This window comes from Phragmites australis, chromosome 4, assembly GCF_958298935.1.
Source record: "Phragmites australis chromosome 4, lpPhrAust1.1, whole genome shotgun sequence".
NCBI classification, from domain to species: Eukaryota; Viridiplantae; Streptophyta; class Magnoliopsida; order Poales; family Poaceae; genus Phragmites; species Phragmites australis.
The window spans coordinates 33,239,013-33,311,101 of record NC_084924.1 but is presented as its reverse complement, the minus strand read 5'-3'; the positions used below and the strand labels follow the sequence as shown (position 1 = coordinate 33,311,101).

The 72,089-nt window shown below is 41.7% G+C and overlaps 2 protein-coding genes across 3 annotated transcripts; one reads left to right on the top strand and one right to left on the bottom strand.

Annotated features, from left to right (window-relative positions):
- The first annotated feature begins 19,584 nt into the window (after positions 1-19,584).
- LOC133916176 (protein PHOSPHATE STARVATION RESPONSE 1-like) lies at positions 19,585-25,669 on the top strand. Of its 2 annotated transcripts, none has more exons than XM_062359732.1 (8): positions 19,585-19,674; positions 21,556-22,211; positions 22,865-23,063; positions 23,158-23,234; positions 23,317-23,356; positions 23,586-23,637; positions 24,549-24,618; positions 24,906-25,669. In XM_062359732.1, exons 2-8 carry the CDS (start codon positions 21,648-21,650, stop codon positions 25,245-25,247), a joined length of 1,344 nt encoding a protein of 447 aa, XP_062215716.1. In that variant the 5' UTR covers positions 19,585-19,674; positions 21,556-21,647; the 3' UTR covers positions 25,248-25,669. The 2 variants fall into 2 exon arrangements, with proteins under 2 accessions (XP_062215716.1, XP_062215715.1); XM_062359731.1 differs by lacking the exon at positions 19,585-19,674 and adding an exon at positions 19,681-19,853.
- Positions 25,670-45,596: 19,927 nt separating this feature from the next.
- LOC133916175 (probable galacturonosyltransferase 7) lies at positions 45,597-52,008 on the bottom strand. Its single transcript, XM_062359730.1, has 9 exons — positions 51,517-52,008; positions 51,243-51,271; positions 51,004-51,114; positions 49,501-49,588; positions 48,761-48,834; positions 48,034-48,335; positions 47,347-47,704; positions 46,719-47,261; positions 45,597-46,454 (listed from the first exon to the last, which is right to left on the bottom strand). Exons 1-9 carry the CDS (start codon positions 51,632-51,634, stop codon positions 46,167-46,169), a joined length of 1,911 nt encoding a protein of 636 aa, XP_062215714.1. The 5' UTR covers positions 51,635-52,008; the 3' UTR covers positions 45,597-46,166.
- Positions 52,009-72,089: the final 20,081 nt, after the last annotated feature.

Below are 72,089 nucleotides of genomic sequence, written 5' to 3'. Positions count from 1 at the left end.
CCTTCTTGGCGAGGTCAACCGTATCTTGGCGTGGTTGATAACTACGGAGTAGTAGTGTAGTGGTTGCGAGGGTTCTCGATCTGTCTTGGTCAGAGCCTTTGGATCATCAACGTCGAAACTCCACCAATCGACTTATCATATTACCTTCAGAAGATCGAGAAAACGCGCATCAAGTGATATCAGAGCATCGATTGCCCGTTAGGTAATCTCAGTTATCCCCTTTGTTTCGTCGTTCCCATTACCTAGAGTCCAGATAATTGCCCCATAAAAATATTTAGATCTTAGTTTTTTCGCTGTCCAGACCACTTTGTGCCTTCACAATTTTGTTTTCAGTATTTGCGTTGTTGAGTTTGAGTCCATCGTTGGTGTCTTTGTTTTTCTGGTTGAGTCATCGTGATCTAGTTTCTAGTGTCGAGTCTTGGTGTTTAGTTATTGTGTATCTCAGCCTGCCCTTGTTTGCTACAGTTGAGATTGTGTCTCTAGTCAAGTCGACCATCAACTCGTGCTCGACAACTAGTCACTCAACCATCTACTCGAGCTCGATCACTAGTTGAGTCGACCATTAAGTTGTGTTCGACTACTAGTCGCTTTAACCATCTATTCGAGTTCGACCACTAGTCGAGTCGACCATGAAGTCGTGTTCGACCACTAGTCGCTTCAACCATCTACTCGAGTTCGACCACTAGTCGCTTAACTATCTACTCGAGCTCGACCACTAGTCTAGTCGACCAACAAGTCATGTTCGACCACTAGTCGCTTTAACCATCTACTCAAGTTCGACCACTAGTCGAGTCGACTATCAAGTCGTGTTTGACCACTAGTCGCTTCAACCATCTACTCGAGTTTGACCACTAGTCGCTTAACCATCTACTCGAGCTTAACCACTAGTCGAGTCGACCATCAAGTCGTGTTCGACCACTAGTCACTTTAACCATCTACTCGAGTTCAACCACTAGTCGAGTCGATCATAAAGTCGTGTTCGACCACTAGTCACTTCAACCATCTCCTCGTGTTCGACCACTAGTCGAGTCTACCATCTACTCGGGTTCGACCACTAGTCGCTACAACCACATCTTCGGATTTGACCACTAGTTGGATTCAACCATACTTTCAGATTCGACTATCCATTTGATTTTACCTCCACAGTACAGTTGAGTATATCTTTTTCTGGCTGCTCTCGGACACCTTCATACACCCTTCATATCGAGCATTGTTCGACAAAGTTCGAGTAGCAATCCATAGCCGAAACAGAGGTACCAAAGTTTAGAGAGAGAGAGAGAGAGAGTTTTAGAAAAGGTTTGTGACCCACATACCTCACTGGTCTTAGAAAAGGCAGTAGAAGAGTTTTTGAGTTTGTGTCACATTCGCAAAAAAAAGCAAGCAAGAAGCAAAGTGCAAAAAAAAAAGCAAAGAGTGGAAAAAAAAGAGAGAGAGAGAATTAAAAAAAAGAGAGAATCGGTTTGCATTGTGAATTTTGTTCCATTGTGCTTCTGTCTGTTATAGTTTTCGGCTTGATTGAGCTAGTTATAGGAACATGTTTGGGCCAGCAATTGTGACGAGTACTGTGGACTTTTATTCAACTTTGCTAATATGATTTCAATTATTGTTATTCTTTTCTACTAAATACTACCTGTCCAAGCTACATCTTCTCTTGATCAGAACAATTTCTCCCCTTGAAACTACCTCACTCGCACCTGATAAGGTATCACGAATCAGCCACCGGTAGTGCCAACTGCGGTGATTGGTAAGAACACTTGCAAGAGTGTGGTGAGACACTTGAGAGTGTGTGACTCCACCTCCACCACCTAGTAGTCGATAGGGATAATTTATCTTTCGTTGTTTTCTATGTTTGATTAACCATGACAGGAGAAGCATGGGATGCACAGGAGTGTGTTTTGAGGGAAGAATTCACAATGGTGTTGAATGATCATTGACAAGCTATCAATGACGACATCGATAAGAAGCTTGTGGAGACAAACACTACATTGCAACGACTTAATGATAGTATTTTCATGCTCAATACACGGTTGAACAAAAGTTTAATGCTCATTTAGTTCCTAAAGTGCATAGAGTTAGGCAAGCCACTAGTGAATTTAAAGATTTTACAATTATCTGCTGGAATAGAGTATGCATCGATGGATTAGCGCCTACCACATGAAATGCTTTAAAGGTTGATATGCGTAACAGATTTGTTCCACCCTTTTTTAAATGTGATTTGCGTAAGAAATTGCCGCGTTTAAACCAAGGTGATAGATCCGTAGAAGAATATTATCAGGAGCTACAAATTTGTATTTTGCGTTGTGATATTATTGAGGATGCAGAGGCTACAATGGCATGCTTTTATGGAGGGTTAAGATGTGAAATTCAGGATATAGTTGATTACAAAGAATACAATAGTGTTCCTAGATTGTTCCAACTTGCATGTCTGGTAAAAAAAAGAATTGTAGGGACGACAACAGAGGCCAAGGAGCAATTTTGGAAGTACGACCACTTCAAAATCAACATCGGGACAAATCAAAATAGCCCCAAGTTCAGCTACATGGTCTGCTGCCCCCTTCTCTAGTAGGGCACATTCATCAGTACCTTCAACACCATCACACGCTCCTAAGGTAAGCAAATTCGTAAGTGTGCAGGGTCCAGCCAAGAGCTATTCTTTGGTTGCTTCTATAGGCCGATCGACCGGGATTGTATGCCACCAATGCAAGGGAATGGGCCACGTCATGAAGAATTGCTCAAGTCAGCGAGCGTACATTGTAACAGAAGATGGTGGATATATGCTCTTACAGCTAACCATGCAATCAAGAAGCTTGCATTGCCAACAAGAAACCATCCTCACCCTTATTATATTCAATGGTTCAACAATAGTGGTAAGGTGAAGGTAATGCAAAGAACTAGGCTGTATTTTTTTAGTGGTTCATACCATGTTTATGTTGATTTCGATGTAGTACCCATGCAAGCATGTTCACTTTTGTTAGGACGACCATGGGAGTTTGATACTGATGCAACACATTATGGTACAAGTAATAAGTACACCCTTATGCATAAAGGAAAGAAAATAACTTTTCTACCTTTATGAAAACAAGAGATAGCTGAAATTATGAAATGAGAACAAGAGATAGCTGAAAATAAGAGAAAATAGTTTGAGAATGAATCTAAAAATCAGCAAGTAGCGGAAAAGTTTTTTTCATCCAAAAAGGAGAAAGCAACAACAACTTCTAAGTCCAATGGAATTAGACTAAAAGAGTGTGTTATGCTTGCTACTAAATCTGACTTTGCTGAAATTTATGATAATGAGCTGCCATGCTATGCTTTGATATGTAAAGATGCTCTAGTTTCACTCGAGAATATATCTAGCTCTTTGTCTCCTGCTGTTGCCAACCTTTTGCAGGAGTTTGTGGATGTATTTCCAGCTGAGGTACCCCCGGGATTATCACCTATTCGAGGGATTGAACATCAAATTGATTTGATTCCGGGAGTAACTTGGCCAAACTGTGCTGCATATAGGACCAACCTAGAAGAGACTAAGGAAATTCAGCGACAAGTCTAAGACCTTTTGGACTGCGGGTATGTACGAGAAACTCTTAGCCCTTTGCTCCCGTTCTTTTGGTTCCTAAGAAAAATGGTAGTTGACGTATATGTGTTGATTGTAGAGCCATGAATAATATTACTATAAGATATCGTCATCCTATCCCTAGGCTAGATGATATGCTTGATGAGTTGAGTGGATCTATAATTTTCACTAAAATTGACTTGCGAAGTAGATGTCACCAGATTAGAATGAAACTTGGAGATTAATGGTAGACTGTATTTAAAACTAAGTTTGGTTTGTATGAGGGGTTAGTAGTGCCTTTTGGGTTAACTAATGCACATAGTACTTTCATGCGATTGATGAATGAAGTTTTATGCGCTTTCACTGGGAGATTTGTGATGGTTTACTTTGATGACATCTTGATTTACAGCAAGTCATAACTATACTTTGATCACTTGCGTGCTGTTTTTAACGCTTTGAGAGATGCACGGTTGTTTGGTAACCTCGAAAAGTGCACCTTTTGCATGGATCGAGTCTCTTTTCTTGACTATGTTGTTACTCCACAGGGAATAGAGGTGGATGGAACAAAAATTGAAGTCATAAAGAGCTAGCCAACTCCTGAGATTGTTAGACAAGTGAGAAGATTTAATGGTCTTGCGGATTTCTATCGGTGATTTGTGTGGAATTTTAGCACCATTGTTGCTCCATTAAACGAGTTGACAAAGAAAGGAGTAGTTTTGAAATGGGGACCTGCATAATAACAAGCATTCAAGTTGTTGAAAGAGAAGCTCACCCATGCTGCATTGCTCCGACTCTCTGATTTTTGTAAGACCTTTGAACTGGAATGTGTTGTTAGTGGGATTGAAATTGAAGCTGTGGTAATTCAAGAAGGTAAACCTGATGCTTATTTCAACGAGAAATTAAGTGGTCCAAGTTTGAATTATTCCACTTATGATAAAGAATTGTATACTTTAGTTCGTGTGCTTGAAACTTGGCAACATTATCTATGGTCCAAAGAATTTGTTATACATTCTGATCATGAATCGTTGAAACATATTAGAAATGAAGCTAAACTGAATAAATGACATACTAAATGGGTAGAATTTATTGAGTCTTTTTCATATGTTATAAAACATAAAAAGGAAAAGGACAATGTGATTGCTTATGCGCTTTCTAGGTGTTATACCATATTATCTCAACTTGATCATAAGATTTTTAGTTTAGAGACTATTAAGGACTTATATGCTGCTGATTTAGACTTTAAAGAAGTGCTTAAACATTGTAAAGAAGGAAAAATATGGAATAAATATGTGCTAAATGACGGATTGCTCTATCATACTAACAAGCTATGCATTCCAGCTAGCTCCGTTCATCTTTTGTTGTTGTAAGAGGCACATGGAGGAGGATTGATGGTACATTTTGGAGCAAAGAAGACTAAAGATGTGCTTGCCGCTCATTTCTTTTGGCCAAAGATGAGACGTGACGTCGAACGCTATGTGTCATGTTGCACCTCTTGCAATAAAGCTAAGTCTCACTTTCCACACGGAAATCGTTCAACTACATGGAGTGCCTAATACTATCATCTCGGATCATGACACAAAGTTTTTGAGTCACTTTTGGAGATCACTTTGGAATAAACTGGGGACGAAGCTACTATTTTCTACTACGTGTCATCCCCAAACCGATGGTCAAACAGAGGTTGTCAACCGTACCTTATTGACCATGTTACAGGCTATTCTAAAGAAAAAATTGAGAATGTGGGAAGAGTGTTTACTGCATATTGAGTTTGCTTACAACAGGTTGGTACACTGCACCACCAAGGTAAGTCCGTTTCAGGTAGTGTATGGTTTTAATCCCCATGCTCTTATTGATTTACTATCTTTGCCTACTTTTGAAAGACTTAATTTAGATGCTAAGAAATGTGCTGAATTTATTCTTAAAGTGCATGAAACTACTAAAAAGAATATAGAGAGCATGACTAAAAAGTATAGGATTACTGGAAGTAAAGGTAGGAAGAAAATAAAATTTGAACTGGGTGATTTAGTTTGGTTGCATTTGAGGAAGGATAGGTTTCCAGAACTAAGAAAGTCAAAATTGATGTCTAAAGCTGATGGACTATTTAAGATAATTGAGAAAATCAATGATAATGCATACAAATTAGACCTACATGTAGATTTTGGGGTTAGTCCCACATCTAACATTTTAGATCTGAAGCTCTACTTGGGAAAAAGCTTGAGTCGAAGACGACTCCAATTCAAGAGGGGGAGGATGATGAGCCTATGGCTTCTTTGGATACTATCAATGCCGCCAATAATCCTCAAATCATACAAGGTCCAATTATAAGAGCATGTGCACGACAATTAGATCACCAGGTGAACTCGTTTCTCGCTGTTCATGCTTACTTGGATGGATTCCTACTAAATTCTTGTGAAGTTTTATTGCTTAGGAACATGGGAGAAGCACCACAACCTTACCAGGATATCACCCCTCGAAAGCCAAGTCTACTCGAACTTGAGGCTGAGCTCTAGTCGTGGTCGTGATCAAAGTCGTGGTCGTGATTGAGTTGCAGGACAACACGTCAGTAAAACGGGCATAACTCTCTCATACGAAGACCGTTTTAGGTAATCTTGGACATTCTGGAAAGCTTACGATGAGCCCTTTGCAATGGATATGAGCTCGACCAAATATTCCTTATAGTTTAGTTAGAGTCAAAGGAACATGTGATGTGCCACCGTTTTGGACCTAGTTGGGTCCTGTAATCGTGCGGGGTCGGAGTCCAGGTTGTGTACGCCTCTTTCCATGGCTGCACAATCCTAGGTCGACCTCCTTACGTCCCCCCTATGTATACACAATAGTCATCGTAGTTTGGGCTCGAATTTTCTTAGATTATTCTATTTTATATAGTTTGACTGCTTGTTCGGTTTGTAGAACCCCAACTCGAGCACTTCATTGGTAATTAGCAATATTCATATTACATCTACCTATTCTTGCTTGTGTTCTCGATTTACTTGCAGGAAAAACCTTTTGACGAGGTCAACCGTGTCTTGGCACGATTGATAACCATAGAGTAGTGGTGCAGAGGTTGCGAGGGTTCTGGATCTGTCTTGGTCAGAGCATTTGGATCATCAACGTTGAAACTCCACCAATCAACTTATCATATTACCTTCAGAAGATCGGGCAAATGCGGCATGGCCAGGAGGCACGACGTGGCCCGGCAAGGCGTGACACGGGAGGCACGGACACAGAGGAGGGTCAAAAATAGAAAAAATAAAAAATAATAGCTAAAAATTACAAAAAAAAATTAAAAATAGAAAATAGATAAATAAAATGAGCTTTATTAATTGGAAAATAGAGTACAACCCAATAACCTATACTCCGAAAATTACATGGTTTCATTAGAAGCCTCAGAATTTTGCTTGCAATATTTAATATGCTTCCTCAAGTGCCCCATTCCATTTGTAGACCTGGCACCTATTTCACAGCTGCATATATTACACTTTTCATCGTTAATTTCTCTAAAGACTTTTTCAACATGTTGCCACACAAATGACCAAGCACGCTAGTTCTCGGCGTCTTGATCCATGGATGAGAATATGGAATTGATTTGTTGAAAAAGAGAGATGGGTGGGCAGGTGGTTGATGGGATCAGTGGATGTTTAGGAATTGGGATGGTGGCTACTAGCTATTTATAGGCCAAGAGAGAGGTGAGTGGTGGTAGGTCGCTTTAAAAAATAAAGAAATCAGAAATAATATGGACATATAATTAATTCTAAAAATGAGCTTTATTGATAGGTTACCTCATTAAAATTCTTTCTAGCAAAGGACAAAAGAGTACAACCTAGCTCAGAAAATTGAAAATTACATGTTCTCATCAACATCTAGATACAAGTTTTTGAATGAAGCTTCAAGCTCAGTGTTCTTTGCAGTGTGTTGCGTTCGTGCTTCAGCTTGTTCCCAATCTTTTACTATAGTGAGCATTTCCACCATCTCACTTGATAGACTTGTTCTTCTCTCTTTGATTATCTTTCCAGTAAGACTAAAGGCAGGCTCAAAAGAAACTGTAGATACGGGATCTATTAATAAATCTCATGCTAATAGTGAAAGCACTGGATAATTTATCTTGTGGTCATGCCACTATTGCAGTATGTTGAAGTTTTCTTGTTCATAGCTGATAACGTCGCTGTCGATGAAGGTAGTTAGCTCCCCTCTGGATGTTGGAATTCCAGCACTCATAGATGATTGTGATGAAGAGTCTGAATTTCTTGATGAAGAACCTCCACCAAATATTTTTCCCCGCGTTGTCATCTTCTTACTTGTTGTCGGTGCTAATGAAGGTCGTTGCAGGCGAACTCCACCATACTTTGTTTCATATTTATCATAAACTCCGAATAACTTAGAACGAATATTAGTATAGTAATTAGAATAATTGTGGCCAAGAGCATCACCTAGAATTTAGAGAACTATACAAAAAGCTACAATTTTAGCTCTAGGATCTAAAATAAAGACAAAGGCGTACAACAAAGGAATTTCTTTCAATACTTTAAGAATTTAGATTTCATAGGAACTACATAATCTCTTAGTAGATTGTCATTTTCATAGCTGTTTAAATTAAAAGCAATTTTAACAATATTATGCACTACTAAACAAGATGTTAGATAATAAACTTCTGATAAACTCACAGTTGAAACATAAAAAAGTTCAAGAAACTCTAGTATCCTTTCGGCAACATACCAATGCACTTCCGCGAGTAAAATGTGACCCCCATGCTAATGATAGTGTGTATGAATAATAAACACACCAAATGTGCTCTTATATGGTACAATATTTTTTAGCATCAAGAAAGTAGAGTTCCATCTTATCGGTATGTCCATAGCAAACTTACGTGGACACACACCCATTGCATCACAATATTGCTTATATGCTGCAATTTATTGGTTAGAGGAGTTCACAAAAGATATTGCAGTGCGAAAATCGTCTAGGTATTATGACAACCTCTTCAAACCGGATTTTAATATAAGATTGATAATACGACAAGCACAACGTTGATGTAACAAGAAAGATTCAGCATATGTACTAAACAACGGAGTAAGAATATCCATTGCTCTAGAGTTTGCAGCAGCATTATCTAAAGTGATAGAAAATATTTTATTAGTGAGACCATTCTTCAACTACTTGAGATATTCTTTCAGCAATATTTTCACCGGTATGCGCGTTGTCAATCAACCGGAAACCTATTATTCTCTTTTCTAGTACCCAATCATTATTAACATAATGAGCAACCACACTAAAATAATCCTCTCTAGCTCTACCTGCCCATATATCCGAGGTCAAAGCAACTGAAAATGTACATGTTTGCAACATTTGTTTAAACTTGCTACGATACATATTGTAGTATTTTACCATATCCCTACCAGTTGTCTATCTAGAAACATGTGTGAACCTAGTATTATGAGCTTGCTTAATGTAATCTTCAAATGCAATAGACTCACCAATGTTGAGTGGTAGATCCACTCTTACAATGAAGCGGCATAGATCTTTTCGAGTATTGGCGGAGTCATACTCCCAATGACAAATAGAGCCGTCGGGGTTGTACTGCAGCACTGTCTGCTTCATAGCTACTCCACTCTTTTGCTTGCAAGTTGTGGCATGCCTCTTCAAGTGTCCAGTTTCACCTGAGGATTTTGCAGATAATTTATGTTTGCAAATATAACACTTAGCATAAATAACATTTACCCCATCTTCCTCTCTATAGATCTGATCTTTTCAAAGTCCTGCCAAACTTTGGAAGTAGTGGCTCTTAATCTTTTAAAGCCAGTGCTTGCTGACGTGTGTGCACTTGTAGAGCCTGACGATGCAGGTATTGCTAGAGGGTCATCGTCAGGTCCGTCACCTGCATCACTACTACCAAAAGAGCCGTAGTCCCCTTCAAGTCCTTGAAGAAAAAATCATGCTCGATGGACGTATAACGACCATTGGCATCCATGGTTAATGTCGAATGGCACTAAAAAAATTCAAATATTCGGAGTTAGAAATAATCAAATAACAAACAAACAATGGAAAAAAGAAGAAAGAACAATGATTCAAAAAATCACCATGATTTCTTCAAGACATCAAGATGAGGGTGTTGGAATTTTTCGGATTTTTGGCAACAATTCAAACTAATTTTGCTAAATTATTGCAAATTCTCAGGACTTTGAGACAAGAATGAGAAGAGGAAAAAAGAGAGCAAATGTTGTTGCTGGTGTGGAATGGAAGGGCATGGTGGTTCTCTATTTATAGCTGAAAAATAATGGTTTTTACAATTGTTTTCGAATTTTCTGGAACCCAAAGGGACACAAAACGGTTACAAAATTCAAAATAAATAGGTCAATGGGTCAAACGGGCCGGGCGATGCCTATTCAACCCGTCAATCTAGCTGTGCCTCCACTAGTCTGGACGGGCCAACCATGCCGACCATGCCTTACTGGGTCGGCCTCACACGCAACGGCTCTTGCAGGGCTGGGTCGGCCATGCCGTGCCGTGCCCATGCCCGTGCCCTTGCCTGTGCCCATGCCGTGCCTTGTGGGCCCGCTGTTCCTAGACGGGCCCTGGCGTGCCGAGCCCTGGCGTGCAGGGCCGTGCTCGTGCCGGCCAGGCTGGGCTGTGCTCATGCCAGCCCACCTCAGCCGTGCCGGCACGCCGTGCCGATCCGGCCCGGCTCGACTCAGGTTATCCCGTGTCGTGCCTGGGCCGTGCCTACAGTGCCGAGCCTCAGGCTGGCTCAGTAGGCAAGGCCCATTTGGACAGCTTTAGAGTGGGATATAAATACCCCTTGTCCTCCTAGCATGGGGGAGGTGACTTGGCTGGCTTTGTGCTGGAGGTATGAGGTGTTTTGAACTTGGTGTTACACCTTGGAGTGCTCCCTCTCCCTCTCTAACAAGGTTTGGTGAGAATCAAGCCTTGGTGATTTTGTGAGTAGAGTAGGGATGGCAACGGGTCGGGTCAGGTGCGAGCGAAGCATTACCGTGCCAGACCCGAGACCCGATTCGGGTAACCTAACCCATGCCAGCGAAGGAAGACAGGCACAATATTGTGCTCGTGACCATGCTCGTCGGGTACCCGATACCCACGAGTCACCCGTAGATTATTTGTCAGCACTCAGCAGCAGTGCTGCAGCAGCATTTACAGATCACAATTCATAACAGAAAGCCATGCACCCTCAAATGAACATCCTTCAAAGTTCAAACAGCACATAACATCACCATATGATGGTCTGATAACATGCAGTAACAACCAACCCATACCATCACCACATAACATAACATAACAGCAAAATAGTCTCAAACTATAGCATTACAGGCAGCAGCAACCAGCACATAATATCACCACATAACATCAGTACAGTCACAAACTATAGCAGCACATAACATCAAACAATCAAGTGTCAAAGCATAATAATAAGTTCCAAATAGCATTACAGGCATAAAGAAACCAATGATTATCCAAGCTTCCACTTCCGGCTGAGCATCTCCCTTGAAGCATGATTACTCAGTCAATTATTGTTGAATCAAGCTCCTCCTGAAACAATAAAACAACAAATAAACAATCAGTGAGAAATAAAAATTAGAAAGTTACAATAATTAATGATTGAGATTAGAATAATACTGTTGCTTCATCTTCATCCTCTAGACAAGTCATCAATGCATTCAGAGTAGTAGACTCATGACCTAATAGCATATAGTATGCAAAAGTTGGTGTTGTCATATTTAAAGAAAACAATAAATAATACTAAAATATAAAACTACATGTAAACTATTTACCTAACATGTCGGCACGAGACCAAGCTTGCATACACATTAGCCCTTCTATCATTTTTTGTGCAAGTCTGCTACGATGTGGACTAATTATCCTCCCACTTGAACTAAAGGCTGATTCAGATGCTACTGTGGTCACAAGAATAGTCATGATATCTCGAGCAATCTTTCGTAGAGTAGGATACTTGACACCTGCATACTGCCACCAATGAATGATGTCCAGATCTATTGTTCTAGGTAGTAATGGCTCTTCCAAATATAAATCCAACTCTGTGTGTACATAAGAAGAGGACACAACTAGCTCCAAAGATAGGTATTTATCCAATATGTCATTGACTATATCATCTCCTATGGTCTCAGAAACACTACTACTAGGAGAACCATCTGTTGTGGTAACACCCTCCATAGAGTCTTGATACTATGCCACCAAACTGTACAACAACTTTTTAACTTCTGCAAGTTCCTTAACTGCAACTTCTTTGTCATAAATACTTTCAAAAAGAGCATTCAAGAGACAAAGTTTGTACCTAGGATCTAAAATAGTAGCAACAACCAAGATCCATGAACATCAGTCCAATATTTCTCAAACTTTAGTTTCATCTTTCCTGACATTTCTTCTATCATGGGATCATCACTAGTTCTCCATTTCCTTATAGACAAATAAATTCCGCAAACTTTAGAAAACAAAAGATTAGCTGTCACATAACTAGTGTCTAACAGTAGCTCAGTTAAATCAAAGAACTTCTTCAATCTATCACAAAGCTCTCTACCAAACTTCCAATCATTACTAGTTGGACACATAGAAGTGAAATGCTTTTCACGTTGTGCAAGACGAAAAAAAACTTCTCGGTACTCCAATGCAACACTAAGCATGAGATAAGTGGAGTTCCATCTAGTTTTACAATCAAGAGCAATTCTTTTGTTGTACTTAATGTTCATTTGGGATGCCATTTTATCAAATCTCCTTGTTGCAGCCGGATCTAATATAGTTCATCCTCGACCCCTGGTCAGGCGTAGGTCTCTTGGAAGTTAACCACGAACTGGTTTCATAGATCCTCCCAGGAGTGAACCAAATTGGGGGGGGGGAGGTTCATCAGCCAAGACCGAGCGAAACTGGTCAGAGCAGTAGGGAAATAGTTGGCCACAACCTTCCCATGGACTCTCGCAGCTTGCACCATGGTGGTGTAGATCTGCAAGAATTCTTCTGGGTTGGTCGAGCCGTCCTACTTCTCGGCTAGGACTGGCCGGAACTTGTCTGGCCAGCGCACTTCACGTAAAATGACGGATAGGGCGTTACACCCTGTCCCGTAATGGGGAGCCACTCGTTGTTGGGCGGCGGCGCACACCCGGGGAGAGAGACGGCAGTCTCAGGGTCCCGTGAAGGGGTGGAGCCATCTGATGCCTCCCTGTAGGGGGAAGGCATGCAACAGGGCTGCTTGCCCTTTTCCTACTCATGTCGAACCCTGTCCTCCTACTCTCTAGTGGCCACCTGACTCTGGATCACGCCACGGAGGTTACGTTGGTGCAGAGAGTATGCAGGTCGGAGGGTTGGCTGTCCTTACATGGAGGTGGTCCACGAGTACTCCCCGTGGTTGAGGGAGCACGAGACCCATTCCACCGTGGGCCCTGTTGTAACCCCTAGTGACCGTGACCCTCACCAACCCTTGCGATAGGTGCGGTGCATGTTGATGTGATCTGGCGCTGGGCGGTCTCGACCAGGAGGGCAAGAGCATGTAGCCATGGTGCCACAGGCGAGCACTCCAAAATAGGTTCTGGTGTGTGGCTGAGGAGGATCCGCATGGTCTGTAGGTTCTGCACTGGTGCCATGGTCTCGTACTTGAGACGCTGGGAGTGGAGCGGCAATAAGTCGCGAGGTGGGGAGCCCCCACCATTTAGGTGGTACGATGGCCTAGGAGACGACACTGTCGTGGATTGTGCTCTGTGTAGGGGCTCCTCAGGATGGTGCTGGGGATGTGTGGGTTGTCTTGAAGCACTTGCCTATCTGGGGCTAGGCTGGTTTCCCTCTGGGCGTAAAGCCGGGGTTTTGCCACCGGCGTTTGAGGCATTTGAGCCTTTAGTGCCTCCCGTTATATGGTCTGCCATGTAGACCTCATGTTGGGTCTCGGAGCTCTCGGACTCCGACTCGATGTCCCATTCCTGGAGCACTTCAGGTTCATCCAGGTGGTACCCCATGATGAACACCTCGCAGCGGCCTGGTTCCTCAGAATTGGACTCAATAGTTGCCGCGGATTCGGCCATGGGTGGCCTGGTCAAGTTTTTTCAAACTTGCTGAAACGAAGAAATGCGCCCCCTCCCTAGCAGCCAAATATCGAGGGTAAATCCCTGATAGTGATTTCGGGGTATGCTGGACAGTAGGAGCGTGGACGGTGTTTCAAGAAACGGGTGTGTGTGTGTGTGTGTTTGGTGAACTAGGGGACACAAATAGTTATACAAGTTCATGCTTCCCAGAGGATAATAGCACTACGTCCTGTGTGTGTTATGAAGGATCTCAGTTGATTACAGATGATCCTTTTTTAGTTCCCAGACCCTTCCTCCCTTTATATAGTAGGGAGGAAGATCTCTGCTCATCCTAATATCTAATCCAAACCATCATTACGGAGGACCAGACGTGCCCACTTGCTCTGAGGGCACCATGCATCTTGTTGCCGTGCGCCGCTATGCTGGCCTGCAAAGTTCCACCCCACGGTAATGCTACGGGGACGGGACAAGATCCTTTTGCGCTGACCCATCCACTTGCCTGGTTGGGCTGCTAATGGTGTCCCATCCGTCGTGCGCCACCATGCCAGCCTGCAAAGTTCTACCCTGCAACATTTAATGCTACGGGATGGGACAGTGCCCTTCTGCGCTGACCACGTCCACTTGCCTGGTCGGGCTGCTGACAATATCACATCCATCATGCGCCATCGTTCCGGCATGCAAAGTTCTACCCCGCAACATTTAATGCTATGGGATGAGACAATGCCCAACTGCGTCATCCATGACTTCGTCCTCTGGTGCTGGCACCTGGGGAAAGAAACACTTGAGTGGATATTAGCAACTGCGCTCTAGATAAGTTGCGTCAAATCTAGCTCTGTGACCAGTGGGGTTGGTAGTGGGTGTAAGCGATGGTATAGGGAGACTGGTCGTGCAGGAGTTAGATCCATCGCTGTGGTTGCACCATGGTCGTACGATCCACCAGACCTCGGGGAGTATGCTCCTCTAGTTGTTAGGTCCCCTGCGGACCCTGTTAGCCAGGGTACCCCATTACTAAATACAATGACAGATTTAATATGTGTGCAGCACAACACATATGCAACAGTGAACCTTCCAAGAGAAGTGAGTTAAGAGGCAACTTATCTAGCATGTTGACCACAAGAGTATCATTGGTGCAGTAGTTGTCAAGAGTCACAGTTGACACCTTCCTCTCAATACGCCAATCCATGATAACCTCATGAAGAACATCATTAATAAGTTCATCGGTATGCGGGGCTGGCACATAAAGGAACCTACAAGTAAGAATGACCAAAAGAAACAAAGGCATTAGATGATACTAAAAATGACCAAAAGAAACAAAAGCATTACATGATACTAAAAATGACCAAAAGAAACAAAGACAAGCTATGCATAAGAATCTTCAGTATTACCTAAGAAGAAAAGTTTTCAACTTCCAATCATCATCAAGGAAATGCACTGTTATTACCATGTACCCTTTCTTCTGGTGATTTGCTGTCCACATATCCGTAGTCACAGCAATATAAGATTCACTTTGTCGGAAATACTTGACCATGGAGACCTTTTGGACTTCATACATATCCAAAATATCTTTCCTAATTGTATTTCTTGACACTACTTTAAACAATGGTTGCATTGTAGCACAAAATTTGCGGAAGCCAACATGATCAACCATAGACAATGGATACTCATGGATACATATAATTAGTGAAAGTTCTTTCCTACAAAGATCTTGATCAAATACATATTTCTCAACACTAACTGTACCATCTTTATTTGAAGATAATTTTAGAGTAGATTGTTGTAGGCCTTTTCTTGCCTGACGAGACCCACAAGTTTTAAGATGGGTACGCAATGTGTGATGCCATTTCTTGTACTAGCTGACATCATTTTACTACACCACATGCATTTAGCTTTCCATTCATCCCTTACTTTTACCCGTCCAAACTCATCCCATACAGCAGATTTAAGCTTCCTTTTATGCCCAACATCAACACTATCATCAATCAAAACATCATCGGTACCTTGACTTGAGGCTGCGGCATTAGGACCTTGGATTGAGGGCAGGATAGTGCTTCTTGTGAAGTAGCAGCACCCGCAGCTTGTGACGAGCTTGAACTCAAAGTAGACATCTTAGTCACTATCTCACTGAGAAGACTACTGAAGAGATAGTCACAACCAGACTTTCTGATAACAAAAATAACAATTAGTCACTATATTTTCCAACCTCTTACAACCTATAAACATAAGCAAGTGTAGATATAATCACAACATGATACTGAAGTAAATAGCTAAAATGTATGTGTCAATCTGTTGTCATTTGTTACTTGAAACATTTCATTTGTTGCAACAAATATTCCTGAAACTTATGATAAGAGTAACTTGTATGCATATGTTAAAATTCAAACATGAACAATACTTAAGTTTTAAAAATCACTTGGGCATAAGCAACTCGCGCACATTGAAGGAACATGATCAACGAGGTGACGATTCACACATAAGCAACATATCCATTTCAATCAAAAAAGAAAAGCATGCACGAGGTCAACTTGAGCTCACCTGCGCTAAAAGGGTCGGAAGGCATGCAGTGGCAGCGTGTCGACGGTGAGGGGCGGAAGATGGTCACCAGACTTGGGGAAGAAGGTGGTGGTGCGCAAAATCCGTGAGGAAACTAATGGGATCCGACCGAGGAAGATCACGGAGACGTCGCTTGGCCTTCTTCCTTGCTCCTTCGGCCTTGGGCTGGGTGGATCAGGCACCAGTACGACGGATTTGGGCGACGACGATCGGGGAGGTGGGGACAGTGGCAAGGAGTGGCGGCCTGTTGGGGCTGTGCCCGGGGAGGCGGGTACAACCGTAGGGAGTGGCAGCCGGCTCGGGCGACGATTGAGGAGGCGAGGACAACGGCAGGGAGTGGCGGTCGTCTGGGGTGACGCCTAGGGAGGCGGGGATAGCGGCTAGCTATGGATGGCAGCCGGGTGGAGGCGGCGCCCGGACCTATCAGTGAGATGAGGGCGGCGGCTAGCGACTGGCCGAGGGTGGCGCCCGGGGACAGCGCACAGACGCACGGTAGGGAGCTACGGCCAGCTAGGGGAGGCACCTGGGGAGGCGGGGGCCGGTTGTGGCGCTGTGCGTGCGGCTACATCTTAGGGAATGGGGAATTGGGGAGCGGGCGAGTGACCGAGGCTATGGTTACTGGTTAGAGAGAGTAGAGACTTAGGCTAGGATAGACCTAGAAGTATATGGGCTGGGGCGTTGGTTGTGCTAATGGGTATACCTGTGGGTACCCATGGGCGCAATGTAATACCCGTACTCGACCCGCGACTTCACGGGTACCTGACCCGCTGTGCCCGTGGGCGAAATCTCAGACCCATGCCCGTGCCTGTCGGGCATGGTACCCGTTGGTACCTGAACCCGCAGGTAGGATTGCCATCCCTAGTAGAGAGATAGAGGTGTGAAAGGGTGTGGTGCTTTGGTAGCCCACAGATTGCCATATATGCTGTGTGTGTTTGAGCACTTGGCATTGATCGTGTGCGAATTCAGAAGTTTGTTACTCTTGGAGCTAGAAGCTCCGAGGTGGCTAGGTGTCGCTGGCAAGCACCCAAGGTCGTGGTGTGCCGTGAGAAATTTGTGAAGGCTTGAATTTCGCTTCTGCAAGGAAAAAAAATTAAGAGTGGAAGCCCAAGCTCATATGTGACCGAGCTTGGTGAGGAAAAAGGTTAAAAGAGACCCGACTCAAATATGATCTAGCCCCTCAACAGAGACGTATGAACCTCAAATGGAGGTGTTCGAACTTCGGTAACAAATCAAGTGTCTTCTTGTCTCCTTTATTTTTGTGCCTATTTGCTATATACTTGCTTGCAATTCATTCTATCTCCTTTTGAATATCTTGTGTTGGATTGAATTGCATGCTTGTATCTACATTTGTGATATCAATTCTTGAATCCTCTTGCATACCTTGTTTATAATTGTTATGCATGCTTATCACCCTAGGATTCCAATCCATCACACTTCGTTTAGGGTGTTAGAGCACTAGTTGAACCCAACATGTTTAGGTTCTGCTCTGAATCTGGAAGTTCCAAATTAAACCCAGAAGTTTCGGATTCCATATAATCCACTACAAAATTTTAATTTTGTAGGAACGCTTATTCACTCCCCTTTAGGCGACATCAATGTCTTTTCACTAACATGACATGGCATGGCATAGATAGAACAATCAATAAGCATAAGCACATTAAGCATTCGTACATATAGTTCATATTTAAGATAGCACACACCAACACAAGATTAAACTTACAAGATTCTAACATGATTAGGTTCTCACACAAACTGAAATAAAATTAAATGGGTGACTAAAACAAAACACGTCAACTAAGCTTTTCCCTCCCTCTTTCGCTCTCCTCCTCTCTTTCTTCGTCTTCTACTACTTCTTCATCTTCTTGGATTTCTTGTTGGAAGGGGTCTTCAATTTCATTTTCCTCACTTGATTCTACCTCGGAACCATCTAGAGAACACGAAGGTTGGATGTTCAGGTGCCTATGGATCTCCTTCACACGAGATGTAAGATTCTTCCTCGCAGCCCTTTCCTTTTGAACACGCCTAGATGTATTCTTACACATACAAAAGATGGTTTTGAGAACATTCCAAATATATGAGGATTAGCCTGACTAAGGTGGATTGTCCCAATGTGGACTCTCCCTTCTTCCTAGAGGTTGAGCCCTTACTCCAGTCTCTTTTTTTCTTGATGAGGTGAATCTGTAAGCCTATGTGCCTCATTTTCTTATGAAATATCAACTTGGCCTCTTTCTCAATCATGCACATAATATAAGGGACGTTCGGTTCTCAAGTCGGACTCTAAATTTGGTTTGGAGATGAGGACATCACATCAATAAAATAGACATAACTTCCACATACGGAGTCCAATTGAGATGTTCTCGTACTTGTTGGAAAGCTAACGACCATCTCTATATTCCTTAGAAATCAAGAAAAATCGATAAAATAAGGTGCTATATCACCAGTTTGAGTCATTTCGGACCTTGTAAGCATGTTAGGGTCTAAGTCCAGGTTGTGTGCGTTCCTACCCACAGCTACACAACTCTAGGTCAATCTCCGCATATCTTTCTGTATATATTCAGTAGCCTTTATAGTTTAGACTCAGAGTTTTTTAGATTATTATGCTAAATTATAGTTTCACTGTTTATTCAGTTTGAAAAACCCCACTTTGTGAACTTCATCGAAATGTGCAATAAAATTTTGGATTGCTCTTCTATTTTTTTACCCGTATTCTCGATTTATTTATAGGGAAAATCTTCTTAGTGAGTTAGGGAAAATCTTCTTAGTGAGATCAACTGTGATCGACACGATTGATAACAAGAGTAGTAATTACAAGGATTTTCGATCTCTTCTTATTGAAGCCTTTTCGATCGTCAAAATCAAAATTTCATAAATGGACATATCTTCACACGTTTCAGAAGATCGAACCATATTTCCATAACAGTCATGGACCTTCAGCTCAACGAGGCCAACGGAGTTTCGGCTTGCTGACGTTGTGAACTTGAACAAACTGGTTCTCCCGTCTATCCATATCCTGTGAGTTCTGATGTCTTTGTTCGACGCTTTTGTGCTGCCTATGTATCACGGACATCGTGTGGTTCAATAGGATAGTTATCTTGCGTATGAGAAAAAACTCAGTGATGTCGTACTTCATCAGTAAATGAAAAAGTGTTTCTGGCACACATAATGTACGTTCAGAAGGCCTACGCAGGACACAACGTGTGGGATTAGTTTGCCAAATATCAACGATTTTTTTCGAAATGAACTATATTAACCTCAAAAGAAGTGAAATGAATTTTGAAACGCAATTGTTCAACTTTTACTTAGCACAGGGATTTCCGTTAAGTATCTTTTTTATAACACAGGGATTAGATATCTCAGTACTTGGTGGCGGATTCTGTAGCTGCATTTGGCCGAATGCGTAACCATCATTTTCACGTGCCATCCCAGCCGTCCAAGCTCGCACCACAGGGTTCCATCCGCAAAAGATCTCCACCCCACCATGGGGCTGGGTGTGCCTCCCCGAACAACTGGTGGGCGTCGTCCTCCTCTTTCCGAACGCACCAGGTTCTCCCCTCCCCTCCCTCCTCTCTCTCTCCATCCCCGCAGCTTCTCTCTCTCTCCTCCCCACCGCGACAGCAAAAGGCGATCGCCGATTTTCCCCCTCCTCCCCTTTCCTCCCCGTGAAAAGTCAGCCAGCCCTAGCGTTGCGCCGATCGCGCCGCGGCAGCGATCTCCCCGCCCAGGTACGAACGCGCCTTCTCCCCAATCCTCCTCGTCTCTCCCCGTCCAATCCAGCGCATACCAGTCCAATCCGCGCCGTGTTGATCGCCCGACGCCGCCAAGTTCGTTACCGGGGCGATCGGTTTCGCCGGCGCGATCGCGATCGGACTCGGCCAGCCAGATGGAACAGGAGCGGAGGCGCGCCGCGCGCGCAAGAGCGGGGGTTACTTAGGGTTTTTGATCGCGACATGTTTCGGGGATGCGGGGCTTAGTCTCGTGCTACTGTGCGAGTTTGGTGGGGAGCAGTTGTAGCGCACGTGCTTGTGGATTGTGATGGTGGTACAGAAAACGATGGGAGATTTGGTGGGGTAGGATCAAGGAGAGGCGCTACAGGATAAATATTTAGGGTCTGTGATAGCTGCAATTATCTGCCATGTCCGTCCCTCCTATAACAGTTGCCTGCCTGTTAGTATAAACACGGCCGGGAGAATAGCAGAACGGCTTCGGTTGCTAGGGAGGATATACTAGACTATAGGGAAGACATAGGAGAACCAATCTTACTAATTTTATCTCTAACCAATCTGATCTACAGAGAGGGGGTTACTGTTCGCGCGCGTGAACAGTGCGCGCGAGCAGCTATTCATGTACATAAGACTGCCCCTTGGGGGTTTTCTCAGTCCAGCGTTGAGGATCGTCCAGGGCTCAAGCTGTGCTTGTCCTGTGAGTTACTACTTCATGCGTATTGAGATGGCTTTCCTTGTTCGAAAATGGTCTCAAATTGATTGTATATAAAGTATAAACACTAAGTAAAAAGCTAGGTATTACGAGGATAAGAAAAGTTACGTTACTGCCTTCTTTGGTACTCCCTCCATCCATTTTTATAAGGCATATTTTGGTATGAAAGTCTTCAAAAGTAGATTTTGACATTTAATTTCTCTTACAATATACGGTCAATTGATAAAATTAACATCATATTAAAAGCAATTTGAAATACGAATCTGATACAACTTTTGTACACTAAACATGCATATAATTTGACTAATTGTCAGTCAAAATTTGCGAAGTTTGACCTTTTCAAATCAAAATACGCTTTATAAAAGTGGACGGAGGGTTGGGGTCAGTGCCACTGCATCAGGGCATCATTATGGCATCATGTGCCCTGTAGGATTGTGCACGTGGGTGTGCCATGTGGAGAAATGGTATTTTCTAGCTTTAAAGAAAGTATTAACTGAATGACACCTTGGAACTGGCAAAAATCTTTGGTGCTTCCTGTTGCATAATTGAAATGTGGTTCAATCGGAACTGATCAAATTATGCCTTGCCTATGACCAATGCCATGGTTTTCTTAATTCCTTTCTCATCCATTTTATGGTATAATATCTACCATTCTACAATCAGAGTGTTTTTTTTTTGGAAAAAAGAAGCTGAGAACGGGAGGTGAAGGCGCGATCTATTGTTATGTTGCTGTCTAACCGTGTACAAAAGTTTGCATCTGAATGACTGTTGCTAACTAATTTCATGAATGCATCATTTCTAGTTTTCTGATTTTTTTTATCCACATGACATTAGTTAGATTGCTGCCTACTGATGGTTGGTTCCAGTGTGCATAACGTATGCTTGATATATTATTTTACTGCTAGCTATGTTTGTTGCAGTCGCATTATTTTCATATGACCTCTCACTCTGTTACCTTATTTAATTTTTCTCTTTCTTAACAATCTGCAGAGTAATGGAATAATGCTTTTAGTGAGCTGATCCTGTAGAAAGGTACCAAAAGCAATTTATGGGAAAGAAACGAAGCTTGTGCACTGTTCTAAATGAGGAAGTTTAATCTGATGCAATCTCAAAACAGCAGAGTTTTGGGAGCAATGTCATCCTCTTTGCCTATTCTGCCAAATTCTTTGAAAGAGAGCTTCCCGAGGCCACATAACCCCCAGCGTATTCCAATGTTGAGGCAACTGCCAGATGATCCTATACCCTTGTGTCATGGTGCACCTCAGCCTGCTACTTTGCCCCCAAGATCTGGTGTTATCGGATCATCATATTCGGGCTACTCTGCTAGTCCACTTGATTCCGTGCCTAACCACGAGAGGCAGTCTATGGTTGCTCCCTTTATTTCCCAGTCATCCAGTGTTGAAGTATTTCAGTCTCTATCTAATAATACCCCAGGAGCACACACTGAAGCAGCCTGGTTCCCATCTTCTATGGATGTTTTACCTGGTTACACAGAAAATTTTGCTGCTCCTGATAATCAGATCCAGAGTGGCAGTTCTGCTATGACATCTGATGAGGTTGTGAAACAAAATGAATGGTGGGCAGAAATAATGAATGATGATTGGAAAGATATTCTAGATGCAACAGCTACTGATGCCCAGTCAAAGGTACGATATTGCAATACCATAATGAGCAAACTTGTAGGTCATCTTCTTTGCTGGTAGTTTAGAAACACTCCTTCCGTTTACTATAACATATTAGCAAAATCTTATAAAACTATAAAAGTCCTTTTGACAGCAAATCTACTGGTAATCCGGCATGTTAGTGTGAATATTTTATGTATTTTAATGATTGAAGTTGGAGAAGTTTTTGCTTTGTACATGCTGCTGTGACATACATTTCTTCATATTGGGAGTTCAGTTTTTTTCCTTACCATTTTCCTATTAGAACGCATAAGGTTGTGCAAGTAACTAGCCCTAGCTCTTCAGTTTATATTAAAACATGCATATCATATGTCTTGTTGAAGTGAGGGGTGAGAATAGCAATGATTCCCTGTATCTTGGTTTGAATAGTGTTATACATGTTGTTAGATTGACTACTTGAGCTACCATGTTATAATCTTGTAAGGACTGTTCATGCTCTTAATGCTAAATGGTTGCCGCTGGAAATTCTAAGTGTTGTCGCCTGTATCTTCTCGTGGGCACAAAATTGACGTTGAAGATCCAATTAATTTTAAGATGGTTGCAGCCCCTTAATTCTAAGTGAAACTCGTTCTAATGACTTATGTTTTTTTCATGATTATTGCTCCCTTCTGTTATAGGCCATAATCCAACCTTCCAACTCATCTGCATCACAACTTGCTGTGAACCAGTCAGCTTCATCTCATAGTGGGGAGATTTGTCCTGTTGCTAGTCCTCCCAATAACAGCAATGCCTCTGCAGCTAAACAACGGATGAGGTGGACCCCAGAACTTCATGAATGTTTTGTAGATGCTGTAAATAAGCTTGGCGGTAGCGAAAGTATGTCTGCTGTGTTGTCAATTTCCCTCAAATTATTTAATCCTATATGGCATCATCTAATGCCTGGATTTTTTTTTGTCTCATACCTTTTCAGAAGCTACTCCTAAGGGTGTGCTGAAGCTTATGAAAGTTGATGGTTTGACAATATATCATGTCAAGAGCCATCTGCAGGTCTGCTGTTTAGCTTTCTATGTAGTATCCTTGCCCAAAGGAAACATTTTCATTTTCTTATTTAAACTGGTTTGTGTTGCAGAAGTACCGCACAGCTCGCTATAAGCCAGACCTGTCTGAAGGTTTTTCTCGATTGGACTCTTCTCAGTTGCATTATATATCTTCTTTACATTGTTGAGTACATTTTGCACGGCAATGGCTAGGGGTTGTTCATATAGAAACTTTCATCTTTTTTGGTGCAATAGCCATGTCGTGAGGAACTCTATTGCAAATAGCATGTATGCATGTAGCTATATTATAATTAGTGTGAAATGTTAGCATTAATCTAACATTTTTACAATTCATTATCAGGTACATCGGAAAAAAGGACAAGTACTGAAGAGCTGTCCCTGGACCTGAAAACGTGAGTGAATAATTATATTCCACTATATCTCTAGTTCCATTCTATGGTGCACTATTCATCTCTTTTGGTGGTAACTGGTATCATGTTACTGTTTGATTCGACATGCATCAAAGCTAAGATCAGGAGTTTAGTCGCAATTGGGGTGACAGTTTGTAGTGACAAACAGTCATAGTTGTCTTGAGAAAAAGGTGTTGATATATGTTTGAGATTCACTTATAGGCATGTTTTTACTGTGAAATATTAAAGGATTGCTGCAAAGTAGGCAAACGCTTAAATATGGAATACAAGAGATTGTTCCATGTACATTTTTCAAACAGATAGCAGAGTATAAAAAAGTATCATCTTTACTAATGACTTTGTTTGAATTGCTGGTTACTGGACAATTTCCGTAGGTATAATTGGACAATGGTTGTTTGAGGAATATGCTTTGCTTTTTGTTCATAATGGTATTAAAGTGTCTGGGCAAGCAAGTGTTACTCGCACTAGAATTGATCCATTTTCTGAGTGTTCCAAGTCGAGACATTTGCATCCTTTGACTTGCATATTGTTCCATGCAGTAGAGAACTGTGAGCACTATGAATTGCCTACAAGCTGTTTCAAATCTGTTCTGGAAACCTTGCAGCTAAAGGAAATGCTTTTACAATTATGCTCTGATACCTAACACTCTCAAGAAAACCCTATGGTTATTTGTGCTCAAGTGTAGATCATTCTCTAAATGTAGATGCATCTGTCAAATCCTACCTCTTCTGGTGTTGGAATTACCATGATGCATATTGAGTACATTATGTGTTCACTTCTAGTGAATCATAAATTCTAGTTTTGAGGCTTCACTATATGAGAAAGGGCATCATCTTTCTTTGTCAGTCACTTCATGATTAACACTCCTGCATGATTTCGGGTTTCTTATATAGGGGCATGGATCTTACTGAAGCGCTGCGCCTTCAGATGGAAGTTCAGAAGCGTCTTCATGAACAGCTTGAGGTATTAGTTCTGAATTTATTGTTGTTTGGTTTTAGGCCAAATATTTCCCTAGAAAAAGAGTGGTATGCCACACTTTGTACGCTCTTGGACAAACAAATGCAACACTGACATGTGCCCTTGGTTGCATACTTATCTGTGGGCATTGCAACTGTGACCGCAGGAATGTGGCATTCTACAAACAAAAGGGCCCCATAATTGCTTTGATCATAACATGATGCAGTGCATGTCCGATGTCAATGCAAATGAAATTCACTTAATCTGAACTCCATTTTATATTTCTATTGCAGATACAGAGAAAATTGCAGTTGCGGATTGAAGAACAAGGTAAGTATCTGCAGATGATGTTTGAAAAGCAGTGTAAATCCAGCAAGGAGAAGGTGCAGGATTCATCGTCAGGAGATACAGCAAACCCATCATCTGATCTGAGCCACCCTGCAAATAAGGGTAGTGATGCAGCCGTGAACCAAAACAGAACAGGAGACGACCCTGAGACTGCAGAACTAGGAGAAAATTCGACCCATTTAGGTGTCAAACAGAAATTTGCAGAAACCGACTCTGATTCCCAAGCAGCTTCAAGTGATGGACCTGAGATCTCCCAAGACAAGCGCCGTAAACTGAAACATAGTTAACACATCACTTGCATCATTTCATATTATAGCTGTTCAATCCATTTGGTTGGTCAAAATTGGTACCGTCCGTGTGTCAAATTCTACTACTGATCCTTAAGTGTTAGGTCTATTGAGTTGAACTACTTTAGCTATTTAAGGAACCTAAGAAGAAGGAAAAAAAACTTCTGGGAGCCGTGTGTATAACTCAGGGATAAAAATTATCTCCGAAATTATGAGAACAAAAATAAGGATATCTTGTGATCTAGATATCTTTCTGCATACATAGTTCCTTTTTTTCCATTTGTTTGGGTGGGTGGGGGGGGTGTCAACTAGTCAGTAGTAATGTAGTAGATGACCATGCAACTGATCGGAAGCCAGTGTTTGCGAAACCAAAATATTGAAATTGAACTACATGAGCATCGTTGGATGTTGCGAATTCTAGAGCTACTGGTGTACATGGTTTTGAGTTTGAAATTCTAATTTTGTGGTGCAAAAGTTTCTGCTGGATGTCGACTTTAATTTGCATGAGATATGAATTACTCAAATGCTTTAATCTTTGTTGTAGTCCTTTTCCTTTCCCCCCCATGAAGGCAATACTGAAGAGCTCTAGACCACTTTGAGATACGATTTATGATCACAACCTGCGCTAAGTGCGTCCAAGAAGAAGCTCGGCACGCTACTTAGCCAGGCATCAGGTAAATACGAGGACTCGCCTGTTTTGCTGCTCGCCCTGTTGCGTCTTCACCCATGCTCCAAAGTCAAAAACAGTATTACAGTAACAGGTATGTAACAAACAGCGGAAACTATGCGCGGCATCGATACACGACATTCACCGTGTATTGATGCCACGTTCGTATATTGTCCCAATTAGCAGTACTGACAAATGGCACAAATGCGAAGCAGATCAAGAGGGCAGAACATGATCGAAACTCCTAATGCACAATATGGCAGCCCTTCACGGCAAAAAATAATACTACTGGACCTAAGTAAAAATCTAAAATTAGACAACATATCTGAGTGTTGTCAAAACAGATAATATGTAGTTGTATTTATTAATTTAACATCCGTATTCGGCATACGGTGTACCGAAAATAAATTCAGTATACTGTATACCAAAAAAGCCATTTTCGGCACACGGTGTGCTGAATACGGTACTGTTACCCGTATTAAACACACCGTGTGCTGAAAATGAACTATATTTGGCACACTGCATGCCGAAAAATATTCTTTCGGTACACAGTGTACTAAAAATTCATTTTCGGTACACCGTATGTCGAATACGGATGCTAAATTAATAAATACGATTATACATTGTCTATTTTGGTAAATATGTTCATATATGTTATCTAATTTTTTATTTTTGCCACTGGACCTAGTCTCACAGATTTGAATGGTAGACCAAACTTACGGTGTCATACATGGACGGATTTGAAGGGTTGATCAAACCTATAGATGAGTTAATGAAAATTATATATAAATAAAGTATTATTTGTCATACTGTGAATAAAGTAGCTCTCGAATGCATGCCTACATAGCAAAGTAGTCCCAGGTTGCCCTCCGCGCAGTCACGCCCACGGATAACATTTATTTCTTTGATTCTGATTGATTTTAGGAAATCCAGAGGTGAGTTCAGATTCGTTAGAAAGAGCCCATCGTAAGTTTTTCATCAAGTACAAGAATATCTTAATTGGATTTTGTATGTGAAAGTTATGTCAATTTTATTGATATGGTGTTTGCAGATTCCGAACCGAATTTAAAATCTAAACTTAGAACAACGATTTGGAGCCTGATTTGACTTGGCGTTCAAGGAGTGACGCACTGATGTTATGTTGCTACTCCTATATTTCTAAATAATAAAATATCACAAGAAGTTAGTAGCATCTCATCATTTATCGAGAAAGTATGAACAACGATGAACAATTTTACCTTGTAGTTTAATTTTCGTGTATATGCTCTTGTAATTAATCCTTATATGTCTTGAGAAGAAATATTAATATTGCACCTATTCGAAAGAGTGATGCCCTTATCAACACGTGGTATGTGTATAGGGGCAGATCCAGGGGTGCTGCAGCACCCTCATTACCTAGGAAACGCCAAGTAACTCAAGTCGTTGATCACCGCCTTACCCTTGTCTGCGCCTCGCACCCTTCCCTGCGTGGTTGTCTCAATCCCTCTCAATACATGCATACAATTAGAAGATAACCAAAACAATTAGAAGATAATTATAATACATTCATATAGTTTATTTACAAATACAAAAGCAGTTCACATGCATACATAAGCTATATACAAACACAAAGTAGTTCACAAGTTAACACACATCAGCTATATACAAAGACAAACATAGTTCTCTGATTACACTAATTGAACAAAGGATTGCCAGCCTACTTCTTAGGCTTCTTCACCACCTTCGAGGACAATCCATCATCATCATCCTTCATGTGTTTTAGCAGTATCATCGCAAAAGAGCTATCTTCAAGAAACACCTCACTGTTCTCTGGGTCTGGTTCCATTCTGACTATCTCATTTATCATCCTGGAGCAGACAACTTGGACCCAAAACATTTGCCCTTGTTCAATAGACGATGACGATTAAACCCAGTCTTGCAATTCACAGATATATCTCCATTTTCATGGATAGAAATAGAGAAGTTTCCTTCAGGGATCAAACATCAGAGAACATGGTTCACTAGATAGTAACAATCAATAATGGTGGCCCTAACAGCAGCGAAAAAAACATACTCAATCTTACCAAAATTGACACCAAGGTGATGGACTGTCGACTCAGGCATAGGAACAACACCATCCCCCAAGCACCTAAGGTCACTGAACAAACCCATAGTTGTTACATGGCAATCAAAGAAAAAGATGAGTTGCTATTTCAGCTTCATTGTGTTGGATCAGAGATAGCCAACAAATGTACTATGATATAACTAAAACAAAACTGATGAAGCTCTATCAAAACATAAAAAGAATTGTTTTACTTAGGATACATACTGCAAACATATTGACATGTAACACTCACGTCAAATCCCTGAACAATTTTAACATTCAACTCAGGTACAGATGGAAACCTAACCTATCATCTATGATAGAAATCTGTATTAGGATTAGATCACTCCATAGACTATAGGCGTGGAGTGGACAGATTAAGGGATTGAGATAGGGTGGCGTGGAGTGGAGGGCGTGAAGGGGCGGAGGAGGTGGAGGTGTGGAGGGGTGTGGAGTGGAGAGCATGGAGGAGGTGGCGTGGAGTGGAGGGTGTGGAGGGGCAGAGATGGGGGTGACGCCAAAAATATAGGGTTCCTGCACCCTCGGGAAATATGTAGGGTTGCAGCATCGGAAACAGTTCTTGTTCAAGGCCATTTCGGATATTATCGACGCAACTTGAGAGCATCGACACCACTGTATGAAGCCATAATGGTGTACAACGCGTGAGTTAGGGCGCCTAGCCTCCCATGGAAAACCGCAATAGTTGCTACAGAACCTCAAGCGATGTGCGACTATTCACACCCTAAAATTGGCCCAGTCTGCCGCATATAAATAAGGAACTTACCATTGTCATCCTCAACACAACTCAAAACTCAGCCAACATTACAACTTGCCACCTAGCCTGCAACGCTGATGACTCAACAAAACAACAACGTGGTAGTCATGGAGTGGGCAAACCTCCCGTGGCCGGCCCTTTGTGCAATTACTAATTGCTTTGACGAGCCGAGGGACTTTGTGTCCTTCAGGGAAACTTGCTCTGGGTGGTACAACAACGTACGGGTCCCCTCCTTCATAGGTCACAGAATGCGAGTCAAGACCTTCGAGGGAAGCTATCTGATAGGGTTCGACTGCAACGACGATTCTGCCAGCATCGTAAACCCGCTAATAGGATAGGTGCTTAGGCTACCTTCGCTGCCAGAGTGGGCCCACTACCACAACCCGAAGGGTTTCTTCATACACCCGAAGCTGGGAGATGACGCAGAAAAAAGTCATCATCATCTACGCGTGCTGCAACCGCCACATCATGTATGGAGAGCGAGTTGAGCAAGCGTCATGGTGGCTAGTCGGTAGCATGAGTGGCTAGACATCGAAGCCAGCGGAGGAGTTGTGGTCATGGATATCCCAAAGGGGAAGAAGCTTCGCAAATGATTCAAGCGGGAGGTCATGTAATCCTCCTCTGAAGCACCATGCCCGGAGCTCCATAACAAGATCATGTTCCAGAGCTGGGATGACACATGGTACATCCTAGTCGGAGAAAGGGCTTCACGAGCCTTCGCAGAGGATGTATTCACTTCTTCAAATGGCTCAACGGCCAAGGCAGAGCCCAATACTACGTATGGTAGTGGGGCATTGTGGCAAATGCCCCAGCCATGGACCAAGCTGTCCCCGCAACACATCAATGGGCGCCGATCACTTGGTTCGTCCAAGTCTGGAATAGACTGCCATGGTAGAGGAGAAGAGGGATTAGCCTTCACTCCATGCATAGATATATTGTATAGGTCATGCAGAAACTATATTTTTATGCCCGTTGGAAAGTACTCGAAGGGTTGACATAATCAGGCAATTAATGTATTTTGTTTCTTTTTACACAGCTTGACGGCGGAGGGCTATGCCCTTTATCTAAATACATATACAATATTTTTCGTAACCTTTGTTTCATAACAGGCTAAGTCCTACCATTTTTGAGAATTGACTTCGGCCGATCGAAAGGGGAGACCGAGGCTAGGGTACCGCCTCACCGTCTAAAGATTCTCGGCTTTAGTCTGCCAAAGTTAGAATAGAACACATAAACCAAACCAGTTCAAATAAAAATGTGCACACCAGATAAATTGGTGTGAACAAAATGCTAGCACCGGACTATCCGGTGAATACAATCTTTAGAAACCCTAGACTTCAAGTTTTGTTCTCACCAGATAAATTAGTGTGAACAAAATGCTAGCACCAGGGTTTTATGTTTACGCCGTACAATTACTCAGAAGTGTTTTAGAAAATCCTTCTTAACACCGGATGTTCCTATGACCTACCGGAGTTTTGCTCTTTGTCCGGTGTTCACAATCTTCTGCTGCAACTCCTCTCCTCCATCTTCTATACACTATATGATCTAGTGATGACACCGGAATATTCACCGGACTAAAAGTCAGAGAGTAAACTCTAATTTGAACTCACCAAATGATCTTGCATTTAAAATAAGCTATCACGGGACTATCCGATGTGTTGTATTAATTTTGACTCGATCCAAATTTGAGTGTCAACACTAGTTTATAAGTGCTAATTCCCTAATTCCAGAGTTCATACTTTACAATTAGGGATGAAAACGGACTGGAACTGTCAGAAAACCCCCTACCATTTTTACTTTCACATTTTCTCAGCCGGACGAAAGTAGAAACGAGATAGGTAGGAATGGGAATGGCTGGGACATAATCAGAGGGTCAAAAACAAACGAATCCAATCAGAAAAATATCGGTATCGATCGGGATTCGAAAACACAAAATGGAAACACCGACCCAGGACCGGTCGTCCCTGCCACTGCGAGCGAACCAACCAACCAAGCTACCACTCAGTCTTCAAGGCTTATGTGGTTGTATCTTCAAATCTTGTATTGTTTGAGTAAGTATTGATAAAAAATGATGTGTCATATGAATCGAAAAATCATATGATATTTTTTACTTTCATGTGACTTGCTGAATGAATTGATTCCTTAAACTTATTAGTTTGGTGTTGTCTGAAGATCATGTTAAACTTATACATGTTGACATGTCTTGATGGTTCTTTGGGTCGGTGTTTCCATTTTGTGTTTTCAACTCCCGACAGGTACCGGTATTTTTTTGATTGGATTGGTTCGTTTTTTACCCTCCGATTATGTCCCGACCATTTCTGTTCTCACCTATCCCGTTTCCGTTTCCGTCTGGCTGAGAAAATGTGAAAGTAAAAATGGTTAGAGGGTTTTCCCATCTGTTTCATCCCTAATTGTAGAACTACGGAATTAGGGGATTAGGGCTTATAAACTAGTGTTGACACTCAAATTTGGCTCGGTCAAAATTAATGTGAACACCAGATAATCCAATGATAGCTTGTTTTAAATGAAGGATCATCTGATGAGTTCAAATTAGAGTTTACTCTCTAACTCTTAGTCCGGTGAATATTCAAGTGCCATCACTAGATCATCTAGTGTATAGAAGATGGAGGAGAGAAGTTGCAATGGAAGATTGTGAACACCAGACAAAGATCAAAACTCCGTTAGGTCATAGGAACATTCGCTGTTAAAAAGGATTTTTTGAAACGCTTCTGAGTAATTGTATGACGTAAACATAAAACTCTGGCGCTAACATTTTGTTCACACCGATTTATCTAGTGAGAACAAAGCTTGAAGTCTAGGGTTTCTGAAGATTGCATTTACCGGATAGTCCTGTGATAGCATATTTTTCACACGGATTAATCCGATGTGCACATTTTGATTCAGATTGGTTTGGTTTTTGTGTTCTATTTGGACTCTTTCATATTATTGACCGAATACGACTTGTTTATGGCATATAAATGCGTCCCCCTACGTGGGAGGCTTGTTGGGTTGGACAATCCCGCATGGTTGGGATGTTTTGGCCAAGTTATTTTAGGAAATAGCTAGAGACTCGATTTAAGGATGAGATAGAGTCCAATCCTTGATGGAGAAGTCCATTCCGCCCCTCATAAATAGCTAAAGGGGTGTAGGCCAATTGAAACAACACACAATCAATCTCTTATCAATACAGTTTTTCTTTTTGTTCTGCTTTTTTCCCTAGTTCTTCAAACTTGGGTACGGTCCTCACATTCTTGGCCATATTCGAGTAAACACATATTAAAAGTCATATGTATCAACAAACAAACATATATAAATAATAGTTCTCACAGGTCACCCCCTGAAAAGTCGGTCGAGTTGAGTCAGTCCGGTATCCCTCTACCTCTCCTGCAATGAGCACCACATCTCTAAACAGATGGCTAATGGCTTTTGTATGTTCGAGGACACCGGGGGTGAGGGGAGGGGTGATGGTGGTGGAGCGGAGGACCTGGCCACTCTTGATCAACCGCAGTGTCGCCTATGCTCTAGGCTCGCTGACGTGTCAAAGACATCAAAGTCCGATGCCTGAACGCCACTACGGTTTGAGCCTTCGGCCTCCTCCGCAGCGCACTGATGGGCCACCCTCTTGTGGTCATCCACAACGTGCTAAAGGGCCACACTCTCGTCCTCCTCCTCGTGGGCATGCTTATGGGATGCTGCTTCTTGGTCCTTCGTAGCACACAGCTGATGGGCCAGCCTCTGATCCTCCTCCTCCTATGCACGCTTATGGGCCGTTGCTTCTTGTTCCTCCTTCACATCATCACTGGAAGGCCATTATGTCAAAGAGTCATCTGACGGTGCCAACTCCGAAACAAGGTTGAGGTCGATGCTCCATGATCCCACCTTCTGCCCCACCTCGGAGGTTGAGAGGCCTAAAGTTAGCAGTTGAGCACAAAGGCCAGGTTAAATCGGTACAAGACACATTACATTACTTATCCACAAATAAAAATAGCTTGTCCATACATGAAAACAACATAAGATATCACATATCTAGCACTCTGCTCCCTCTACTCCCCCTAAATATCTACCTCTTTGGAATTCAGGGCCGAAGAAGAAAGAGGCATTGTTGTGGCGGTGAAAGGATGAACCTCGAACCTAGAACTAGAGCCGAAGCCAGAGTCATGCTCAACCTTGTTAGAAGCAGAAAGGGCATCGAAGTCAGGAGACGAAGGTCTCACAGAGGAAGTAGGTGCAGTCGCCACAACAAGATCCTTTGGAGCAAGTGCACTGACAACAGGAGCAAAGTAGGTATTGTCACCACAATAGGATCCTCCAAAGTAGGTGCACTGACACTAAGTGCAGGAGTAATGCGATCGCCACAACAGGATCCTCCGGAGCAGGTGCAGGAGTAGGTGCGATCGTTGAGATAGAAGTACTAACATCAGGAGCCACTGAGACAGATACCACAAGTACTGGAGAAGTGGGTGACTTGGAGCTAGAAACCACAACACTCTATGTGGCCATCTCCTTGGCTATCTGCGCGTTCACAGGCCTAAGTGTTAATTCTGTCGAGCTAAGTCCAAACTCAGACTGCTGAACTGGAGGTGTGGGATGAACTGTGGCACTCAGACCAGGCAGAGTCGACCGAGGTGTCTCCTCAAAAGTGAGTGGAGCTATAGACAGAGGAGAGGACACTTGAGAGGTAATTGGCTGTAAAAAGGGTCCACCTGGTCAAGGCAACAACTCTGTCAGAAGAAACAGAAACAGTGGGATCGAAGACAGGGGCGTCAGGATTGACCCGCCAATAGTAGTCAGTGGTGGAGTCAAAGATGGAGCTGGACCAAGTGTTGGCACTGCAAACTAAGGTGGTGGTAATCTGATCTACTGGTGCACATGACTGATGCAGCCAGAGAAGATCGAGAACATGTTGATCATGGAATGTTGAACTGCTGCAAGTGACACCTCTTGCCGCTGCGTCAACTACTCTAGCAAAGATGTCTGTCACTCCTCTTGATGTGCCTAACACTCCTCCAAATGTTGGGTGTGCTCAACCTGGTGTTGCTGACCCTCAATCAGTCTCTTAAGAAAAGCGGCAAGCTCTGACGGCTGACTAGCTATGGCAGCAGTGACTGTAGGCAGTGACGGTGCTAAAGCTGGTGTTGCAGAGTGCGAGCCACCAGCCTCGTGGTCATGTGTGCTGCTGATAGGAGGTAGATACTCAACGTCATCATTATCACTGTCATTGTCAAGGTCCACATCAAAGTAAGTAGGCGACTGTGTCTCTACCTCTGCAAGTGCTTGGTCCTCCTGAGAAGCTATCTCATGCTCCACCTCAATGAGCTACTCCTGGGCCTGCCTCATGGCCTTTTGTCCATGGTGTCTGTCTCCTAGTGCGGATGGCCTATTAGGGTGGAAATGTGTCCTGGACGATTGGTACACCTGCATGTACTCTTGGTGGCAAAGCTAGCTCAGAATGTATGAGATGAAGTGAGCGTATGGCTGATGTTGAGCCATGCCACCGAAGATCACGTCCTCAATTTCACAAATAAGAAAGTCCACAATATCAAACTGGTCATGACTGAGGATGGACAGAAGATGCCACTGCTGAAGACTAGTGATGGCCTCGGCATTGCTGATCTGTGGCAACAAGCTCCTCCTCATTGCTAGGTGAACCACCTTCGTCTAAGGAATAAGCAAGTAAGGCGAGCGGTTCAATCCAGCATAGAGTGGCTGTTGAAAAAGTGGATGCATCTGATTGTTCATAGGGAAGTTACCACCAACCAAAGCACAGCGAGGTGGATTAGCATCCCCATAGACTATGTTGTGTAGAGACATGTCACTCTCCTCAACTCCAAGCATCTGAGCTAGCTGGGGTCTGTAGAGTCTGAACTGCCAGCCATCAAACATGAACTGAATATAATCTCGACTCTCAGGAATCCAGACTGTAGCATATAAAACTCTGACCCAATCCTCAATAAATCTGTCATGATCTGAAAGCAAAGCAGTCAATCTAGGGAAGGGATCAAAGTATACATGTATGTTCACACCTCTCGAGGCTCTGTACATACCACCCCAATACAGTGCCTTGTGGTCAAAGAGCTTGATGTGCATCAACTTGTAGGAGACATAGAAAACTCTCCTGAAGTAGAGTCCAACACCTCGGATTGGCTTGAGTATCATGACCTTGTGGAAACCACTCATCAACTGGCATAAGTCCTAGCCTCTTGATCCTATTGGAGGTATATACCCTCAGATCATGCAATAGGACCTCTGATTCATCTGATTGTATTGCCTCCTGCTCCTCCTCACTACCCTCCTACCCACCCCATGTATGCACATGGCCAGAACGACAAGGAGCTGAGAGAGGTGTCTGACCGTCCTGTTGTGTACTCCCCCTAGCTCTCTAGATCCTCTGAACATGAGTTGTGGCTGCAAGAGTCGCCTGAGATCCTCAAATCCGAATGGCACCACCACCCCGTGTCTGTGCCTTTATTTTCTTTGCGTTAGGCACCTCAATCTCCTTTCCCTTTCTCTTTCTCGGATCACGACTCATCTGCAAGAGATATAGTAGAAGGTCAACAAAAAATATGTCTGAGCTAATACACATATATGAAATGTAAGTAAGGATAAGCATGAGGCACAATTGAGCAAAAGGCAAGAATTAGAGTTAACAACAAGGCGCATTGCATCCAATTCAATGAAATTGGAATCGATGGTGGAGTGACCGAAACACGGCAGAGAAGCCTGGCGGTGGTGAAACCCTAGGGCTAGGGTTAGTCGGTGGCAGTGGTGATTCCGTGCGGTGAAGGCATCCGATGGAGGCGAGGATGGCCGGAGGTGGGAGAGGGTGGTGAGGCGGACCCCCCGGTGGAATATGGAATGGCCGGTCAAGATGAGTCAAACGATATGACATGTGGGGCCGCAAAAAGTGCTAACACCGAAAGGTCTACTGACCACATTGGAGAAAACATCGAGCAAAGAGTCAGAGAGCTCGGGGAATAGTTCTCAAATGAGACAATGAACACCGGACGATAGGACGTAATCACCAGACAAATCACCGGATAAAGGCACTGAAACATGGTTCTACTCAACGGACATTATGCTGATTTTCAAAAATAAACACCGAACAAATACACAGAATCCAAATACAGTGCACAAAATAATGACAATACCGAATTGTCTACTGAGTAACACTAGATAAAGCACCGGATAAAGACATAGTAGAGACAAATGGCACTGCAGGCGATATTAACACCGGATGATTCGATGTGTTCAACAGACAAATCACTGAACAAATCACCAAATGGCACTGCAGGCGATATTAACATCGGGTTATAGTATTATGACATCTACAAAATATAATCAATTGAGTTCACATCTCAGAAACAAATTGCATTCACCGGTACTACATCACAAATGAGTTCATACTGAGTTTGCATCTTAGTTACAAATATCACTACCGAGTTCACATCTCAATTAACACAGAGTTAAAATTTAGGACACCAACAGTACGAATACATACTGTGAACAAAAATACCACATCACAAGTTACTCATCATCACTATCATCGTCAAGAATAATGAGACTTTCATTCTCACTAGCATACTGCCAGTTAGTTTTGTCCTCATCATCAGAGTCGCTTTAATCCAATGCAGCCTCACTTTGTTTGCGAAGGTCATAAACTACACTTAAAGGAACGATACTACACTCCTCAACGGTTGGACTTGGATTCTCCTAACTGTCTACATTAACTTGCACTTGACATATATCAGAGTCATCATCTTGGTATGCAAGTCCACTGCCAGTGGGTCCTGACTCCATGTTAGTTTCAGTGACACTCCACACATGCCTATGTCAAATTTTTGCATAACTCTCCAGTTTCCACCATACTTGGTGTATGGCAAGTATATTACATTTTTTTGCTTGTTGTGCTAGAATGAAAAGATCATTTTTTTTACCAGTAACTTCCATTGTTAATGCTTTTGAAGTATCCATCATCTTTAATCCTTGCCTTCTTTCCTTCCAGATCATATCAGTCATACCGAAATAAAACAACTGATCGATTGATGTCCAAACTTGAGTTATACTGCAACTAAATAATTTCTTTGAGACAACCATAAAAATTAATATTTTCTCCATTATGTGTACCTTCAACCATAACTCCATTGTTCTGTGTCTTTCTATTTTTCTCACGATCAAGTGTGTGATACCGAACACCGTCAACAATACATGCTGAATATAATCAAACTCACAGATCTGGTTCGCATGCCAATGCATATAGGTCATCACTAACCTTTTCTTCCATCACATAACATAGTGTTGCAATCTGTACAACAAAAATATGCAACATGGTGAACACCTATATACAACCGATCGTAGTTTCATCAAAATTTGTGCAGAAAAACTCACATGCTTCTTAAACCATGTGGCAAATGCCTTCTCATGCCTTATTTAAAGATCTTGAGTACCATCATTCACTAACTCTTGCCTGCATAGCATGCAATACCATAGTTAATTCAAAATTAGACTTAAATCATAGGTTGTATAAAAAAAATCAGAAGTGTACAAGGGATTACATACTCCATATATGGCTCAACCTCAGGACAATTGTTTAGCACATACCAAACCATCTTGTCATAATCAGCTTCAAGATATGTAACCCTCGAGACTCCAAGTAAATCAACACCATACTAGAAAATAGATAGATCACCTTTTCTTAAATCAACATGCTATCTATTTCTACCCTTCTAATTCAATCGTGTCTCAACATCATCAAAGTATCTTGAGCAATATGCCTAGCACTCATTTGCAACATATGCTTCTGCAATGGACCCTTTAGGTCTTGCCCTGTATCTCACAAAATGCTTTAATGTACATAGCCTTCTTTCGACTGGATACATCCATCCATATTGTACTGGGCCTCTAAGGATTGCATCATCATGTAAATAAACAGCCAAGTGCACCATAACATCAAAGAAGGCAGGAGGGAAATTTTTCTCAAGCTTGCAAAAAATGATTGGGATCTCAACTTTCAGTATATGCAAAACAACTAACTTCATAGTTTTTACAACATATTTGCCAAAATAAGTTTCTCAAATAAACAATTGCTTCATATATCTCCTTATCTATGATTCCTCAGACGACAGTAGACAAAATCCTTTGGATAAGGATATGACAATCATGAGTTTTCAGTCTTGGAGTTTGCATCCATCAATAGCAATACATCTTGCTAAGTTAGAAGCATATCTATTTGGAAATTTGACCTCTATTATAAATTCACAAAATGCCTTCTGTTGGTTTTTACACATTGTATAGCAGGATTTGGCACACTGTATGAATCTCCATCATGCTTCAAATGATACTATGATCTTATGCCCATGTCTTCCAAATCAAGCCTAGTATTAAGCGTGTCCTTTGTCTTCCCAACAATGTTGAGAAATGTTCCAAGAAGATTTTCACATATATTTTTCAATGTGTATGACATCAAGATTATGCCACAGCTTCAAACTTTTCCAATACGACAAGTCAAACAAACAAACCCTTCGGCTCCAACATTGGTAATCAACTCCCCGCTTCCTTTTCTTCCCTCCAGGATGCTTTCCTGGTCTAACATATTTGGCCTTCTCCAGTTGCTGTAGCAGCTTCTCTGTACTAAATTCCCTTGGCTTCTCACATGTTTCAGTCTGACCATTAAAAACTTTCCTTCTTCTCCATGGGTATTCCCATGGAAGGAAACAACGGTGCCCAATATAACATATCTTGTTCCTTATTTTCTTTGAGAAAGGATCTTTGTCACAACGTACATAAGCATAAAAACCTTTTGTGACTCGCCCCGATAATGTGCTCAATGCTGCATAATCATGAATGCACCATATAATAGATCAAACATTCTACCACTAAATGCATCGTAAGTATGGACACCCTTCCAAAGATCAAGCAACTCTTCAATGAGAATCTCCAAGAACACATCAAAATTCTTTCCTAGAGAACTCGGACCAGGGATGAGTAAGGTCATCATTAAGTTGGATTGTTCCATACATTCCCATGGTGGCAGGTTATAAGGCACAACAAATACTGGCCACATGTTGTATGAGGTTATGTTGCCAAATGGATTGAAACCATCAGTTGCCAGGCCAAGTCTCAAGTTCCTAGCATCTTCTACAAACCACCCAAATTTTCTATCGAAGTATTTCCATGCCTCACCATGAGCTGGATGGCTAAGTTCATTCACCACCGGTTGTCGCTTCAACTTGTGCCATTGTACCTCCTCTGCTGTTTTCTTAGAAGCAAACATCCTCTTCGGCCTTGGAATCAATGGAAAATGTCTCAATACCTTCTCAGGAATGCGCTTGCTTCCATCTGCATCTTTCCATCTTGATGCACCACATATTGGGCACTCATCATATTTTACATAGTCCTTCCAAAACAAGACACAATTATTCTTGCACACATGGATTGAATCATATCCAAGTCTAATGGAATGAAGAAAGTTCCTTGCTTCATTGTAAGATGCTGGAAGAGAGTAAAGATAACAACTTCGGTAGTGCAGTAAATGTAAAATTGTTGATCCGATATAATGACTTATACGAAGTAACTTCACAACAAATAAAAATCTAGTAAAACCAGCACATCTAGGGTAAAGTGCACACTTTAATTCTTCTATTACACTTGCAAACATTATTTGCCCACCACCATGGCCTTCAGCTGTGTACATCTCCTCTATCATATTAGGAATTCTATAATCAGTGTCTTCATCCTCATTGAAACCCACATCCTCTTGACCACTAATATGTTCATCCTGATGGTGTGAATTTTCATGAACTTCAGCATCAAATGCTTCTCCATGATGGATCCACCTATTGTATGTGCTTGCCACCCCATCAATATGTGCCTTTCTAAATTTTCTACCATTTATCCAACTTTTGTCCATCTATCAAACATTCAAATAAGGAAAAATTAACAGCTCATTACAGTACCTAGAATAAATCAATATTACTATGCATGCTTTATAAAATCTTTGTACTATGCAACATAAATCAACAAAAAAATGGTTCCCTGACAGAAGAAATCATAAAATCCACAAACACATCCTCAATTCAGTTATTTACTAGAATATACTCAAATTAAACATTGTACTATCTAAAATGACATAGACTTGTGCAACAATCTACAATATCACCATTATTCAAGCAAAATCTAGGCACTAAGAAGCAAGGGATGTTACTGAAACCAATACCGACTGGAGGGCATCCATACTTTCGTTGAAAGATTGAATGGACCAGCTGCTGCAGCTGGATGACGTGTCGCGTGGGCAAACGTCGCTATCGAGGAAGACAAGCCCTTCCAGGGCTAATGTGTTGCCCCGGAGGCGTGGCTGCTGCGCCAACTTGCACCACAAGGCAGTACCACCAGGGTGCACCGCTGTCTCTGTCGGGATGCATCACCTAGCTATGCCGCCACGGGGCACCGCAAATCTGTGCTGCAAGGTGTGCACCATCGCCTTTGGTCTGCGCCACTGGAGTGAGCCGTCATCATCACCGTCTCTTTTTTTAGGGAGTGTGCTGCCGTCTCATCGCTGGGGGCGCGGTCTATTTTCTCAACAAGTCATTAAGCAAACTTGTTGCTCTAGCCTGCAACTGACACGTAGGCCATAAATTTATATATATATATATATATATATATATATATATATATATATATATAACTTTAAATGTCAAGGATTCGAACTCCCTCCATAGCTCACTGGTAGTGCTGACCCTTCTCATCCAATCGGTCCTAGGTTCCAACCTTTGGATGGGTTGTTTTTTCTCTATTATGCCTCCCTACTTTTCACCTCATACTCACATGTGGGACCCTGGCTGACTGGTGGGCCATGCTTGCTTTATCCACGCCAGAATTTTATGACAATAGAACTTTGTCACATGTGCTAACTGAACTCTTATGACAAAATTGTTTCATCACAACACTTTGGTGTATCAGTCTGTGACAAGTTTTGTTTGGCCTGCGTAACCGTTGTACCACTATTCGTCACTAAAATACAGGGTTACAGCCCCAAATTAATTTTTTATGACACTTTCTAGAAAAAAACATTATAAATCAATGACGATTTACAACATTGTCATATAGTTTTCATCATAGATTAGCAAATTTGTTGGTGTCAATGTGGTGATTTATACACATTGAAAATGAAGAAGGTGACTCATTTTAACTTTACATTACTAAGATAATAGATAGGTCTTGTTGCTAAGCATTACAAGATTTAGTGCACTATAACATGTGGTTATGGATCCAAGTTCTTGCAGAGTTTAATCCTATGTATCGCCACCAATACCAATGGTGGGGGAACATGCCCCCACCCTGCCAACAACAACAACAATGATGTAATCTTTAGTAACAGAGGCAAGAGATTGGTCATCTTCACATCTATGAGGAGATAGAAAAGGAATAAGAATGTCTTAGATGTAAAGAAAGAGGGCACCACATGGAGTATTGCCCATATATTGCCAAGAAGAAGAAGCAGGACAAGCTCAAGGAAAAAAAAAGAATGAGAAGAGTAGGAAAGGGAGAGAGAAAAGGCACTCACAAGTATTGTCAAGTGAGTGGATGTAGAGGATGATCAAGCATCAATCTCAAGCTTAAGCGATGACGACGACGATGATGTAATCTTTAGCAAGAGATTTGGTCACACTCACCATCAAGGAATCAATTTTTGCACCACTTTTATCGTCATTATCATCCGTATCATTTATCTAGCTACCTTCCATACTATAGCTTAAATTTCGTCACTTGACTTAAATGTTGAATTGTGTATTCCACTATATGTATGCACAACTTTTAGGGGGAGTTCAGTCTATGTTACAAGGCTTCATGAGTTTTGATTCATATGCCATCTACATCCGAAGGATCATGATTTGTCAAGCTCATCCTTGTGCTTTTTATGTTTTCCATTTTGGTATTTGAATTCAAAGAGAGAGAATCATTGTGACCAAAAGAAGTAAGGTTCATTTCAATTTGGTATCAGGAGCACTTGCATGATTGGACCAAAGGGAGAGAAGAAATGATCAACGTATTAAGGGAGAGCCTTATATTCATTATAACCATAAAAGGGATGAAAGATAAAAGAAATAGGTAAGATTGAGGTAAGCAAAGGTATATGCATATTTCATTGTATTTTCAATTGGTATCTTCAATTCTTGCTCTTATCATGCATCCAAGCAAGTAGTTCTAATTAATTCTATTTTTATCTCTTGCTTTGGTTGGTGTTGTCATTAATTGCCAAAAAAAGGGAAGATTGAAAATCAATGACCTTAGCAATGTGCTTTTGTGTTATAACTATTTATTTCATCTTGGCTAAGGTGTTAATTGGATAATTAGTTCTACATGGATTTGTACACATATTTTTTATTCCTGTAATATAGGATTTGCATCTTCCTATATTTCCTTCTATCTGTATCGACATAATACATTCAGGCATTGATCCATTTTTGCAAATTCAACTATAATTACCCCATGATTTTAGCAATTTAGTGTATATCCATTGTAGTTGTTCTATTCAATACACTCTTTGTGAAATGATAAACCTATTAATTCAAAGAAATCTACTACATGGGGCCTAAATATATAGAATTTCGTGGCTTGTGTCAGAATGCTAAATTTGTAGAATATCGAGGCTTGTGTTGGAATGCTTTTGTCTTGTCCTTCGTTGCTACGCTTAGCATTCAGATAGTCCCCAGAAGGGTGGCAATTGTCACTTGAAGCGGCTCACAATAGTTGCCTTTGTCGAACCGGTTCTTGTGGAGTACAGTTATTATTGTACACCAATCGGGAAGTCACTCTACAATAGGTTGATAGACCCCCAACCGATATACTCGGATCAGGCCACCCAACCAGTCTACCAATTGCTTTGGTTCTTTGCCAATTCTAAGATGTAAGGGCTAACTTGTGATTGTACGAGCTAGTTAGTTGATCATGTTAACTTTGTTGAATTCTTACATCACATATAATCCTCATTTCAAATGACTTCATCTATTTCAATATGAAAGATTGAGTAGATAACATTGTGGGCTCATTAAATTGCAAGGTGGATACTACAAAATAGTATAATATTTTATTTAGTTTCTTATTTGATTTTGCAGTGATGATTGCAGAGGCTAAGAGGAAAAAAGGTGAGAGAGGGCAGGGGTGGTGGTTAAGAACACGCACATCAAGAACCACCTCTTGGTGTGATGTTGGAGACGTGAGAGTACAACTCCATCCACTAGAGTTTAAATCCTAGTGCCCATGATTTGCACAGAAGCGAGTGCTTTAATAGTTTTATATGTAGGTGTGTGATAAGATGTGCACTCGCTGGTGTGTATAATGTGTGTGTGTGTGTGTGTGTCATCCGCGTAATAAAAAAAGAGGAGGCATGTCATGGGTGCTAGTGAGAAGCTAAGAAAGAGAAAAATGATTTAGCATCAATGCTAAGAGGTGTAAATATTGTTGCCAATGTTAGAATGCATGATGCTGATGCTAAGGCTTGCTATCAGTGCTAACTTCACTTTAGCAATAAAATTAAATATTTTATACCAGCTTAGTTAAAGGATCAAGATCCCAAGGTGGGGTCAATTGGGTTCTAAAAACTTTTCCAACAATTAGAAACTAAGAGTAAGGAATTAGAACAAACTTAACCTATATATGTGCTCTAGATTTCTAGTGAGTATATCCAACGCGTAAAGTTTTGCATCCTAATTCCATTCCTAGTCTAGCATGGCAATTCTATAGATGTAAATTGCACAAATTAAATACAAGAAGGTAATGCTCAAATATAAAGAACAGGACAAGGGTCTAGTTCCATCTTGATCTGTGTAAGGACCAAACACTCTCTATCGGTAGTCCTTCTCCACTCTAGATTGGTGGACTCCAAACCGACGCATCATCATTTTGGGGGTTCAACACATCATCACCATGAAACTCACCAAGATCAAACACCACCAATCCATCTAGGTGATGATAGCAACTAAAAGTAACAAGCCAAAGACCTCACTTGACCTAATCTAAGCCAAAGAGATGAATGGGTGTACACTGGCTACTCTCCTAGCACTAATGATGTCATTAATCTTCAATTAAAAAACTTGCAAATCACTTAAGTGCTTCTTCTTCCTCTTGACTCTCTGATGAAGTGTATACACTCACCAACCAGCCAAGAGGGCTTCAATGCAGCAAGTGAAGAGGTATTTGTAGCCCTATTGAAAAACTAGCACTATTCACGTACTGCAGAATCTTGAGTCATCGTATTATGTTGTGGGCCACTGCATCATGCGGTGAGTAGGAACTCCAACGTTCATAAAAACTAGCTATTATTGTTCCATAGAACTCACTACGTCATGCGGTGGATGTCCGTCTTCAATCTCCAAGTTTTCCCAAACTCTCTGGGAGCTCTCTAAGAAAGAAGAATGGTGCACCGCAAAATATGGTGACTTCAACCACTACATCATGCAGTGATTTAGCTCTGGTCTCCCCGAGTTGCAACCTCTGAAACAAACTTATGGTGCACCGAACCATAGGCCATCGCATTATGTGGTGACCGCATCATCTGAATCTTCAAAGAGGTTGCCCATCTATCAAGCCTCACCGCATCACCACATCATATGATGACTATAAAAAATCTAGGGACATCCAATTCAATCTAATATTTGTCCCGGTTTTGACTTCTTCACTTTATTAGGCTTCAACTGAACTACCTAGTGCTAAACTCAACCGTTGTGCATCATAAATACCTCTCTAGCTCCAACTAGGTCAGACTACTATCTTCAACCCATTTATAGTACGGGCAAAGAAAAAACAAAGAACATATCTACTTGTAAATGTCAACATCAACTGCTTATGACACTTATAGTCTTTAATCTTCGCTCATATCCTTTGACAATCACCATGAAAACCAATATTAGGATTGAGAATTCTCAAGAACCGTCACTGTGACCTAACTCTCAATGATCCTTCATAAAACAAGTTAGTCTCCAACTAGGTTAGACTACTATCTTCAACCCCTTTATAGTACCGGCAAAGGAAAAACAAAGAACATATCTACTTGTAAGTGTCAAATCAACTGCTTATGACACTTATAGTCTTTAATCTTCGCTCATATCCTTTGACAATCACCATGAAAACCAATATTAGGATTGAGAATTCTCAAGAACCGTCACTGTGACCTAACTCTCAATGATCCTTCATAAAACAAGTTAGTCATAATGATTTTGTTATCATTAATCACTAAAACTCAAATTAGCACCAATCTAGAGAGATGTAGTCGTAGCTAGGAACAATGCCATGGAGAGAGAATGGTGAATAAACAAACTTAGCATCCACCTCAAGGGGAAATGGAGAGAGGAGCAAGATGATGGAGACATTCCTCAATGCCACATCAGCATATAGTCTCCCATGGATACCAAGTCAGCAAGGCAGCACTAGACCTGTTTAAGTCGCTTATACAAGGTTATGGACGAGGATGTCCACTTTCCAGTTTGACATACTACTTGCACTCGCAAGTTAAAAAGACTAATCATACAATTACTTCTGAGTCATGCTGATTGCCACCTTGAAGTTAGCCTGTCTTACAGTTTCACAAGATTATATCGCAGCATGGTTCAAGAGCATCTGTCAAGGTAACAAATAGCCGATAGCCAGGATATAGCGGATTAGCATCAGGGTAACATATAGCTGATAGTGGGCGGATTAGCACTCTTAAGCTCTAATAGCAAGTCCCCAAGTCTCGCCACATAGTGCATCATCATAGATGTGGACAGTAACACCGATTCGCAAACACAGCAAATCCCAAAATATGAAAACGGAAAAGAAATTGCTGGAGCATGAGGAAATGGATGAATATTCAAACAGAACAGCTGTCAATCTCGTTTGGTATTTGATGAGTTTCTGACATCATAATATACTTTCCATCAACATAATAATGGTAGAACAATCAATGTGCAACAACTAAGAACAAAGAATTTGAATTTAACCTGTGTATGCCCTTATTGACAGAAGGACAAAGGAAGAGGGGTCAAAAGAAAAAAAGGGAAAAAAATAACTTGCATCAATGAGGCAGAAAGCACCAATTTCAATTAAGGTGCCGCAATCCCTCACCGATCATCCTGTCTCATAATCTAGATGGTGAGTGTGGTGCTCCCTCTTACCTGAAGCCTCGCCACCACACATCATCGTTGTCTACTTCATTATCCTTCAAACATAAGACTAACTTCTCTAACTGCAGAAAAAACCATCCATCGAGCTCACTAATTTAATGAACAGATGGTGTTGGATCTACTCTGTCAAAATTGATGGCTACTGACTGATGGAAGTGCTCGTCCTCTTGGTATATAGTACAGAAGCAGTAGACTAACAATCTACTGTCAAATGCTCTGGCTCCCAGGTCCAAGTGCACTATGGACTTACATTGCACTCATCCATGAATCGCTCATCTCGTGTAAGAAACCTCTTCCAGTACTTCCTATAGTTCGGTATACCCAACTCAAGCCACGGTTTCATATTACCATTGTAGTGCAATGATGCAGCAGAACTCTGGGCAACTTCTACGTCAATACCATAGTCATATCCAAGTCCAGATAAAGTCAACGTCTCATCAAGAGGATATACAAGATGCTGGAAGGAAAGCAAGCTTATAGGCAAAGCTGCAGTTCGTAGTGAAGCCTCATCGTCACTGTTTCCAAACTATAACAAAATAAAAGTAAAATAAAAAATAAAAAATTGATCAGTTCATGCAATATTTATAGAACAAAGAAATGTATTTTCCAAATGTTGATGCCAAAATTAATTTAAAGCACTCAAAAGCTCAAGTATCATAATAGGTCATGATTTCGTGGTAGTCAGCAAACTTGCTAGCTAGAACTTCTGGAATAAAATAACTAGATAAGCAGTCCTACTTGAAGTCATGATTTAGAATTTAAACAATGGCGGGATGAGAAAGAAACCAACCTTCCTCAGTAGTTGCAGGTAACTCTCTGTAACATTATGCTCTCTCCATTTGTCCAAAGCAATCACATTTACCCCAGACATCCATGCACAAGACTGTGGATCATAGATTGCCCTACCCAGAAGGTTCCTCAATTGGCCAAGTCTCAGACCACAAAATTTGACAGCACCGTTAACCTTATCTCCCATATCAAGATTCCACAAGAAAGAGAGATCACGTTGAACAACCACATCATCATCCAACACAATTACCTTTTTTAAATCTTTGAATATTTCCGGAATAAAGAAATGTGAATGACTGAACACTGATAAATACTCCATTCTAGTCTTTTCAGTAGGCCACTCAAAGCTACTGATGAAAACACGAAATTCCTCGGGTAAATATAACTGCTGGGTGCCAAAATCAGGGTAACTCTCCAAAATAATTTGTTCATAGTTGATAACATCGACAGCTGATTCCCTGTAGGAGTTTCTTGCAAACCAGTGTTTCATGGCATAGAAATTTTGAGCATCAGTAAGTACATGAAAGACTACATTCTTGGTATCCTGCAAAAGGCCAAAAAGAACATCAGCAATGCTGAGGCCAGAAGATGTGCTCCTAGCATAGAAGTGTAAAACACTGTTTGCATACCTCAGAACTACTAACAGTTGAGTTGATGACAACAGAAGCTGCAAGAACATTTTTAGATAATATAACATAGTGCCTATGGTCTGGAATGTTAAACTTATGGACAGGAGAGTCATCTGAATCCAATGGAGTGGATTTAAAATATTCTACTGTCAATCTCATATTAAGACAATGATGACTTTTGGGCATGGTGTGAACACCAAGGTTGTATAGGTATGCACTCTGCTTCATATGAAAATGAGATTCATCCTCTGTCATATGAAGAATCTGGCGAAGCTTTCTGTCGACATTGTTACAATCCACAGTGCATGATTTAGCTCTTGCTATTGATTGGTCCATCTTCTCTATCTTCTTTTTGATACTGAAAGCACATGTCAAGTATTATTCAAATGTTAAAATCAACACAGCATCGTGATTGGTAAATTATTTTTGGCTCAAGCTTAGTTTCATTTCTTTAACGGCGTGAATTCAATATTTACACTCACAAAACATACACAGGTTAAAAAAAAACATCTTGAAAGAAGAGTGCTGGAATGCAATTAATCAAAAGTAGGATTTTCAGCCAAATTTTGTCTGCAAGAGAACCTATGTAATGCAGACATAAGCAAGCCTTTCATAGTTTCAAGTTATAAGATCAACCATGAAACACAGTAGACGTGAAAACGATAATCATGAATGATAAATACTCACAAGGATGGTAGATCAGCATCAACAATGGATTCACTGAGAACCCTCTCATGTTCTTGAATATTTTGCTTCAATTCACGAGACAATGCCTCCTTTCCTTTAAGTTTGGCAATGCTTGGGTAGTAAGACCGGGCTACAAATAGCTGATCTTTCAGTCTTTTCACTATGGCATCTTTCATAACTTCTTTGTGTTCTATGGACCAGAGACAGTAACTCCCAAATTCAAGTTGACAAGCCTTGGCCTTTTCCACCTCATCAGCATTTTGATCTCTGGCACCCCTAGGCTTGCTACGTTCAATAACACCCTGGGAGCAACATATGTTTAACCAAAAGTAATGTATCAATACACTTCTCATTAAAACAAAAGGAAAATTACAGCTGAGCTAAGGTTGGAGTTAGCAAGTGTACATATTGATGATAAAGTGAAGCGAAGTTTCAAAAAATAAATCACAGTTTTTAATCATTTACTATTTCTGTTCTTTTTTACTTTACGTTTTTGACTTTTCACGGTCTTCGAGATGTGACTTTGACCATTAATTTTAATAACTTCATATTAAGATATAATGAAAAACTATAATATTATGGATGCATTTCTAGCGACAAATCTAATAATACAATTACAAACATATAAGTGGTCAAGCTTTAGACGGCACGGATCCTAGGATGTCAAGTAAAAAAGAACGGTGGTAGTATTTGCTTAAAAAATTAACTAGCTGAGAGTCATCAGTACTGTTGTGTGTTGAACTGGAACTGATACTGGCTTCACTTCTGGCTTTGGTTGTTCAATTTTTGGAGGGGAGAGAACTGCATACAGCACCAATTGTCCCATCAGTATACACACGCCAAATCAAGTAAATCATGAGTACATCAAAAGACAAAGACAGACGTATAGAATGGATGGATCACAAATCAAATATAGCTTCACCTCAACAGAAGACCACTTATGGCTAATGATCAGTGGGGAGCTTGCACCAAAATTAAGAAGGGGCCACGTCAAAGGATCGCATACTAATCTTTGTATAATTAGCTGATTTATTACCTAACACCAATGCTATCTAATGGTTTTGAAGTTATTAGGAGGGAGCTCCGCCAGTGCTAATGATTATATCCTAGGTAAAGACACAGGCATTCGTTTAAAATTTAGAAGTGATTTATTTTAACTTATTTGTCGTACAATGTATATACTATTCCACGCATGAGTGTACATATTGCAACAAGTACGGAGAAGATAGTGAGATATTGAAACATAGTAGAGTTAAAGACCATCTAGATTTCATTATCGATCTTATAAAGTGTCTCGCACAGCCCTAATAACTGTTTTCCTGCAAAATTCCAAATATTTTGTACATATTTTTTTTTATTTGTACACACTAGAGTTACTTTGCACATTTTCTGTATTTACTGAATTTTACATTCCCATAGCTTCAATTAAACTTCATTTGATGATGCTTCTGCTGTACTAAACTATACCTGTTGGTTTAGTGCTAACTCTGGAAGGTTCACTATCACTTTTGTGTTGCAAGTCTTTACTGCTCCTGGAAATCTTCTCAAGTGCATCCTGAAAAGAGGGAAGAGAAGAAAGGGTTAGGGACTTTAAAATCCATGTGGGAATGTTACTGAATGTAGGGATCATTGATAAAAATAAAAGAATGCATTTACTAACGCTACAGGCATATATTTTTCCGAGCCATCAAGCTCATAATCATGAAAAAGAAACTAGGGCTAAGGAGGGATTAAGTATATATCTGTGGGGTGGTTTATAGCTGTTGGATTTGGTGGCTCAAATTATTTTGTATACACTTTCAATTGTCTAACTTGGTCCAAGAGAAGTAGCACAGAAACAGGAGACAACATGCACCGCTATTGGTGTGTGCTCCACAGTCCCTTGAAGATGACCCTCCAAGTTGAATGTGCTTATCTCCAGTACCAACCATATATTACACTAAGATACTTGCTGCTTTTTCCCCGCAACTTTTCTGAGAGTTATGCACATTTGTTTTGCGAGCATACCTTCTGTATTTGAAGAATAAGAAAAATTGAACACAAATACAACATATCCCTGAACCTCCCTTTTTTTATAAGGAAATTTGCAAAAACCCACTTGCATGATAGGGGGTTTTCATTTACCCACTCACAACAACTTTTAGTTCAGTCTTACACCTGCAAATTTAACGTGTTTCAGATACCCCCTTGGATCCATATGTCGCTTTGACCATCACATGTGTGCGCCATATGGCCGCAGATCCAGATGTGTGGCCTCCATTGGCTCGTCCAGCGTGGTGGGCGTGTGGATTGGCTCATCTCCATAGCTCACGACGATGAGCATGATCAGCCCGAGTTGACCCGATCAGCGCGATCACGATCAGGGCGATCACCGCGATCAGCGCAATCAGGCCCTCTACACTAGGCAGATGATCGGCACTGGCCAATTCAACGCTAGGCAGATCAACGTTGGGCAGATGATCGACGCTGGGCAGAGGGGCGTTGGGCAAAGCAGCGCTGGGGCGACGAGCTCAGGAGTTGGGAGGGGAACGATGCTGTGGAGCTGAGCCGTGAGAGCTATGGAGAGCAGCGCGGTCACGCGTCGTGTTCGAGGGGTTTCTCAACCTTAGTGAAATGCCTCGGGGACGTCTCTCCCCATGGGTCGAGTTTTTTTATAAGTGAAAATGCGGAAACAAAGTTCAAAACTGATATTTGGTATAGTAGTGGAGATATATATCACATCTGACATTATCATCAGAAAAATATATTTGTTCTAGTTCCAGTCCTAGTAGTAGGCATCTATAGTATGCTTATTGTTGACATAAAAAGAGAGCAAATAGGAACAATAGCTAAAATAAAACCAAATACTAAAGCCATGGAACAAATACACAGTCTTATGTTTCATGAGCATGTCAACATCCACCAAGTTATGCCTTGTTATACAATTTAATGGCTGTCATGACATAACAAAAGATTACAAAATGCACTGACCTGTGCCTCTGCATTGACACCAGTACTAACAGCAGCACCCTCCCGCCTCACTTCATTTACACCGCCGCCACTTTTCACCCCCAAGCGATCGAATGAAGGCAAGTCAATCTCCTACATCCAACACAAACCAACATGATAGCACAAGTCAGAATTAAACGCATCCTTCGACATATTCATTAAAAATTTCCGTCAAAACATACGAAAAAATCTATATATGTTTTTGAAGAAACTGTAATTACCTGCTGGGGGCGCTCATCCGTCACATAAACTGCATCACAAAAGGCGAGCGAACCAATCAGAAAACCAACCCCCCAAAAATCCCCAAAATAGAACAAAGCAACAACAAAATCACCAATACGCTGCGCTAAACGACAACAAACTGAACAACGCTCCCCGGAACAGATCTGCCAGGAACGGAGCCGATCCGATCCGCGCCGCCGCCCGCATTCCCCACATCCGGGGGCCTCGCGGCGCGGGCAGCGATGAGGTCAAGCGATGACGAGTCGAACTCACCGGTGGGGAAGCGGTTGAAGAGGAAGGCGATCGGCACGAGCAGCGAGCAGAAGACCAGCGCCAGCACCGCCAGCCGCGGGCCCCTCCGGCGCTTCGCCGGCGGCGCCGTCGCCTTCATCGCCTCCCCCACCTTCCTCCCACCAGCGCCACACCCGCTTTAATCCCCACCGCCACCGCCACCGCCACCGCCTCCTCCGCGTCTACCGATCATACATACCACCACCGCCACCGCCACGACACGGAGGGGGCAGCGCAGGCGAACGAATGCCTCCCGATTCGGGCAATGGCGTGGGCCCCGGGCGGCTCCGGTGGGTTCGATCGGGGGCCGCGGCGTCAGGTGCTCGGATTGGTTAGTGTGCGCGAGAAGCAAGGGGAGAGCGTCGTAGGGAGGAGGGAAGATTGGAGGGGAAGAAGGGAGCAGTGTATCTGTGCGGCGTGAGGTTGAAGGAATAAAACGTTTTTGCGGAATGCGCCATCGTCTGCATCTCTCTTTTTTTCATTTTATTATTTCCTTTTGTCTTTCCTTTGGGGATTTTATGCATGTATTTGCTTTCCTGGTCATTTAACTCCACAAATTATGAGATCAACGGTGGTGGGACGACGGATCTGTTGCGGCCTTTATTTTTCAGTTCCAAGCCCCAGCCCTCTCTCTTTCTTGACGCTTCACGCATGTGGTGCATTGCCTTCTGCGTGTGTTAAAATTAACAATTTTTTAAGTGCCAAAGAAAAAAGATATCATATATGTTAAAAATTATGTGAATTATTGCGGCCTGCACATTATAAGAGGCCTTCAATATGTTCAAGCTACAAATGTATAGATAAAATTACTGTAACTCATTTAGTATAAAAGGCAATGGGGTGCGAAGCACATGCCATAACTTAATCAAGAGATATGTAAGCAATTAATTGTGCGTAGATTCAAATAACAACATACAAGCTTTATGCAATGACTAGATTAGATTATTAAATTTTTTTACATGCTATCGAACTAGATTTATGTTACAATGATACACGGAAGGGAAACAACATAATTAGCACGTGCTCCATAAAACCAACTTTAGAAAATATGTGATGGTTATTTTGAAATGTGGATATATGCATATAATCTAAGACCACGTGAAAATTAGCAGGATTCGACTCCATAAATACTTGGTTGGATGAAAAAAAATTACAATGTGAACCATTTGTATTTTTGTCCTCTAAAACACTATCAGTTTTACCATTAACTCATCCACATGTCATTTAAACCTAGCATACTCTTTAATAACCGAAACAACATAAGCTGGTTATGCCTTTGTAGTTTAAGCGAGTTTCATAGATTCTAGCCACAGCGCATCAATAAACACCAAAACAACACACATCGCAGGCGCAGAAGATCAGGTGTCCTGCACACCGCCGGCATAGTCTGTGATGGACACAGCTACCATCACCAACTCGTTTAAATCCCATGACAACGACGCAAAGTGTCTCTTCTTCCAATCGGACGCTCCTCGCATGCTACTCATAAATACGCCACAACGTTCACTAAGCTTGACCGGACTAATTTTCTGCCACTCTGCGTATAGGGTTGGAAAATAGGACGTTATCGGGCGGTTATCACGGTACCGAACTTACGGAGGCATATTGATTTTAGGAATAATTACGATTTGTCATTAAATAAATTATGATTCAAATGTCATTGATATACAGATGATATATCGTAGAACAGGTAATTTATTCAGTGGTAAATAGTAAAATCTAATATGATTAGTTATCGAATTTGAATTTAAAAAATTTAAGTTGAATTTGAAAAAATAAAAAATTCTATACAAAACTAGAGGCAATTTTAAGATCATATGTGAAAGAAATTTTCAAAAAAATGTTATTTGCATCACGAAATATGTGCTAAAACATTGATAGTTTGAAAAAGGCAAAAAAACAAAAAACAAAAACGGACCAATGCATAGTGCAAATGACCAATTTCGGCCCACCTCAATGGGATAAGAGCGTCGGAACTCTTCTCCTCGTCTCGTAGTCTCGTCACGTCGTTCCACAGAAAAATACCCACCTCTGTCGCCTGGTCGTCCAGATCCGCGGCATGGCCATGCAAATCCAACGGAGACAATTGACCGCATTAGAGCGATTACCAACTGCTTAAGCGAGCGTCTGACAACCGGCGATTTTCGACGCGATTCATTCGGTAACTGCTCAAAACCTAGCAATTTTTCACGTGATTCATTCGGTATGCGATCTTAGGAGGTCGGCAGTTCTGTGAGTGGTCGATTCGGTCGAATCGGACAAATACTGCTTGATTCGCTCGTTTATCGGCCCTATGGTGTTGGTTTTGGGCTCGATGCACTCGATTAATACCTTGTACTGGCAATGGTAGTTAATATTAATAAAATTAATTGTTTCTTGAGACATTTACGTATGACTAGCAACATGACAGTACATGTTTATCAGGTTAACATGCATGGACATAATTAATTTCGCTTGAAGGTTCTTTTAAACAAATTGATACATTTCGTTTAGAGTATTATTAGTAGGTTAATCGTTGAGCTTTGTTCTTCCAATAGAGGCAATACAAACTAGTTAGTATTGATTATAGTCCGTTTTTAGGTTGTTAGTGTAGGTTAGTGCAGAAAGCGTTGGTTAGCGCCTAGTAGTTGGTTTTGTTCAATATTTACTCGCTATTGGAATTTGTGGAGTGCTAATAGGATGATATATGTTGTTTTGCAATAATCGATGGCGGATAGAGATGCGGTGTGGTAATACGGGGACAACTTGGCCCCGGGGTTTAGTTGTGCAATTACTGCAAGAAGGCAAAGAAAGGCGATGGTGCCATAAGGTTGAAAGAACATTTGGCAGGGCATAGAACAAATGTTATAAGCTATGATAGGGTGCCTCCAGATGAGCATAAGTTACTTTAGGCGTGAGCTTGATAAGGCAAGAGATAAAAGGAAGGGAAGGTCTGAGGAGATGTTTTGGAGGCAAGAGGTAGTTGCCCATGTAGATTTGGCAAGCGATAATGATGAGACGGAAGAGAAACAAGTGTAGCGTGCCATGGCTCGGTCTAGGGAGGAGAAAGAGTTTAGGAGGAGGACATGTGATTCCTACGAGCATGTAGGTGGTATTGGAAGTGCTAGAGGAGGAAATGTTTTGCAAAGGATGCTTATGAGCGCATCTTTAAACAGTGAACCACCAAGTGTTAGGGATTATAATGTTGATGTAGAAAAAACCCCTGTGCAGCAGAGGATTAACATCGGGTCATGGAGTGCGAAGGGAAATAATGCAAATGCAGTTATTGGTTTGGCATGGTCCAAATTTTTCCACACTTATGGTATTCCTGGTAGAAGGGCAGACGACGCATTCTTTGTTGTTGCAGTGAAAGAAACACAGAATTGAGGTGAGTGATAAAGTTTGTAATAAATTTTATTGTTGTCATATTTCTTTATTTTTGACTTATGACCATCTGTTCTATAACAATAGAGAGTGTGCTATCTCCAACTGGCCAGGATATAGATGGTAAGTACTTGGATGAGAACGAGAGTGCATTGAAGAAGATATTTTTGACAAGTGGAAGTTAGAATGGCCAGAGTATGATATGACCATCATGTGTGATTCTTAGACTGGACACTGGACAGACACACATGAGTATTATTAATTTCCTTTTATATTGCAATTGTCGTATGTTTTTTCACAAGTCCGTAGATGCGACTGGCTACAACCAAGATGCCAAGTATCTGAACAAAGTAATTGTTTTACTGAGTTGGTAACTTAGTATTGCAATTGTTGCATATTTATTTGGTTGATTCGTTATGCAGAAGATAAGATCAGTGATCAATGATGTAGGGCCACAAAATATTGTGCAAATCGTGACTAATAACGAGTCCAACTATAAGAAGGCATATCAGGTTCTCAGAAGAGAGTATCCTGCTATCATGTGGCAGTCTTGTGTGGTGCATACAATAAATTTAATGTTGAAATCAATTGATGAATTTAGAGACCACGACATTGTAATTCAAAGTGCAAGATCCATATCGCGATGGTTGTACAATCATTCAAAGATCCATGAAATGATGAAGACCGTGATTGGTGGCAAGTTGGTGAGGTGGAATGCCATAAGATTTGGCACAAACTATCTAGTTCTTGAAAGCTTTCTACACCGAAGGGATAGGTTCATGAAATGGATGGCATCTAGTGAGCTGCAGCAGTCTTGTTGCATTGGTTTTTACATTGGAAGATATGCACATGGTTGCCTATCCAAATTAACATGGTGGGAGAATCTTAAAAGGGTTGTTGATTCCATTTAGCTGTTGTGTGCCTTCTCCGATTTGCGATGATGGTCAGAGGGGCGGTGCTCCTCCACGCACATTCTTTGTCGTTGCTCCCGTGCAATTCACTGGCGAGAGTCAGTTTTCGCATGCCACACAGGACTAGGACCATGGTGTTCCATCCTCACAAAGGCATGTCATACAGGGTGGCTATGATGGACCACACGATAGTGCGAGCTATTCCAAACAACTATGGCATGGAGAGTAAATCTGGATCATATCCGTATAACTATCATGTCCCCGGTGCTCAGTCAAAGCCTCCTATTCAGTGGGTCTATGAGTGGCAAGATCCTGAGTTTTATGTCATATTGCAAGATAATGGTCAACCACTTCTATATGGATGGGGCAAAGTTGGGCAGAATTTAAGGCAGAGTTGTTATCTACACAACGGATAATGCTCATGTCCACTGAGGAGTACAATACAACCGAATTTAACCGGCCCCCGTTAGAAGCTGGTGGTACTGAAGGTGATGATAATTTACTTTCTACAAGTTCTTTATTTGCATATCATGGTACTGTACTAATTTTTTTCCATGTGGTGTGGATACTATGAAAACTACATTTTAAGCATCTATCATCACTTTAGTAAGTATTGATGTTATGGCATATGATTGTGTTTCAAGTGCTTTTTATGGACAATTTGACATATTTGTTAATTTGAGGTGTTACTTATGTAATGGATTCATATATTAGTTTCCTTGAAAATGTCCAAAATATAGCAAAGGTCATGCCAAAATTGCTCCTGATTAAACAAAATATAGCAAATCTCATGCCATATTTGTTTCTATTTGTTATGATTTGTTATGATTTTTTGTGATTTTTCTTTAACTTCATAAAAATTCACATAATTTGGTCGATTACCTCTGTTGTTCGGTTGGTTATCAACAAATGCAATCGATTTTTCTAGTTTGTTATTGAGAAAACCGTTTGATAAATTGTTTAATATGGTCGGTAACCGGTCCAATTTGAGTAGTTACCCAACGTCGATTCGGTCGATTTTTCTCCAAATTACAAAATTGACCGAGTGAATTTTGAACAAAATATCTTCAAATTTTGAGCAATTTTCGCGAAACCATGAATTTTCAATTACCACCGGGGACCAGTTGTAGGAAAAATGGCCCAATTAGGCTATGATTGTGATTTTAGTGATTAATGATAATATAGTCAATATGACTAACATGTTTGTCAAGTATATGATTTAGGATATTTCATGGATGCAATACATAAAGAATTCACCGTAGTTGGGACAAAGATTGACTGAATTGGAGAAGTCCTAGGACAATTGCTCTCACCGGATGGTCTCGTGCCCTGCCTGTTGAACTCACCGAAGCATTTCTGACAAAAGGGGAGAGAATGCTGAAGACCTCACCGGAAGGTCTAGTGATTAGCATGTGTGCTCATCGGAGCAATTCTTCCAGAGAAGGGTGTTGTGCTGAAGAATAGAGAACAATTGAGAGGATAGTCCGGTGCTTGGCTTGTGCACACTAGAGGAAGTGCACCAGAGTATTTTCCAGTGCAGAGGAAAAGATGAAAACCAGACCGGATAGTTTTGTGATTGGAATGTTCACACCGGATTGTAGCACCGGAGTATTTCTTACAAAGGCGACGACAAATGTTGAAGAATAAAGAACAACATATCGGAAAGTCTGGTGCTCTCAAAACCAACACACCAGAGTATTTTTGCAGAGAAGAAGTGACATGGTTTGGCTCAAGTGAACTCACCGGAAGGTCTGGTGATAGAGTAAAAGATCTCACCAAAGTATCCGGTGTTCAGGATGACTTTGAGTGGGAGTCTAACGGCTAGTTTCTGATGATGTACACACCGGATTGTACGGTGTTTGTACTACTGTTGTTAGCGGACAATCCGATGTTAACAAGTTTTCTAAGCTATTGGGTTAATGGCTAGTTGGCAGGTTTGAGGCTATAAATACCTCTCCACTCAGTCATTTGAAGGTATGACATGCTGCTTGAGTTCTGATAAACACAGAGACACTTGAGAATATATCCAAGCCACCAAAGTGCTGTGTTTATAGGCCTAAAAAGACTGTCGCTATGTGATTGCTGCCTAGAGAGTGGATCAAGAAGTGATCCTAGCTTGTACCGGGTGGTACGCTGATGCCTTAGAGTCTTGGTGACTCACCGACACTTTGAGCCAGAGTTTTTCAAGCTTATTGACCCTCCAACTTGGTGTAGAGCGGTGGGAATACATGTGTATAGGGATGCAAAGACCCTTGCCTTGGTGGCTCAAGCTTCGAAGTGAAGACAACAACAAGTGACCGGAAGAGAGGCTAGTGATGAGATCGTGCCTTTGTGGCTTGGTGGCTCATTTGGGTTGAGGTCTTGTATTTGTGACTTGGTGACTCAAGAGCTATGACCGGAAGAGTCTTAGAGACCAATAGCATATCCTTGGTGGAGCTCCAACGTGAACTAAAGGTAGCATTCATACCATCAATACCACAGGATAAAAATATCATGTGTCGAGTTTGTTTTCTCTACCATCTTTACGCTTCCTCATTTACATTCTTGCAATATACCTTTATGCATTTACTTTCCTAGAATAGTTTGATAGGATTGGCTATAGTTTGTAAACCTTTTGAGTGGTAGAATAGACACACTAAATAAACCTAGAGCACTTTTATATATAAATTGATATATATTTATCTTGTGAAGTTTTTGGAGTCAATTTGGTTATACTTTTAAGTGATCTAATTCATCCCATTAAGACGTCACTGATCCATTTCAAGTGGTATCAAAGCCTCGTACTCTTGATAGGTTTAACCACCTAGAGTTGTGATATCCAGGGTTGGAATAGATTCCTATAGTGCTTAACTCTTCGATGGCATAAATTTCTCACGATGGAAAATTCTAATGTCTTGTTATTTGCAAGCTCGAGGTTTAGATGTTTGCAAAGTCACCAAGGAATGGATGAGACAACGCATCACTAACAAAGAGAGACAATTAGATGTATCGGCGAAGAGTATCCTTTTATTATCTTTAAATGTTGATGCATTTAATCGTGTTTATTCTTTCACCAATGCACATAAAATTTGGACTAGTCTCATTGAAATACATGAAGACACAAATGATGTGTGCAATGAGAAATATCATGTGTTAGTTACTAAGCTCAATGGCATCAAACAACTACCCCATGAAAATACTAATGACATGTACTCATATTTGAATATTCTTATCAATAAGATCAGTGGACTAGGTTTGACGTCAATTGATGATGATCAAGTGATGAGAAGAATATTTCAAACTCTTCTTCTAAAGTACAAGTTTATAGTCTCCATTATCTACGATAACAATGACATCAAGAAGATGACTTCAAGTCAAGTGCTCAGCAAGATCACCACCCATAAGATGACCATAAACATGGGGGTGGAAGCTTCTTCCTCATATAATACCAAGAACCTTGCTCTCATAAGCAAACAAGCTCAATATCAACATATGAAGGCAAGGATGAGGAGGCAAGAGCAAGAGTTAAGCTCAAGCGAAGATGATGGTGATCAAGATGAAGAGAGCAATGAAGAGGATGATCAAAGCACATCAAGTGATGCAGAAATTGATCCCAAGATCGTTAAGCTCTTCTCAAAATTAGAGAAGAATATGAAGAAGATCAATACCAAGATTGATCATACAACCTACATTGAAGACTTGGTCAATACAATTGATCATATCAAGAAGGAGAAGAAGATCAAGAACAAGGAGACAAAGGAAAGAGGCAAAACATTTGTAAGCATATGAAGATGGGTGAACGATGATAAAGAATCGAGTTCAAATGATGAAAGACTCACAATCCTCCCATCCAAGAGAAGCTTTTTCTCAAGGTCGTCATCATGCAAGTTGTCATCGTGGAAGTCATCTCACAAGTGCCTTATGGCTAAATATATGGATAGCGATGTAAGTGATGATGAATCCAATGAGGATCCCCCATCTCAAGAAGAACCCCTCCATTTGATCAATGAGCAACAAAGGGCCCTTAAGAAATAATCAAAAGAGCTTAAGAAATTTAATGCACTTAATGACATTCACGCTACCTTTGTTTCTAATTATGAACAATTATTGAGCAAATTCAATTTACTAAACAAAGAGCATGAAGAGCTTAAGGAAAAATTTGAGTGTATTGAATCTCAAACTAAGGTCCATTTGAAATAATCTACCTCTCTCTTTAATTTCAAGCCTAAGGTAGATGCTTCCACTTCTTGTGAGGATTTGATTGATTTATCTAACTCGTCTCTTTGCAATGAGATTTGTGTTGAGAATGTTGTAGAATCACCTAACAATCCTATTGCATAAGAGAATGATGAGATCAAGCAAAAAGCAGAGAATCTCAAGGAAGACTTGGCAAGTTTAAAGGGAAAAGGGCACGTTCCACATTCTCAAGATAACCGCGATAGCATCACTACTACAAAACCAAACTTATATGCTGGCACATCACTACGGGTTCCTTATGGGCCAACAATGATGGAGCATCACTACCGGTTCATAGACCGTGCGGAAAGAACCAACCATCGTAGCTTATGAACCGACAGTGATAAGGGGAATCATTGCTGACCGATAGCTTGAGGTGGCAATGATGCCTAGCCATGGTCGCTGTCGGTTGTGCTTGCCGCCATACATGCCGCTGCCGACCCCTCAAACGAGTTTGCACAGTGCATTGAGCATTTTGGTACCCCTCCTCGGCCAACCTCAGCCACCATTTGCCGCCAGCAACCGGTCAAAATCGGAAAATCCCAAAAATGACGAAAGGAATATTAGTTGTATTGATAAATTGGTTGAAATAATCTATAATTTGTAGAAAAATATCTAGAGCTCAGAAAAATATAAAACCAAGTTTGTTAGTTTTGTTTTGTCGCGATCTACATGATAGAAAATACATGAATTCATGAAATCTCCACCGAAATACCTCTATTTCATTAAAAATGTTGTAACTTGTTAATCCATAATTAAATCTTGAAATATCCAAAATCTTATTTTGTCATGCACTGTATAGGAAAAATATATTTCAAGCATGAAATGCTTGTTTAGCACTAATTGTTTGTTGGTCTTGATTAAGCCTTTTAAACTTGATTAATTTCTACAAAAATTAATAAAAATCATAAAATGTGAAAGTAATTTTTTAGGTCCTCTCTATGTATACCTACACAATAAAAATATCTTTTCCATGTTGAGTACTTCCCTCATGTGAGTTTATTTGAACTACCTCATATAATTTTGGATTTAAAAACATCAAGCATGTAATTTGGTTAATTAAGTGGGCAAATGAACTCCAATTTATATGATTCTTCCTCTACTGCATTCACAACCTCATGCGCTACATCTCTACCATATTTCATGTCGTTTGGATTACATCTCATGACATTTCATTCATTCTCATTTCGACGCACTTTATCGCTCTTTAGATACGTCGTGGAGTGTCATGAGGTTAATCTTGAGGGTGAATGTGATGTTTAATTTTGATAAGTTATCGCTATATCATGCATATAAGGGTATAATAATAAAGAAAATTTCTATGGATGCTAACAAGGAGGAGCGTCACGTTGTTCTTCAAGGAAAAAGAATGATTGTCGGAGTGGAGAATGTCGTTGACGAGTTGGACTACAATCAATTCGACGTTCTACCTCCTTCGGAGAGGACGTCAACCTAGGTCTCATGGAAAACACCAACGAACCTCCATATGTATGCCACGATCATAATGAAGGGTGAATCGTTAAGATAAAGTAGCTAAATTATATTAATTACTATGTATGAATTTATTTTAGATACAATTATATCTCACTTATGTTATGGAAGATGTCTTTATTATTGAGCATATTGATTTTTTATTTTTAATAAATTAGAAATAGCACAAGCACTATTACTATGTATTACTATTTTTTATTTTTGATGAATTAGCAATAGCACTAGCAAATTACATGATTTGCATTAGCTATAGTTATGAGCATGTTTATTTTCAATTTTTAATAATTTAAAATATTTATTGATGAAATTAAGATATATAGCAAGCCCCAATATAGAAACTTAGGTATGAACATATTTATTTTAAATTTTTATTGAATTAGAAAATTGAATAAAATTTTGCATAGGATTTTAGGTCAACAGCATAGATAGTACAGACTAATTCGAAAACACTTGAGTAGCGTAGCGGTTTAATTGTTCGGTCTTACTTGGCGTAGGTCGTGGGTTCGAGTCTTGGCGAGCGCGCGTAGCTCAAATAATTTTTTTTTGCACACCGGACCTACAGTCAAAGGGGTTTCACTGTCGGTGAACATATTCAACCGGTAGTCAACGTTGTTTCACTGCCAGTTGACTTCTTGGACCGGCAGTGAAATATGTTTTACTGTCAATTGTCCTATAGAGTCAGCAGTGAAGTTCTCCTTTCACTACTGGTCTCCATCTTGAGCAGCCGGTGAAAGTCATCGCCTATAAAAGTGCTCGACGCCTGCACCCTCTCATGCTTAGAAATTTTTTGCCCTTCCTAGCATGTGCCCCTCGCCGGATCGCCTCCCAACACCGAGGAACCCGCACTGTCGTGCCCTGTGCTGTCGTCCACCATCGTCGTAGCCGAGGACCACCACCCCGATGTCGAGGAGCTCGCCATCTCATCCCTGACACCGAGGAGCCCATGTTGTTGTGCACTACATCCTCATCCACCGCTGTCATCGCCGAGGACCACCACCCCGACGCCAAGGAGCCCGTTACCTCCACCCTGACGAGCACCCCAATGCCGAGGAGCCTGGCTGTCGTGTCCTGCGCCCTCGTCCACCACCGCCGTCACCATGGACAACCACCCCGACGTCAAGGTAGGGGTCCCAGCTCCCCCTCCATCTCCTTCTCCGCTCTGATTCCTAGGGTTTTAGCGCAAGTTCGTACTGATTCATGGCCGACTGCTTGTGTGTTCAATTGATAGGAATAGATGCTTGTGTGCTGGTCCTTTTTTGTGTTAAAATGATAAGAATAGATGTTGCTTGTGGTGCTTTTGTGTGTTCAAATGATAAGAATAGATATGTTGCATCGGTCCTTTTGTGTGTTCAAATGATAAGAACAGATGCTGCTTCTGGTCATTTTGTGTGTTCAAATGATAAGAACAGATAAGCTGCCTCGATCATTTTGTGTGTTCAAATGATAAGAACAGATGTTGTCTCGGTCCTTCTGTGTGTTCAAATGATGCTTGTGGGTATTTTCACTCTTTTGTTTTGGATAATACTAGTACATATTCCTTTTTCTTGATGATAAATTGATACATTGAGACTGGGCAATTTACTGAGCATAACAATTTAGACATGTGATTTTCTAGTTGTCTGATATTTGTTGTAGCCCCTGGTGAGACTTGTTCATGGTTTTTGCTGGTCTGTACTTATATACCGAGACATATTTCTTGTGTTGTCTCTGCAGTGAGCTACCTATTATAATTTGATCCCTAGATAGTGTATGTTGTAAGTTCAGAGATTGATTAGCATATCAGATTCTAGATAATGAAGTCGATTAATCCTTTTTGTTCTGCCATTACTTGTTTGAATCATGTTATTCAGTCTCTATTACTGTATCGGTAGGAAATTGCTTGTCCTTTTTATAATCTGTGCTCTCTGATTTGGTACAGTAGCACTGTCCATGATGATATTGTGTGATTTTTGAGAATTCTGTCCAGATTCTAATAACTAGATGAGAACTTAGTAATTTATCCAGTTGTTGAAGTACTTAATAGAACAATTAGGGGGCAGGACATTGATTGTCCAGGGCCAATTGTTATTCATTTCTTGAGAGTACTTTTATACACCTATTATCCAGTTCTTGTTGTACATTGAGGCCATATTTCTTTTTTACTCTTGTTATATGTTGTATTAAAAATTGCACTATTTTTATACTTGTTTTTATTTTTGCAAATGATGAAATTGGAGATCATACATATGAATGCAAACTCGACTAGGATGGTTATTACACAAGTCCAAACAGGAAGCTGTTGCGGCATACAATAGTCAAGATATCCAAGCCAAGCTAAAATTGATTGATTATTTTGCTATGTAAAATTAGTTGACTACCTTTAAAAATAAGGAGAAGTTTAATTTCACGTGTAAAGATGTCGTAATCCTAGTTCTTGTTGTAACAATTATTTTGCTATGTAAGATGATGTGACTTGTAAGATCAATGTGTCACTTGTGAGTACCTTTGTGCATATTTGTGCCTATTTTGCTACGTAAGATGTGACTTCTTTTTGTTAAATGTGATCATAATGTAGTCAATTACAATATTGTATGTGTATGCATTTTATCAAGCGACTCCTTCATGGTTATCTCTCTTTCAACAGTCTCTCTCCCTCCCTCGTCGGCTTTATCTCTATCTCCCTCCTTCCTCAGCTATCTATATGTAGAATACTTAACCGCTCGTCATCATCGTATGCAGAACTTCCAGAAAGGGATGACACCACCAACCATCGATCCGGGCTAGGTGCTACAAGGAGTTGTAGTAGCGCCGTCAAACATTGAAGAAGGTAGCCTAAGCCACTACCTCAATCTGGACCAAACAGACGCCTGTGGAGCTGATGAGACAATTCATAAGTAGAAGAATGCATATGTTCGACATATTATCATATAGGTTCTTAATATTTTTTTGCTTATACGCAGATGCCTGATGCTCCTAAGGGTCATGACAATGAGCAATCCCAGGAGCGGCATCGTGCCTGAGGTCCCTCGAAATGCCTAGGGACGATTTGTGATCATGGAGGTCTCACCAGCAGGGGAGTTAACTGCACCAGAGAGACTTCTGGGGGCATACAAGTCAGTCTGTGGGTGTCGGAGGGTGAACTCCTGTCGCAGGGATCCCGAGAGACCCCTTTTTAGAGATTCGGCTGGGGGGATGATCCTGGATAAGCTTGTTTGGGAAATAAGCGGGAACAGAAACAAATGCAATGGCTGGTGGGAGATGATCGCCCTAATGTGAGAAAAATGGGTGCACCGGGGTTTAGACAGGTTCGGGCCGCACGGAGGCGTAACTCCCTACTCCTGTGTGAGCGCTATATTTATCCTTGAAGGGAATTCTTCAAGGATGTATCTGGTTCCAAGGGGAGAGCCGTTTATAAAGAGCTTGAGGCTCTCGTGTTCTAGCTTGGCTTGAGCTGGTTCGAGCGTCTGCGTCCTCTTCTTCACACACTTCCCATCCCTTTTACGTGTTCTCCATCCTTTCCTTTTATAGGCGCGCCGACCTCAACATATCCTGAATGGGAAAGAGGGGATGCGAATGCCAAGGTGCCACGGAGAAAGGCGTAATCATTTCGTCTTGGCGAAGTGACAGGGGCGGTGGAGAAATGCGGCGCGCATCCGACCACCCGCCACTGTGGAAGCCCTCGGGCGCCATAAAGGGGGCCCACCAGGCAGCCTCAGAGGTGCCCGGTGCGCCCACCCTGTCTTGTTCTTCTGCCAGGGCAGGGTGGCAGGCGGAGCGCTTCGATTCTGGCAACGTTATCCCGAGGCACCCGGATGAAACGGGACGGGACCCGTGCATTTAATGGACCCACGCCCCCCTGCCAGTGCATGGCAGGGTCTGACACTGGGGCGTGGGCAGCTGAGAATGTCAGGATGTCAGGATGTCAGGCCGCGCGTGCCTATTAAATGTGGCATTGGGTCTTCGACTGGCTGACACCCCGACGATGGGACCCTTCGGGTCGTCGAATGATCTTGTGCGAACCTTCGGGGAACCGGGTCCTCGGGGGCTGCCACGCGTAGCCCCGAGCACCCTCTCCCGAGGACTTCGGTGAGACCTTCGGGGAACCGAGTCCTCGGGGGCTGCCACGTGCAGCCCCGAGCACTCTCTCCCGAGCACTTCGGTGGGACCTTCGGGGAACCGAGTCCTCGGGGGCTGCCACGTGTAGCCCCGAGCACTCTCTCCCGAGCACTTCGGTGGGACCTTCGGGGAACCGAGTCCTCGGGGGCTGCCACGTGCAGCCCCGAGCACTCTCTCCCGAGTACTTGGGTGAGGCCTTCGGGGAACCGAGTCCTCGGGGGCTGCCACGTGCAGCCCCGAGCACTCTCTCCCGAGCATTTCCTTCCCGATATTTGGGCTCTGCGGATCATCGGGGAACTGGGGTGCTCGGGGACCAGAGGCGGCGGCCCCGAGCACCTTCTCCCAGGACTTAGCTTCTTCTTATCTTGCAGGGTGGTGACATGTGGCGGATGGACGGCCTGGTCTCGGGACTTAGGGACCCCTGGTTCCGAATACACCGACAGTGGGGATAGCTATTAAGGATCACATGCCCATCAGCTACAGATTGTGGATTGGTGAACGAGGTGATCCACACGTGGTTCCTGATTCAATCAAGAACGACATCCTGTGGCCCAAGATATTAGAGAGGTTTGAGTTTCCTGTAGAGACAAATATGGATGTAGTTAAGCATAAGACGCTAATGATTATGGGCCTTTCATTTAAGAATTGGAAGGGCACACTGAATAGAACCTATGTGCAGAAAGTTACAACGCTAGATTTTGGCAAATAACCATAATTGGAAGATCATCGGCAAGCCTTTGCAGAGTACAACTTGTCGGAAGAAGCATAGAGGTTGAGTGAGTGAACAAAGCAAACTCGAAGAAAAACTTCTGCTCCCACAAAGTCGGTAGTCATGGGTACATGAGGAAAGAATGGCAGTGGCAACAACAACTAGATGAACTACGAGAGAGAGGTGTCACGCCTGAGATGAAGGGCTAGAGCAAACAATCGATGTGCTTCCTTCTTGGGAGAGGTGCTTCTTACTCGTATGATGGAAGCTTATGTTTTATGACCTCCAAAGACCAGTAAGTGACGTAAACTCTTGCAAAAAAAGCTTATAGAAACCCACGAGCAGTCTGCACAAGGCTCTTTTAAGCCAAACAGGGATAGGGATGAGCTCACCTTGGCACTGAGAAACAAGGAGCATGGTGGTTGCACATGAGGCGTTAGGGTGATGGGTTGGAAATATGGATTCCAGGCGACATTGATAGTTACAAGAGTCGAAAGAGATCCTAAGCAGAGTGAGATGCAGAACGAGAGGCACAACAAGCTAGGATGATAGAAATGCTTGAACAAGCGCTACAAAAAGAGAGGAAACATACAGAGGAAAAGATAGCACAAGCAGTACAACAAGCCCTCATGCGTCAACGGGGTGCCATTGTGAGCGAACAGAAATGACCGGCAGCGTCTCCTAATGTTGCGTGTTTCAGCCCCGGTAGTCGTCGGAGTAGCTGTGCATCCACGAGAGTTCCGGGAGCTGAACCCACCACTTATCTCATGGACCTCATCACAACACGGACACCGTGTGAACTACATATTGGTGCTAAAAACATTACCATCAAGGTGGCTTCCAGCGTGGCTTATCCCCACAACTCTCATGAACATTTTTACGGACTTCTGATACCAGAGGGCTACGTCGTTGTCTAAGTAGATGAGGCAGTTGACCAGTACCATCATATTGAAGTGGACTACCCTGTAGAAGAGCGATCAAACACTATAGGAGAGAACGAGCACACATTCATCACGTGGAAGAAGGCCTACATAGTGTTTCCACCAGGGACAGATACCAAGAACCTTTACTCTCCATGACACCCCAGGCCGTCGTCGCCTCGAAGATCTCCCTCTCCTCAGCCATCTCCTAGAAGAAGTCCACCTCCCCAGCCATCGCCTCGAAGAAGCCATGGTAGAGGTGTACCCACTGTTAGTGCACCTGGTCCGGAGGATCCTGTTGTGACATTCGACCAGCTTTTGGAGTTTGTACCGTCGGATGACTCTTCGACAGAATGACCTTCCAACGATGATGCGAAGGAGCAAGAAGCAGCGGCATGTAAGCATGCCCGGAAGGAGGAGGATGAGAGGTCGGCCCATCAGCTCTACGTTGTGGAGGAGCAAGAAGCAGTGTCCCGTAAGTGTGCCTAGAAGGAGGAGGATGAGAAGTTGGACTGTCAGTGTATTGTGGATGAGCACGAGAGGGTGGCCCATCAGTGCGCTGCGGAGGAGGCTGAGGGCTCAAACCGTAGCGGAGTTCAAGGGTCCGACTTCGACATCTTTGACACGCGGGCGAGCCTAGAACATAGGTAACGCTACGGTTGATCAGGTGTGGTCGGGTCCTTTGCTCCACCACCATCGGCCCCTAGACATCTCTGGACGTATGCATGCCATTAGTCGTCCATGCGAAGACACAGTCCTCATCGCGGGAGAGGTAGAGGGATACTGCACTGGCTCAACTCGACTGACTTTTTAGGGGGTGACCTGTGATAACTATTATGTATATATGTGTGTTTGTCGATGCCCAGCACCTTCATTGTATGACATGGATTACTATGTATTAATGAAGGTGCCTTTATTTTTATTCACATTAAATATATGTCTCATTGTATGCATGTATTGAGAGAGAGAGAGACGGAGAGATCGAGTAGAGAGAGAGGGAGGACAAATAGGACAGAGAGAGAGGGTGGATAGGGAGGAGAGGAGAGGGAGGCTAGAGAGGCAAAACACTACCAGTTGAAGGCTCTAGTCGGCAGTGATACCTTCGGAATCACAACTGGCTAAAACCACCAATCGGTAGTGATTCCCAGGCATCACTACCGATTGGAGCCTTCAGCCAGTAGTGAAAACATCTTTCACTACCGGTCCTCCGCATAGACAATGATAGTCCCCGACTATCACTACCCGTTACCCACTACCGGCTCCAAAATCGGCAGTGAAGGGGGTTTTGGAGCCAGAAGTGATAGAGGGTTCTGCAATAGTGCATGGTGAAGAAGCCTGCAGAGGGATCTACCATGACATGCTTCAATTGCCATCAAGAAGGCCACAAATTCTTCCAATGCAAACAAGTCAAGAAGGAGATCAAGGAGATAAAGAAGATCATGAACCTCTCCAACAAGACCTCTAATATCTACACCAAGCCCAACCATAAGATCAAAATCAAGAGCAACCACTACAAGCTTAAGAAGAAGAATAATGGTAAAGTGATTGCACATATGGTTGGGAGAAAGGACTGGGGGTGGAACCAACCTATTTGGGTGCCCAAGGAAGTTATCACCTACATGAAGAGGTCTCAATCAGTTTGGATTCCAAAGAAGACTTGAAGCCTGAAGCGGCTATGGGAATTTGGAGGCTTAACTTACAAGATGAAGTGAAGATTCAAGCAAAGAAACCAAGTACACAAGATTGGACACATTGATGAAGATCATGATCATCATATACCCAAATCCACATCCGATGGTAAAAGAGGTAATGGGGCTAAATGAAAAATCTTTCAATTATTGCAGCTCATTTGCCTTGTCTAAGATTGCATGTGCATATTTCAATTTGTTGCAATGCCTAGTGTAGATTTTTCATATGGCAGGCTGCTTTTGTTTCTTTCTTTCTCAAGAGAAACATACATGGTTTATTAGTTGTAGGTTCTTTTCATGATACTATTTTTACAATTGGTATCTTTCGTGTGTTATGATCCAATCTATAGGATAAATCCTTATTGTTATCAATAACAAGTGCATATACCTCACAAGAATTTAACACTTGTATGCACATATTTAGGGGGAGTATATCCTATAGGTTGTGATTTTGAGACTAACATGTATTTCAAGTGATATCTTTTATAGTCTTATGGAGTGATCGATATATCCCCGGAGGTATACGATGCTTAAAGGCTTCAATTGGTATCATTGTCAATTTATTTCTACATTTAAGCTAACTCCATACATGATATGACTTAAACTTCCTACCTCTTTTTATTGTCTAGATGTGCATATATTGCTATATTCTTACAAGTGATATTCACAAGTGAGTCTCATTATATGTATACACATATAAGGAGAGTTTATATTATATCATGTGAGTTTCATGAATTATGATCCTTGTTTGTCTTTTTCAATTGATATCAATGCTTCATATCTTCACAGTTAGTATATGTTTTCAATTGATATTATTTTATTGGATCATAATTTATGAAACTCTCTCTATGTGCTCTAACACTCTTCCTCGAGTTCAACATGTGTTTTTAGCCCTTTTTGAGATTGTTGACAAAAGGGGAGAAGTTTGAAGACCAAAGCAAGAGGCATGCCTAGTGGAGAATAAGCAAGATGTCAAGGTTAATAAAGAGGAATCATTTACATTTGGTATCAAAAGTATGCAATGCAGAAGCTCTTGTATGGGTCCATCAAGGAAAATAATAGCAATGGAGAAAGGGGAAGCCACAACAAAAGATGACTAAGTGATAAGAATATGCATCCAAGTAATGTGGAAAGACTTTCTGCTCTTTACAAATTGTATCACTTATTATTTGTCACTTGTTTTGGTTGTATTATCATTAATCACCAAAAAGAGGAAGATTGTAGCGAAAATGATCATATTAGGCTATGATTGTAATTTTGGTGATTAATGATAATATAGTCATTAGGACTAACATGTTTATTAAGTATATGATTTAATAGGTCTCACGGATACAATACATAAAGAAGCCACCGCAGCCGGGACAAAGATTGATTGAATTAGAGAAGTCCTAGGAGAATTGCTCTCACCGAATGGTCCGGTTCTCTGTGTGTTAACTCATCGGAGTATTTCTAACAAAAGGGGAGAGAACGCTGAAGACCTCACCAGAAGGTCAAGTGATTAGCAAGTGTGCTCATCAGAGCAATTCTTTCAGAGAAGGGTGATATGCTAAAGAATGGAGAACAGTTAAGTGTATAGTCCAGTGCTTGGCTTGTGCACACCGAAGGAAGTGCACCAGAGTATTTTCCTGTGCAGAGGAAAATATGAAGACTTGGCCGGATAGTCCGGTGCTTGGAATGTTCACACCGGATTGTAGCACCAGAGAATTTCTTGCAAAAGCGACGACAAGTGTTGAATAATGAAGAACAACGCACCAGAAGGTCTGGTGCTCTGAAGATCAACACACCGGAGTATTTCTTGCAGAGAAGAAGTGGCACGGTCTGGCTCAAGTGAACTCACTGGAAGGTCCGGTGATGGAGTTAAGGATCTCACCGGAGTATCTGGTGTTCAGGATGACTTTGAGTGGGAATCCAACAGCTAGTTTCTGATGATGTACACATTGGATTGTTCGGTGTTTGTACTACTGTTGTTAGCGGATAATCTGGTGTTAACAGTTTTTCTGAGTCGTTGGGTTAACGGCTAGTTGGCCGGTTTGAGGCTATAAATACCCCTTCACTTAGTCATTTGAAGGTGTGGCATGCTGCTGGAGTCCAGAGAAATACAGAGACACTTGAAAAGACATCCAAGCCACCAATGTGCTTAATATGATCATCCAAGGCAATTAAGCATACAATTAGTGAGCGATTAGTGCTTATATGCCTAAAAAGAGTGTCGTTGGGTGATTACTGCCTAAAGAGTGGATCAAGAAGTGATCCTAACTTGTACCGGGTGGTACGCCGACGCCTTAGAGTCTTGGTGACTCGCCGACACCTTGAGCCAGAGTTTTTCAAGCTTGTTGACCCTTCGACTTGGTGTGAAACGGCGGCATGACACATGTATAGGGACACGGAGACCCTTACCTTGGTGGCTCAAGCTCCGAAGTGAAGATGGCAACAAGTAACCGAAAGAGAAGCTAATGGTGAGACCTTGTCATTATGGCTTGGTATCTCATCCGGGTTAAGGCATTGTCTTTGTGATTTGGGAACTCAAGAGTTGTGACTGGAAGAGTCTTGACGATCGGGAGCATATCCTTGGTAGAGCTTCAATGTGGACTAGGGTGATATTCATGCCATTGATACTACCGAATAAAAATCTCTTATGCCGAGTTTGTTTTCTCTACCGTCTTTACGCTTTCACATTTACATTCTTATAATCTACTTTTGTACATTTACTTTCCTAGAATAGTTTGTTAGGATTGACTATAGGTTGTAATTGAGCGGTAGAATAGACATATTAGATAAACCAAGAGTATATTTAGATAGGAATTAATATATGTTTATCATGTGAAATTTTTTAACTGATTTGGTTTAATCTTTTAAGTATCTTAATTCACCTCTTTTAAAATATCACCGTTCTTTTTCACCGGTTTATAAGCCTCAAACGATATTGTGAACCTTGTCTGCGTGTTGCAAGGCCTGTTTGTGCTGCTGCTTTCCCGGACTAACTGGAGTGCCTGAAACTGAAAGACAAGCAAGGAGGTGGACGGTGATGATTTATCTTCAGTCCCCGGCTCATAAAATTTCCAAATGAAGAACAGCAACATGCCCAGGCTAGATTCACTACGCTCACTCAGCAACACCATAAATACCTCCGCTAGATTAGATCTGTGTATATCCTGGCCGACAA

Bases quoted from the DNA above. Each gene is read 5' to 3' on its own strand.
- LOC133916175 (XM_062359730.1), bottom strand. From the start codon at position 51,634: ATGAAGGCGACGGCGCCGCCGGCGAAGCGCCGGAGGGGCCCGCGGCTG. The intron at 47,262-47,346 runs GTATGCAAACAG...GGCCTTTTGCAG, and splicing joins CAACTGTTAGTAGTTCTGAG to GATACCAAGAATGTAGTCTT. The intron at 46,455-46,718 runs GTTGGTTTCTTT...ATTTTGTTATAG, and splicing joins ACCTGCAACTACTGAGGAAG to TTTGGAAACAGTGACGATGA.
- LOC133916176 (XM_062359732.1), top strand. From the start codon at position 21,648: ATGAGGAAGTTTAATCTGATGCAATCTCAAAACAGCAGAGTTTTGGGA. The intron at 22,212-22,864 runs GTACGATATTGC...CTTCTGTTATAG, and splicing joins CTACTGATGCCCAGTCAAAG to GCCATAATCCAACCTTCCAA. The intron at 24,619-24,905 runs GTATTAGTTCTG...TTTCTATTGCAG, and splicing joins GTCTTCATGAACAGCTTGAG to ATACAGAGAAAATTGCAGTT.